Source organism: Bos mutus, chromosome 19 (genome assembly GCF_027580195.1).
Source record: "Bos mutus isolate GX-2022 chromosome 19, NWIPB_WYAK_1.1, whole genome shotgun sequence".
NCBI classification, from domain to species: Eukaryota; Metazoa; Chordata; class Mammalia; order Artiodactyla; family Bovidae; genus Bos; species Bos mutus.
In genome coordinates, this window is record NC_091635.1 from 58,645,242 (window position 1) to 58,717,330 (window position 72,089).

The following is a 72,089-nucleotide window of genomic DNA, read 5'->3' on the forward strand; positions in this document are numbered from 1 at the left end:
ATGCATTGGAGAGGGAAATGGCAACCCAATCTAGTATTCTTGCCTGGAGAATCCCAGGGACAGGGGATCCTGGTGGGCTGTGTCTATGGGGTCACACAGAGTCAGACACGACTGAAGTGACTTAGCAGCAGCAGCAGCAGGCAGCAGAAAAGACATTTCCATGGCCTACTGATCTACTGGTAAGAATACCAATAGTACATCAGAGGATCCAAAAAGCATCAAAGCCTGCTGCTACCAAGCTGGCCCTGCGCTGGCCCTAGCCCAGCTGAGGCTCCCTGCATCAGTGGGGGATGGTTTTTCCAATTAGTTGAAGTAGAAGAATAATCAAACTGAAGCTGAAATCTACACAGTACAGACTTGCTGTGACTGGAGAGTGGAGAAGCAGGAACTAAGTTCACAGGTCAACTTCTCACCCACCTAGTAGAGGGATTTAATTTTAAAAGTAAAGACAAAGAGTGAAAGGATGAGGCTAATTGAAAGGTTGTTGCTGAATGAAAAGATGCCGGGATTCTTGGTCTCTGGAGGAGAAGAATTCAATCCGGGGCCAGAGACGAGGCTTGATTGCTCAGAGCTTTTGTGTAATAAAGTTTTATTAAAGTATAAAGGAGATAGAGAAAACTTCTGACATAGGCATCAGAAGGAGGAAAAAAGAGTACTCCCCTGTTAGTCTTCAGCTGGATGTTATATAGTCACTAGCAGTCTGTTAATGAAAGAAAGGAATGTCTTAAAACTCAGAATGGCACCAGGCCCCTCATCCATTACATGCATTTTGGGATAATCTTGGCACCAGATGATTCATCCCAGGCCATAAAATGATTGACTTGAATATTGTAGAAGGGCAGATTACCATACAAATAGTTTCATTTACATAGATTAGGGAAACAATATCTGTGTATAACATACTAGTTTGTCCAGTAGGTTCTGAGCCATTAGATGGAACCGACTTGAAGACAGAGTCTGGGGTAAATGCATAGTACATTAACATAGCTTAAGACAAGCATTTCCATAAGAAGAATGCATTGGTTAACTCAAGGTTTGAGAATAGTTAACTTCAGGTGAAACCAGGATATCTTTATGGCAACACAGTATTTTAAGAGAAACTTCCTTTTAAATTTGTATAGAGAAGGAAAAAAATATTGCTGGTTTGTTTCTTCCTGCCCCTTAAGAGAGATAAAAATGTCTTAACACTTGCACCCTATTTCCTCCATTTGGAGACCCCTGGCCTTCCTGCCTGTTACCCCCTCATGATGATGGGGAGGCATGTGCACTAGTCTGTGGGGAAGTGGCAGGGCTTTGTACAAATTATGATTTCACTCCTTTTTAATCCTTTTTTAGTCATTAATGTCTGGTCCTGGCTTCCAGAAGGTGTATCATTTAGTAAGTAAATACAGTAAAATTAGTGTATAATAAGACTCAGCGTCTTTCAGGGGTCAGATTTATCACCATCTATTTGTTTAAACAATGGAAACAGTAACAGATTGTTTTCTTGGGCTCCAAAACCACACTGGACAGTGACTGCAGCCATGCAATTAAAAGACACTTGTCCATTGGAAGAAAACCTATGAAAAAGATACTGAATTCAAAAGCAGAGACATCACTTTGGTGACAAAAGTTTATATAACAAAAGCTATGGTTTGTCCAGTATGGATGTCCATGTACGGATGTGAGAGCTGGACCATAAAGAAGGCTGAGCACCAAAAAATGGATGCTTTAGGACTGTGGTGTTGGAGAAGATTCTTGAGAGTTCCTTGGACTTGAAACAGATCAAACCAGTCAATCTTAAAGGAAATCAACCCTGAATATTAATTGGAAGGACTGATGATGAAGCTGAAGCTCCATTACTTTGGCCACCTGATGTGAAGAGCTGACTCACTGGAAAAGACCTGATGTTGGGAAAGATTTAAGGCAGGAGGTGGGGATGACGGAGGATGAGATGGTTGAATGGCATCACCAACTCAAAGGACACAAATTTCAGCAAGTTCTGGGAAATACTGAAGGACAGGGAAGCCCGGTGTGCTGCAGTCCGTGGGTTCAAAAGAGTCAGACATGGGTTACAAAGAGTGATTGAACAATTTTTGTTGTTGTTGTTTGTTAGTTTCTTTTTGCTTCCTTTTTTTGTAGCTTCTTTTCTTATCTTTGGACACTTTTGCCTAAGGACTTATGCTATCTTCTGCTAAAGGTGGGGGTTGGAGGGTGTGAGCAAGGACATTCCTGCTAAAGATAGGGGTTGATGGGTTTGAGAAAAGACCTGGAGGAGCTCTGGCAACATGTCTAGATTGTATTTTAATTGGACTTGCTATTGAATTCACAGAAGATAAAAAATGAGTAGCAGTAGTCACCATGTTTCTTGTATTTGCAAAGAGATGTGTTTTCTTTCTTAATATATGTTAATGTTTTATACATTTTAAAGATTAATTTTGATGGTGGGATACAACAGACACTTGAGCACATGCAAGGTAGAAAACTTTCTTACTTAGAACTCAAAATGAGAGAAGGCTGCCATGCAAATTCACATAGAGGGTTGCACTCACAGTCAGGGTAACAGCAACCTGGGGTTGTAGGAGGCAGTTTATATATGGTAAATGACTGTGATTAAGTAGGTTCCTAGGCTCCCCATGAAATGAATAAATTTAATAGGCTTTTGGGCATAGGAGCTATCCATATAGCTTCTGGCCCCAAAGTTTTAAAGAGAGTGCCTATTGGTCCCAGGTCGCTCAAGAAAGGAGACTGTTCAGCTTCTAACCAGGGCTTTAATACTGGATCAAAGCAGCATTAAAGTGTGTATTATTAGTAGTGCTATCATCATCAATAATACTACTATAATAAGTATTATTATATAAATTTGATATTAATTAAATATTTACAATGAATTATCAAATTATTCACAACTTCAGATATGTAGATACCACTCTAATGGTAGAAAGTTAAGAGGAACTAAAGAGCCTATTGATGAAGGTGAAAGAGGAAAGTGAACAAGCTAGCTTGAAACTCAACATTAAAACAAACTAACCACTAAGATCATGGCATCAGTCCCATCACTTCATGGCATATAGAAGGGGAAAAGTGGAAACTTGCAGATTTTATTTTCTTGGGCTCCCAATTATGCAGATGGTGACTGCAGCCACAAAATTAAAAGACACTTGCTAACTGGAAAGAAAGCCATGGCAAACCTCATTGTGCTTGTTCTTGGTTTGTCAGTTGTGGCCGACTCTTTGTGACCTCATGGACTGTAGCCCACCAGACTCTTCTGCCCATGGGATTTCTCAAGCAAGAATACTGGAGTGAGTTGTCATTTCCTTCTCCAGGGGATCTTCCAGACCCAGGGATTGAAACTTCATCTCCTGTGGCTACTACATTGGCAGATGGATTCTTTCACCATTGGGTCACCTGAGAAGCCCATCTTGTCGAAACCTAGGAAGCATATTAAAAAGCAGAGATATCACTTTGCTGACAAAAGTCTGTATAGTCGAAGCTATGGTTTTCCCAGTTGTTATGTACAGATGTGAGAGTTTGATTATAAAGCTGACTGAGTGTCAAAGAATTGATGTTTTCAAATTGTAGTGCTGGAGAAGACTCTTGAGAGTCCCTTGCACTGCAAGGGGGTCAAATCAGTCAATCCTAAGGGAAATCAACCCCAAATAATCATTGGAAGGACTGTTGCTGAAGTTGAAGCTCTAATACTTTGGCTACCTGATATGAAGAGTCAACTCATTGGAAAACACCCCAATGTTGGGAAAGAATGAAGACAAAATGAGAAGGGGGTAGCAGGGGATAAGATGGTTAGATAGCATCATGGACTCAATGGGCATGATTTGAGCAAACTCTGGGAAATAGTGGAGTATAGAAGACCTTGGCATGCTACACTCCATATGGTCACATAGAATTGGACACTACTTAGCAACTGAACAACGTCATATTGAAACTGCTGTTAACTTTGTATTGTAGTAATAAAAAAATGAGCATCAAGGAAGATAAGAAAAGTGCTAATGTACTCTACAGTTGTAACTGACAGAGCTTCAATTTAATTTTTCTATCATACTCAATCTATATTCTCAGAGTTCCAGTCCAAGATGGAGACATAGGAGTTTCAATGAACTCACCTCCTCCCAGGGACACATCCAATCTATGTGTCCCTCCCAGGAACACACAGGGTGCTATTGTCTCTAAAAGAAATATAGAAACTAACTGAACAGCTCCTACACATCAGATAAATGAGAAAGTCTCCATATTGAAATGGTTTATGTGAGACACACTCACATAAACCCCACAACTGGGAGGTTATTCACAATAACTACTTCTCCCTGAGGAGTTTGAAGGTTTTGGGTTGAACATATACTGCTTCAACTTTTAAGGTCTTTACTTGGAGGACTGGCCTGTAAAACACCTTGTTCAGAAACCCAACTTGGTTTGTGTCCATGAGACTCACAAGTGTTAGTTTCTCAGTCATGTTCAACTCTTTGTGACCCCATGGACTGTAGCCCACCAGGTTCCTCTGTCCATGGAATTATCCATGCAAGAATTCTGGAGTGGGTTGTCATTCCCTTCTCCAGGGGATCTTCCCCAACCAGGGATCCAATTCAGGCCTCCTGCACTGCAGCCAAATTATTTACCATCTGAGCCATCAGTGGGCTTGTGTCCCTGAGACTCACAAGACTACAGCACAAAAGAAACAATTCTTAAAGAACTTGGGATAACTCACTGTGTCTATTGCTCCAGGACTCAATACAGGGGGAGAAAAAAAAAAAAAATGCTGTTCCTCAGTCTTTCCCTTAAAGAGGCCTATTTGCATATTATAAAAGCTGCTGCCTAAGGGTCAGGCTTCTAATTTAGCACCCATATAGAGGCTGACTGAAATCCTCCCCTTTGTGATTCTGACAGGTTCTCCACACATTCTCAACTGCTGGATACACTAAGAACAAAGAAGGTGATTTTGATAACCACCAAAGTTTTAGAGACAGCCAAGAGTTCAGGTCAGGCTAAAATATTAGGTTCATCTCCTACATGAGGCCATTGTCAGGACTGGAAGAGGTTACTCACTTAATATATATTCTCTTGTGCAGATCTAGATGAGAGCTCTCCTTGATTCTGACTCCTCTGGGTCCTCTTTCACTCTGATATATTCATTCTATGCATCGCCAAATCCTTATGATTAACATCAACCTAAAGTAGAAGAAAATTAAGCAATGGAATCTCCATATTCACTCACTGAAGTCTAACCATAAATGTACTTTCACTGTTTCAACTCACCCAGCTCTGATAATCATGATTCATCCCAGCACCTAGTTCCAGATTTTTCATTCATCCTACCTATTAATTAATGGGACAAGTGAATAAAAACAAGAATTGAAATAATAACAGAATAGAAGATGCTTACTTACTTTCGTGAGGGACGAAAGCCACTCACAAGTTTGCTATGAACCAATTATAGTAAGTTTCAAGTGATTAAAGGACTCTTGACTATGGGGACAAAATACTCTAAGATACAGAAAGATGAAAGACACCAATGTGTTCATAGAACAGTTTGTAAATCAATGTGGCTAAGGAAGAAAATACATTTGTGGCAGGGTCAAGAGAAGAACTAGGTACATTAAAGCATTAGAACAAAGAATGGATGTTTTGTTCTATTGTTTGTAAATTTTATTTTATGAATCTACTTAAATTTAAAAATAGTAATATGGTCATGTTTGCACATTAGAAATACTACTGTCTGTATTGCAAAGGACATGTTGGAGCAAGGAGAGAGTAGAGGAAAGACCAATTGAGAGACTGTTATGGCACTCTAGACAGGGAAAAATGAAAACATATATTCAGGTAGAATTAGTAGAAATTAATAGAAATGAAAATTAGGGCAGAGGAGGAGGTAAAATCAACTATGAAAAAGTGTAGCATGTGTGCTCTGTTTCTTCCAACTATTTGCAACCCCATGGACTGTAGCCCACCAGACTCTTCTGTCTATGAGAGTTTCCTGGTAAGAATACTGGACTGGATCGCTATTTACCACTCCAGGGGATCTTCCTAACCCAGGGATCAAACCCTCATCTCTTGCATCTCCTGCACTACAAGCAGATTCTTTACCACTGAGCAACTTGGAAAGCTCATGAAAAAATGTGGAGTACCTCCTAAAGCTCAAAAGCAATTAAATCTGTTTTGAATGTGCCACATGAATGCCAATAAGCAAAAGCAAATCTATCTGCTAGGGACATATTATGGTATCTGAGTTTTCTCTGCTTGCGGAATGTAGAATTGTAGGTATGGCAACCAGGATACTAAGGATGAAATGTGTGCCTTGAAATGTATCTCTGAAGTTTGTATTCTCTGAGAACAATATGTCTGTAATCCATCCTGAAGTTAATATTTGGAAATATGCTATATTTACATCTAAATCACATTTGAATTCTGTGCCAGTTTAAATGGGGAAAGGTTTTTAGGATTCCTGGAAATGATTCTTTATTTTACCTTCACTCTAGAGTTTTAGACAGGTAAATAGAGTGTTATTAAAAAGAAATGAAATAGCTTTGCTGTGATATATTCTTTGCATGTTATTAGTTTTAATCCAAATTTCATTCTATGTACAAGGATTATATGAACAATAAAGACAACAGAATTAGAAAGAGAGAAAAAGAGGTTCAGTATCCTTCCCCTTTAGTAGCTCATTTAGTGATTAAATGACTAAACTGTCAAGAATTATTATCATAAAAATAGATATCAAAGAACCACTTTCTCTTTTGCTTTTCCAATTATTTCTGCTGTTCTTTCATGAGGTGCTTCTGTGACTGAGACAAACGTTAATAATAGAAGACTGTATTTCAGTCATTTAATGTCTTCGTACAATGGACTTGCTAACATATTGTGATAAGCTGTTTAAATATTTCTGTATGTAAATATTTATAATGGGAATTTTTGATATGGAAAAAAAAAACCTGTACTTTCTACAAAATGTAGATTTGAAGTTTGAATTCTACAAAATAGCATGAGAAAGAGAGAGAAAATAGACACCAGTGATCTCCTGAAGATGGTTGAACTGTGCTAGCAAGTGAAGTGTCTCATTGTGATTGGTGACTAGACTAAACTGTTAATGAAATAATTACTTAATTCACATTCATTGATTTACTCTTTATTGCCATGTCACCCCTTATAACTATTACTGTGTTTCTAAAATTCTATTTTGTCTGGTATTAATATTGGCTCAGTAGTCTTCCTTTGCTTATATTTGGCTATCTTGCTCATATCTCCTATTTTATTTGTAAGGATACTGTAAATTTTTTGTTAAAGAAATAACCCTTATAGCAGCATATAGCTGCAATTTAAGAAATTCAATTTAAGTGGTTGTGCTATAACAGTCTTATTCTGTTAGCATTTATTGTGGTTAATGTATTTAGACACTTTTTTCTAGTTTTTTGCTATGCTTGGGTATCCTTCCCTTTTTAAATCTATTTTTCTCATTTTGTGGTTTGTAAACTTAAAATAACTATTACCTTTATTGGTGTCACCTAAAATTTTAATACATATATCTTACTGTACACATTTCTAACAAGTCTAAAATCATTTAGTTCTACTATGTTGTTCCTCTTGTGTTTTAACATTGTTTATACTTCACCCCATGCTCTTTTTAAAATTGCTTTCTGAAAGTTTTGTGCACAAAATTAGCTATTATTAATTATAGTCAATACCAAATTAAATTTATAAACGTTTGTTTTTATGATGCCTAATTTTTCTTTCAATATACTCCAATACTTTTTATTTTTCTTTATGTTAAAGCACATTCTTTAGCAATTATTTCAAGAAAGCCTCTGTATGACAAGTTGCCATTATTTGTTATACATATACTTGTTTTTCTTACTTCGTCTTAAAACCTGAATGTTACTTTAACTGACTATAGAATTCTAAAATGCAACTACTTTCAATCAACATTTTATAGATGTGTTTCTATTCTCTTCTGGCTTATATCACTGTTGCTGAGAAGCTTGTTGTTTCTGTTTATCTTGAAATAATTTATTTTTTTTAATTGGAGGCTAATTACCTTACAATATTGTGGTGGTTTTTGCCATACATTGACATGAATCAGCCACGGATGTACATGTGTCCCCCCAGTCCCTCTGGGTTGTTCCAGAGCACTGGCTTTGATTGCCCTGCTTCATGCATCGAACTTGCACTGGTCATCTATCTTACATATGGTAATATACATGTTTCAACGCTATTTTCTCAAACCATCTGACCCTACCCTTCCCCAACAGAATCCCAAAGTCTGTTATTTACAGCTTTGTCTCTTTTGTGTCTTGCGTACTGGGTCGTTGCTCCTGTCTTTCTAAATTCCATATATATATATATGAATATATATATATGGAATATATATGTGTGTGTGCATGTGTTAATATGCTGTACTGGTGTTCCTCTTTCTGATTTACTTCACTCTCTCTTACTTCACTCAGTTTCATCCACTCATTAGAACTGATTCAAATGCATTGTTGTTATAAGATCAGATCAGATCAGTTGCTCAGTCATGTCCAACTCTTTGCAGCCCCATGAATCGCAGCATGCCAGGCCTCCCTGTTCATCACCAACTCCCAGAGTTCACTGAAACTCACGTCCATCGAGTCAGTGATGCCATCCAGCCATCTCATTCTCTGACGTCCACTTATCCTCTTGCCCCTAATCCCTCCCAGCATCAGAGTCTTTTCTAATAAGTCAACTCTTCCCATGAGGTGGCCAAAGTACTGGAGTTTCAGCTTTAGCATCATTCCTGCCAAAGAAATCCCAGGGCTGATCTCCTTCGGAATGGACTGGTTGGATCTCCTTGCAGTCCAAGGGACTTTCAAGGGTCTTCTCCAACACCACAGTACAAAAGCATCAATTCTTTGGTGCTCAGCCTTCTTCACAGTCCAACTCTCACATCCATACATGACCACAGGAAAAACCACAGCCTTGACTAGATGGACCTTTGTTGGCAAAGTAATGTCTCTGCTTTTTGAATATGCTATCTAGGTTGGTCATAACTTTCCTTCCAAGGAGTAAGCATCTTTTAATTTCATGGCTGCAGTCTCCATCTGTAGTGATTTTGGAGCCCAGAAAATAAAGTCTGACACTGTTTCCACTGTTTCCCCATCTATTTCCCATGAAATGATGGGACCGGACGCCATGATCTTCGTTTTCTGAATGTTGAGCTTTAAGCCAACTTCTTCACTCTCCACTTTCACTTTCATCAAGAGGCTTTTTAGTTCCTCTTCACTTTCTGCCATAAGGGTGGTGTCATCTGCATATCTGAGGTTATTGATATTTCTCCCGGCAATCTTGATTCCAGCTTGTGTTTCTTCCAGTCCAGTGTTTCTCATGATGTACTCTGCATATAGGTTAAATAAACAGGGTGACAATATACAGCCTGGATGAACTCCTTTTCCTATTTGGAACCAGTCTGTTCTTCCATGTCTAGTTCTAACTGTTGCTTCCTGACCTGCATACAGGTTTCTCAAGAGGCAGTACAGGTGATCTGGTATTCCCATCTCTTTCAGAATTTCCCACAGTTTATTGTGATCCACACAGGTAAAGGCTTTAGCATAGTCAATAAAGCAGAAATAGATGTTTTTCTGGAACTCTCTTGCTTTTTCTATGATCCAGCAGATGTTGGCAATTTGATCTCTGGTTCCTCTGCCTTTTCTAAAACCAGCTTGAACATCAGGAAGTTCACAGTTCACATATTGCTGAGGCCTGGCTTGGAGAATTTTGAGCATTACTTTACTAGCATGTGAGATGAGTCCAATTGTGTGGTAGTTTGAGCATTCTTTGGCATTGCCTTTCTTTGGGATTGGAATGAAAACTGACCTTTTCCAGTCCTGTGGTCACTGCTGAGTTTTCCAAATTTGCTGGCATATTGAGTGCAGCACTTTAACAGCATCATCTTTCAGGATTTGGAATAGCTCAACTGGAATTCCATCACCTCCACTAGCTTTGTTCGTAGTGATGCTTTCTAAGGCCCACTTGACTTCACATTCCAGGATGTCTGGCTCTAGGTCAGTGATCACACCATGGTTATTATCTGGCTCGTGAAGATCTTTTTTGTACAGTTCTTCTGTGTATTCTTGCCATCTCTCTTAATATCTTCTGCTTCTGTTAGGTCCATACCATTTCTGTCCTTTATCGAGCCCATCTTCGCATGAAATGTTCCTTTGGTATCTCTGATTTTCTTGAAGAGATCTCTAGTCTTTCCCATTCTGTTGTTTTCCTCTATTTCTTTGCATTGATCCCTGAAGAAGGCTTACTTATCTCTTCTTGCTATTCTTTGGAACTCTGCATTCAGATGTTTATATCTTTCCTTTTCTCCTTTGCTTTTCACTTCTCTTCTTTACACAGCTATTTGTAAGGCCTCCCCAGACAGCCATTTTGCTTTTTTGCATTTCTTTTCCATGGGGATGGTCTTGATCCCTGTCTCCTGTACAATGTCATGAACCTCATTCCATAGTCATCAGGCACTCTATCTATCAGATCTAGGCCCTTACATCTATTTCTCACTTCTACTGTATAATCATAAGGGATTTGATTTAGGTCATACCTCAATAGTCTAGTGGTTTTCCCTACTTTATTCAACTTAAGTCTGAATTTGGCAATAAGAAGTTCATGGTCTGAGCCACGGTCAGCTCCTGGTCTTGTTTTTGCTGACTGTATACAGATTCTCCATCTTTGGCTGCAAAGAATATAATCAATCTGATTTCGGTGTTGACCATCTGGTGATGTCCATGTATAGAGTCTTCTCTTGTGTTGTTGGAAGAGGGTGTTTGTTATGACCAGTGCATTTTCTTGGCAAAACTCTATCAGTCTTTGCCCTGCTTCATTCCATATCCCAAGGCCAAATTTGCCTGTTACTGCAGGTGTGTCTTGACTTCCTACTTTTGCATTCCAGTTCCCTAAAATGAAAATGACATTTTTGGGGGGTGTTCACTCTTGCGATCTCTTATTTGACCACTTCCAATTTGCCTTGATTCATGGACCTGACATTCCAGGTTCCTATGCAATATTGCTCTTTACAACATCAGACCTTGCTTCTATCACCAGTCACATCCACAGCTGGGTATTCTTTTTGCTTTGGCTCCGTCCCTTCATTCTTTCTGGAGTTATTTCTCCACTGATCTCCAGTAGCATATTGGGAACCTACTGACCTGGGGAGTTTCTCTTTCAATATCCTATCATTTTGCCTTTTCATACTGTTCATAGGGTTCTCAAGGCAAGAATACTGAAGTGGTTTGCCATTCCCTTCTCCAGTGGACCACATTCTGTCAGATCTCTCCACCATGACCCGCCCATCTTGGGTTGCCCCATGGGCGTGGCTTAGTTTCACTGAGTTAGACAAGGCTGTGGTCCTAGTGTGATTAGATTGACTAGTTTTCTGTGAGTATGGTTTCAGTGTGTTTGCCCTCTGATGCCCTCTTGCAACACCTACTGTCTTACTTGAGTTTCTCTTACCTTGGGTGTGGGATATCTCTTCACAGCTGCTCCAGCAAAGTGCAGCCATTGTTCCTTACCTTGGACGAGGGGTATCTCCTCACCGCCACCCTTCCTGACCTTCAACGTGGGATAGCTCCTCTAGGCGCTCCTGCGCCCGCACAGCCATGGCTCCTTGGATGTGGGGTTGGTCCTCCCGGCCACCGCCCCTGGCCTTGGGTGTGGGTTGCTCCTCCCGGTCCCGGCCCTGGCCTCGGACGTGGTGTAACTCCTCTCGTCGCCCCCCCCACCGCCCCCGACCTCAGACGCGGGGTAGCTCCTCTCAGCCGTTCCTGCCCCGTCGCAGTCTGGCACTCTTGGCCGCTGCCCCTACCCTCAGATGTGGAGTAACTCCTCTTGGCCGCCGCCCTTTGGGCATGGGGTCCTCCTGGCTTCTGCCCCTGACCTCAGACGTGGAGTGGCTCCTCTCGGCCGTGCTTAGCGTGCTGGTCGCAGCCACCTGCATTGTTGTTATAGCTGGGTAATATTCCTTTCTTATCAGCTATAGGTATGCAACTTATTTATTTATCCATTAATTTTCACTATTTTTGTCTTTAACCTTAATATTTCATTTTTTTTAACTAAAATGTTAGAGTTATAAACTTATTTTCTTTTTTGTTTTTTGGTTTGATACTTAGTGTACTGATTTAATCTGAGCAGGAAGGACAATCTAATTATTGGGAATCCAGTCCCTGAACAAATATGTAGTTTAGTATAGGTTTTAGCTGAAGAGGGTATGATGCTTTGCTTACTTCCAGTTTATTTCTTAAAAATAAGTTTCACATAAACCATTGTATCAGCTAGTAGTGTCTAATTAACTGGCTATAATGGGCTATATAATTAGCATTCTTTCACCACCTGGGGAGCATTAACACATCTCTGATTTGAAGGTATGAGTTTTACATCTGTCTTCCATGTGTGATCATCAAATATTCTTATATCATTAAAACACTTGATTTTTTCCAGGCAGCAAAACCACTCATGTCAGGACCCAGGTCTGCCCACCAGATGGCCAACAGCAGCCTTGGGAACCCCCAACAATCAAAACCAGTTACAATGGGACTCAGCTTCCCTACCAGTAGACCAGCAACAGTTCTGGTACCACATAGCTGAGCAGTCAGTCACTCTGGAACCAGATCTGCTCATCAAAGCGATGGAAGCCATTGCATGAAGCAGGGCTAGCAGTCAACCTGGCCAGGGGCCAGTCCTGCCTACAACTGGACCCACAGCAGTTGGCTCTAACACAACAGAAGTTTCCATGCAGCCCATATAGAAGACACCTTAGAACATGGAGCTCTGATGACCAGAGGGGAGTGTGCTACTCACTCTCAGAGGATGTTTTATATAAGGCCATTTCTCTAAGAATGAGAAATATAACCAAACTATCTAATGTATAGAAATAAACATAAATAATTGGGTAAAATAAGAAGATACAAGAATATATGTTAAATGAAAAATCAAAACAAAACAAAAAACAAACAACAACAACAACAAACAAAGAGAAAAAAAAATAAGCAGAGAGTAAATGAGTAATGTCCACAATGAATAGTTCAAGGTATTAATCATAAAGATACTCAACCAACTCACGAGAATGGATGAACACAGGGGGATTAACAAAGAGTTAGAAGACATAAAGAAGAACCATACAGAGATGAAGAAATCAATAACAGAAATTTTAAAAATACATTAGGAGAAATCAATAGTAGATTAGAAGATACAGAGGAACAGATCATTTAACTGAAAAAAGGAGAAGTGGAAAAACCATTCAAGTTGAACAGAAAAAAAAAAAAAGGATAGTTTTCCTCTGGGGCAACATTAAGCACACTAGCATTTATTTAAGGGGTCCCAGAGGGAGAAGAGAGAAAGAAAGGGGCAACGAATTTATTAAAAGGAAGAATAGATGAAAATTTTTCTAACCGGTCAAAGGAAACAGACATTTAGGTCCAGGAAGCACAAAGCATCCCAGATAAGATTAGTCCAAAGAGGTACACACCAAGATACATTAAAATTAAAATGATGAAAATTAAAGATGAAGACAGAATAATGACAGTAGCAAGAGAAAAACAACTAGTTGTGTACAAAGGAACTGCCATAAGTCCATCAGCTGACTTTCAGCAGAAACTTTATGTCAGAATGGAGCACGATATATTCAAAGTAATGAAAGAAAAGAAACCCACAGCCTAGAATACTTTATCCAGCCAGGTTATTATATCAGCAAAGTTATCATTCAGATTTAAATGTGAGATAAATTGTTTTACAGACAAGAAAAAACTAAAAGTATTCAATACCAGTCAACCAGCTTTAGGAAAAGACAACAGCTAGAAATAAAATTTTATGACAGAAAAACCTCATCACTAGAGTCAAATATACTATAAAGGTAGGAGATCAACCATGTATAAAGCTAACATGTGTGCATGCTCTGTCACTCAATCATGTATCGCTCTTTGAGATCCCATGGATTATAGCTAGCTAGGCTCCTCTGTCCGTGGAACTTTCCAGGTAAGAACACTGGAGTGGGTTATTATTTACTACTCCAGGGGATCTTCCTGACCCAGGGATCAAACCTGTTCCTCCTGTGTCTCCTGCATTGGTAGGTGGTTTCTTTACTATTGAGCCACCTGGGGAGTCTCATAAAGTTAGCACAAAGGTTAAAAGACAATGCAGTAGTTCGATACATGAAGCAGGGCACTTAAAGCCAGTTGGCTGGGACAACCTATAAGGATGGGGTTAGGGGTGGCGGTGGGATGGGGGTAGGTTTCAGGATGGGGGACACTTGTGCACCTGTGACTGATTCATGTCAGATCAGATCAGTCGCTCAGTCGTGTCCAACTCTTTGCGACCCTGTGAATCGCAGTATGCCAGGCCTCCCTATCCATCACCACCTCCTGGAGTTCACTTAGACTCACATCCATCGAGTCAGTGATGCCATCCAGCCATCTCATCCTCTGTCGTCCCCTTCTCCTCCTGCCCCCAATCCCTCCCAGCATCAGAGTCTTTTCCAATGAGTCAACTCTTCCCATGAGGTGGCCAAAGTACTGGAGTTTCAGCTTTAACATCATTCCTTCCAAAGAAATCCCAGGGCTGATCTCCTTCAGAATGTACTGGTTGGATCTCCTTGCAGTCCAAGGGACTTTCAAGAGTCTTCTCCAACACCACAGTTCAAAAGCATCAATTCTTCGGTGCTCAGCCTTCTTCACAGTCCAACTCTCATATCCATACATGACCACACAAAAAACCATAGCCTTGTCTAGAAGAACCTTTGTTGGCAAAGTAATGTCTCTGCTTTTGAATATGCTGTCTAGGTTGGTCACAACTTTCCTTCCAAGGAGTAAGCGTCTTTTAATGTCATGGCTGCAGTCACCAACTGCAGTGATTTTCGAGCCCCCAAAAATAAAGTCTGACACTGTTTCCACTGTTTCCCTGTCTATTTCCCATGAAGTGATGGGACCGGATGCCATGATCTTCGATTTCTGAATGTTGAGGTTTAAGCCAACTTTTTCACTTTCCACCTTCACTTTCATCAAAAGGCTTTTTAGTTTCTCTTCGCTTTCCGCCATAAGGGTGGTGTCATCTGCATATCTGAGGTTATTGATAGTTCTCCTGGGAGTCTTCATTCCAGCTTGTGTTTCTTCCAGTCCAGTGTTTCTCATGATGTACTGTGCATATAGGTTAAATCAACAGGGTGACAATATACAGCCTGGATGAACTCCTTTTCCTATTTGGAACCAGTCTGTTGTTCCATGTCCAGTTCTAACTGCTGCTGCCTGACCTGCATACAAATTTCTCAAGAGGCAGATCAGGTTCATGTCAATGTATGGTAAAAACCATCAAAATACTGCAGAATAATTATCCTCCAATTGCTATTTCAAATCCTGAAAGATGATGCTGTGAAAGTGCTGCACTCAATATGCCAGCAAATTTGGAAAACTCAGCAGTGACCACAGGACTGGAAAAGGTCAGTTTTCATTCCAATCCCAAAGAAAGGCAATTCCAAAGAATGCTCAAACTACTGCACAATTACACTCATGTCATATACTAGTAAAGTAATGCTCAAAATTCTCCAAGCCAGGCTTCAGCAATATGTGAACCATGAACTTCCTGATGTTCAAGCTGGTTTTAGAAAAGGCAGAGGAACCAGAGATCAAATTGCCAACATCTGCTGGATCATGGAAAAAGCAAGAGAGTTTCAGAGAAACATCTATTTCTGCTTTATTGACTATGCTAAAGCCTTTTACTATGTGGATCACAATAAACTGTGGAAAATTCTGAAAGAGATGTGAATACCAGACCACCTGATCTGCCTCTTGAGAAATGTGTATGCAGGTCAGGAAGCAACAATTAGAACTGTACATGGAACAACAGACTGGTTCCAAATAGGAAAAGGAGTATGTCAAGGCTGTATATTGTCACCCTGCTTATTTAACTTATATGCAGAGTACATCATGAGAAACACTGGACTGGAAGAAACACAAGCTGGAATGAAGACTCCCGGGAGAAATATCAATAACCTCAGATATGCAGATGACACCACGCTTATGGCAGAAAGTGAAGAGGAACTCAAAAGCCTCTTGATGAAAGTGAAAGTGGAGAGGGAAAAGTTGGCTTAAAGCTCAACATTCAGAAAACGAAGATCATGGCATCCGGTCCCATCACTTCATGGGAAATAGATGGGGAAACAGTGGAAACAGTGTCAGACTTTATTTTTTGGGGCTCCAAAATCACTGCAGATGGTGACTGCAGCCATGACATTAAAAGACGCTTACTCCTTGGAAGGAAAGTTATGACCAACCTAGACAGCATATTCAAAAGCAGAGACGTTACTTTGCCAACAAAGGTTCATCTAGTCAAGGCTATGGTTTTTTGTGTGGTCATGTATGGATATGAGAGTTGGACTGTGAAGAAGGCTGAGCACCGAAGAAGTGATGCTTTTGAACTGTGGTGTTGAAAAAGACTCTTGAGAGTCCCTTGGACTGCAAGGAGATCCAACCAGTCCATTCTGAAGATCAGCCCTGGGATTTCTTTGGAAGGAATGATGCTAAAGCTGAAACTCCAGTACTTTGGCCACCTCATGGGAAGAGTTGACTCATTGGAAAAGACTCTGATACTGGGAGGGATTGGGGGCAAGAGGATAAGTGGACGTCAGAGGATGAGATGGCTGGATGGCATCACTGACTCGATGGACGGGAGTCTCAGTGAACTCTGGGAGTTGGTGATGGACAGGGAGGCCTGGTGTGCTGTGATTCATATGGTTACAAAGAGTCGGATACAACTGAGCGACTGAACTGAACTGAAAATAAATTAATTAAATAAAAAAAGACAATGCAGTTAAATCTTCTCTATCCTCAATAATTGGTTAAAAGATACACAAAGGAAAAAGTTATAAAATACTATGTCAAAAACATTAATTGTCAGTTGGTGGAGTAAAAATGCAGAATTGTTAGAGTTATTCATGCTTAAAGCGATCATCAACTTAAAACAATTACCAGTACATATAAAGGTTTTTTATATGTGAACTTAATATAACTATAAAACAAAAACCCATAGAAGATGCACACATACACACAAGAGAAGGGAATCCAAACTCCATAGATAGCCATAAAATCATACAGCAAGAGAGCAAAGGAAGAGAGGAAGAAAACAAACAAAAAACAAGTAATAAAATGACAATAACTACATGTGTATTAATAAATAATTTAAATATAATGGACTAAATATTCCAATCAAACATATAGAATGATAAACCCAAGTCCAGGGCCAAATAACTTCAAGGTGAATTTTATCAAACATCTAAAAATGTCTTGGGAAGGCCCAGGGGGATGGTATGGGGAGGTTGGGAGGGAGGAGGGTTCAGGATGGGGAGCATGTGATTTTTTTAAAAATAAAAAAAAAAAAAAAAAAAAAAAAAAAAAAAAAAATAAAATGTCAACAACTATCCCTCTTAAACTATTTTAAATATATATATATATTATATATATATATATTTAATATATATATATTATATATATATAAATATATATATATTATTTATATATATATTTATATATATATTTATTTATATATATATATATATATTTATATATATATAATATATATATTTAAATATATATTATATATTATATATATATAATAATATATATTATATATAAATATATTATATATATTATTATTATATATATAATATATTTATATATATATATATTATTATATATATATAATATATAATATATATTTAAATATATATATATATATATATTTAAAAGAAAGAGCACTTCCAACTCATTCTAGGAGTCCAGAATCATTCTGATACCCAAACCAGGGAAAGAAACCACACAAAAAGAATACTACAAGCTAATATTACTGATAAACATAGACACAAAAATAGTCAACAAAATATTAGTAAAGTCAATTTAAGAATATATTAAAAGGATCATACGCTATGATCAAATGGGATCTATCCAACGTTTTATCCCAAGGATGCAAAGATGATTCAGTATTCGTGAATCACTCAGTGTCCATGTTAACAAACTGAAAAACAAAAATCCTATTACATGATAATCTGAATAGAAAACTTTTGATATATTTTGACATCAACTTGAGATTTAAAAAAAAGCTCTCAACAAAGTGGTTATAAAAGATTCTTCAATATAATTAAGGGTATATATGACAAACCTACAGCCAGTATAGTACTCAGTGACAAAAAGCTAAAGGTATTTTTAAAATCAGGAACAAGATAAGAAAGCCCACACTTGACACTTTTATTCAGCTATATTATTGTAAATACTTGCCATAGGAATCAAACCAGAAAAATAGAAAAAAAAATACATAAAAGGAATCTAAATTGGAAAGGAAAAAGTAAAACTGTCATTGATGGCAGATAATAGAATACAATATATACAAAGTTCTAAAAATGTAACCAAATAACTGTTAGAACTAGCAAAACAAATTGCAGATTCAAAATTAATATACAAAAACCTGTTTCATTTCTATATACTAATAACAAACTATCAGAAAGAAAAACTAAAAAAAAAAAAAAATTCACTTATAAAAATATCAAAAAGAAGAAAATACCTAGGAATAAACTTAACTAAAGAGATAAAGGACCTATGCTCGGAAAACTGTAGGCACTGATGAAAGATATTGAAGAACATACAAGCAGAAAGATACACTGTATTCATGGATTGGAAGAATATTGTTAAAATATTCATGGATTAGAAAAATATTGTTAAAATGATCATATTCCCAAAGGCAAAATACAGATTAAGTGCAATCTTTATGAAAACGATTATGATATTTTCACATAACTATAATGAATAATTCTAATATTCACATGGAAATGCAATAGACCTTGAATAGCAAAAGAGTCTTGAGAAAGAACAAAAACGTTAGAGGTTATCACATTCTCAGATTTCAAACTATACTACAAAGCTAAAGTAATCAAAACAGTATGGGTAGAATGATTAGCTCAATGGCAAAATAGAAGGACATGAGCTCAATCTTTTTTATGTAAACATCAAAAGCACAACTAACTGCTGAGCAATCACTGATAAAAAAAAAAAAAAAAAAAAAAAAACACGCTGGAATCTACTGGAAAAGATAGCCTACATCCAAAGTAAAGAGGAAGCTACAATGAAAGTGTAGGAGGGGATGCATTGTGATAAAATTAAATTCCACACCCTGGGTGGGAGACCAAAACCTGGGAAACAATTATACCACAGAAGTTCTACCAAAGGAGTGAAGGTCCTGAGCACCACATCAAGCTTACCAGCCTGAGGGTCTGGCAACAGCGGGGTACCCACAGGAAATCTCTTTGAAAGGCAATGAGGCTTGATCACAGTAATTCCACAGGACTGGGAGAAGCAGAAACTCCAGTCTAGGAGGGTGCATGCAATGTCATGCTCACACTAGGGTTCAGGGAAAAACAAACAAACAAACAAACAAACACTGTCTCATAAAAGACTGGGCTAGACCAACCTAGACCCTACCTGCTAAAATTGGAGAGTCTCCTGTTGAGATGAGAGGCTGCTGTGGGTCATGGGAGTGAATCACTAACAGTGGCAATTCTAGGGAGTACTCATTGACTTCAACATCCAGAAGCCACATTAACCCCACCTTACAGCCTGCAGGCTTTAGTGCTAGGATTCCCTGGACTAAACAACCAAAAAAGCAGGAATAGTCACAGCAAACAACAGACAAGCTGTTTAAAGTCTTTCTGAGAATAGCCTTGCTTATGAGAGGGACAAGACCTAATTCCACCAACCAGTAGACCAGAACCAGACCCTACCATCAGAAGTCTGCACAAGCCTCTTAAATAGCCTCATCAGACTACAATCCTGCAGCCTGTGGAACAAAAACTGCAATCACAGAAAGTGAGATGAAATGAGATGACTGAGGAATATGCCCCAGATGAATGAACAAGACAAAATCCAAGGAAAACAATTTATTGAAGTGGAGATAGACAACCTCTCAGAAAAAGAATTCAAAATAATGGTAGTGAAGATCTCAGAAAAAAATGGAGGCAGGGATTGAGAAGATGCAAGGAATGTTTAACAAAGATCTAGAAGAGCTAAAGAACAAACAGAAATAAGCAGTACTATATCTTTTCAGAATAGGCTAAGGCATATAGTAATCAAAGTAACAACAATTAAAGGAAAAAGAGAAAAGCAACATACATCATACAAGGGTACTCCCATAAAGTAATCAGCTTATTTATCAGCAGAAACTCTGCAGGACAGAAGGGATTGGCATGATATATTCAAAGTGATAAAAGGGAAGAAACCAAAGCTAAGAATACTGGACACAACAAGGCTCTCATTGACATTTGATAGAAAAATTAAAAAAAAAAATACTGATAAGCAAAAACTAAAAGAATTTGGCACCACTAGACTAGTTTTGCAACAAATGCTAAAGGAACTCTCCTAAGCATAAAAGAAAAGGCCACACAATCAGAAACAGGGAATTTACAAATGGAAAAGCTCACAGGAAAGCAAAAAAAAAAATGAAAAACAGTAAAGTAGGAAATAATCCATACATAAATATGGTATCAAAACCAGAAATTATAAGAAGAAAAGAGCACAAATTTAAGAAATTGTAAATGCATTTGAAATTAAAGACCAGCAACTTAAGTCAATCTTGTTTATATACAAATTGCTATATCAAAAACTTTTGGTAACTGCAGAATGAAAATTACAATAGATACATAGACAAGAAAGAAAAAATTCAAATACATCACTAAATGTAACCATCAATTCACAAAAGAGTAGAACAAAAGAGGAACGGGAAGGAAACAACCTACAAAAATAAATTCAAAACAAGTAACAAAATGGCGTTAAGAATATATATATAATTACTTTAAATATAAATAGATTAAAATTTCCAGCCAAAAGACGTGGAATTGCTGAATGGATATAAACACATATGCAACTATATACATGCTATCCACAGGAGATCTATCAGATCAGGGACATATACAGATTTAAAATAAGGGGATAGAAAATGACATTCCATGCAAATTGAAATGAAAAGAAAGCTGGAGTAGCAATATTCATTAAAAATGAATAGAATTTTAGAGGCTTCCATTTCAAGATGGCAGATTAGAAGGACATGTCCTCACCTCCTGTGAGAGAACCAGAATCACAACTAGCTGTTCAACAGTCATCAAGAGAATACTAAAACCCCCCAAGAAAGATACCCCACATGCAAAGACAAAAAGAAGTCACAGCAAGATGGTAGGAGGGGCACAATCACAATAAAATCAAATCCCATAACTATTAGGTGGATGACCCACAAACTGGAGAACAATAATAACAAAGAAGTTATCCTACTATTGTGAAGGCTCTGAGCCCCAGGTCAGGCTTCCTAACGTTGGGATCTGACAGAGGGACTGGGAATCCCCAGGGACTCTGACCCTGAAGGCTAGTGGGGTTTGCTCATAGAACTTCCACAGGGCTGGGGGAAACAGAGACTCTAGTCCTGGAGGGCACAAACAAAATCTTGTGCACACCAAAATCCAAAGGAAAGGATCAGTGGCCCCACAGGAGACTAAATCAAAACTACCTGCTAATGTTCGAGGTCTCCTGTGGAGGCCTGGGTTAGCAGGGCTCACTACAGGAAAGAGGGCAATGAGAGTAGAAGTTCTAGATGGCCCCCTTGGCATAGGCCCTCTTGGAGGTCATGACTAACCCTACCATAGGCCTATAGAGCCCAGGACTGGATTGACTCCAACCAGTAAACTAACAAGGAGGGAGTGAAACCCCACCCATTAGCAGATGATTGGATTAAAGTTTTACTGACCAAGACCCTGCCAACCAAAGCAAGACCCAGTTTTTCCCACTGGTAGCCCCTCCCATCAAGAAGCTTACATAAGCCTGTTAGCTTCCTCCATCAGAGGAAAGACAGATGAAGCAAGAATAACCACAATCCCACAGCAGCCAGAACAAAAGGCACTTTACAGAATGTAAATCAGAATGAAAAAGCAGAAAGTTATGTCCCAGATGAAGAGACAAGGTAAAATCCCAGAGAAACCCTTAAATGAAGTGGAGATAGACAATATTTCAGAATAATGATAGTGAAGATGACCCAGCATCTCAGGAAAACTATGAAGAAGATTCAAGAAATGTTTATCAAAGACTTAGAAGAATTAAAGAACAAGCAAACAGAGATGAATAATATACTAGAAGGAATCAATAGCAGAATAACTGAGACAGAAAAACAGATAAATGACCTTGAGGCAGAATGCGGGAAATCACTGAAACAGAACAGAATGTAGGAAAAAAAAAAAAAAAAAATGGAAAGAAATAAAGACAGTCTAAGAGACCTCTGGGACAACATTAAGTGCACCAACATTTGCACTATAAGGGCTTCAGAAGAAGAGAGAGACAAAGGACCTGCTGCTGCTGCTGCTGCTGCAGCGTCGCTTCAGTCGTGTCCGACTCTGTGTGACCTCATAGACGGCAGCCCACCAGGCTTCCAGTCCCTGGGATTCTCCAGGCAAGAACACTGGAGTGGGTTGCCATTTCCTTCTCCAATGCATGAAAGTGAAAAGTGAAAGTGAAGTCGCTCAGTCGTGTCCAACTCTAGCGACCCCACGGACTGCAGCCTACCAGGCTCCTCCATCCATGGGATTTTCTAGGCAAAAGTACTGGAGTGGGGTGCCATTGCCTTCTCCCAAAGGACCTGAGAAAATATTTAAAGAGATAATAGCTGAAAACTTCTTGAACATGGGAAAGGAAATAGTCAACAAAGTCCCGGAAGTACAGAGAGTTCCAGGAAGGATAAACCCCAGGAGGAACACACTGTCACTGATAGTAATCAAACAATAAAATACTAAAAACAACAAGGGGAAAATGGCAACATGCAAGGGAAGTCCCATCAAAAGTCCCATTTCTCAACAGAAAATCCACAAGCCAGAAGGGAATGCCACAATATATTTAAAGTGATGAAAGGGAAGAACCTACAACCAAGTATACTCTACTCACAAAAACTCTCATTCAGATTTGATGGAGAAATCTAAAGCTTTCCAGACCAGCAAATGTTAACAAATTTCAGCATCACCACACCAAAAATGGCTAAGTGCAAAGTTACTTGGACCTGGAGTGCAAAGTCTAGTGGACCTTACAAAGTATCAGTATGAACAAAGCCAGTGGAGGTGATGGAATTTCAGTTGAGCTACTTCAAATCCTGAAAGATGATGCTGTAAAAGTGCTACACTCAATACACCAAAAAATTGGGGAAATACATCTGTGGCCACAGGACCAGAAAAGATCAATTTTCATTCCAATCCCAAAGAAAGACAAAGCCAAAGAATGTTCAAACTGCAGTGCAATTGCACTCATTTCATGTGCTAGAAAAGTAATGCTCAAAATTTGCCTAGAGAGGTTTCAACAGGACATGAACTGAGAACTTCCAGATATTCAAGCTGGATTTAGAAAAGGCAGAGGAACCAGAGATCAAATTGCCAACATCCGTTGGATTATGGAAAAAGCAAGAGAATTAAAACAAAAAAAAAATCTGCTTCATTGAGTACTCTAAAGCTTCTGACTGAGATGGGAATACCAGACCACCTGACCTGCCTCATAAGAAACCTGTATGCAGATCAAGAAGCAACAGTTAGAACCAGAAATGGACTACTGGACTGGTTCAAAATTGGGAAAGGGGTACATCAAGGCTGTAAACTGTCACCCTGCTTATTTAACTTATAGGCATAGTACACCATGTGAAATGCCAGGCTTGATGAATCACAAGCTGGAATCAAGATTGCTGGGAGAAAGATCAATAACCTCAGATATGCAGATTACACCACCATTATGGCATAAAGCAAAGAGGAACTAAAGAGACTCTTGATGAAAGTGAAAAAGGAGAGTGAAAAAGCTGGCTTAAAACTCAACATTCAAAAATTTATGATCATGGCATCATGTCCCATCACTTTATGGTAAATAGATGGGGAAACAATAGAAACAATGACAGACTTTATTTTTTGGGGCTCCAAAATCACTGCTGATGGTGATTGCAGCCATGAGACTAAAAGATGTTTGTTCCTTGGAACAAAAGCTATGACAAACCTAGATAGCGTATTAAAAAAACAGATACATCACTTTGCCAACAAAAATCTGTCTAGTCAAAGATGTCGTTTTTCAAGTAGTCATGTATGGATGTGACAATTGGAACACAGAGAAGTCTTAGTGCTGAAGAATTGATGTTTTGAACTGTGATATTGGAGAAGACTCTTGAGAATCCCTTTAATTGCAAAGAGATCAATCCAGTCAATCCTAAAGGAAATAAATTCTGAATATTCATTGGAAAGTCTGATGCTGAACCTGAATCTCCACTACTCTGGCGACCTACTGGAAGAGCCTACTCATTGGAAAGTACCCTGATGCTGGGAATCATTGAGGACAGGAAGAGAAGATTACAAAGGATGAAATGTTTGGATGGTCTCACTGACTCAGTGGGCATGAGTTTGAGGAATCCCTGAGAGATGGTGAAGTACAGGAAAGCCTGACATACTGCAGTGCATAGGGTCACAGAGTGTGAGACATGACTGAGTGACTGAAAAACAACAAAGGAAGTTCTCTATGCAGGAAGTCACAAAAGAAGGAAAAAATTTCCATAAAATAAACCCAAACTAATTAAGTATATGGTAATAAGATCATACATATCAATCATTACCTTAAATATAAATGGATTAAATGCACCAACCAAAAGACATAGACTGCCTGGATAGATGAAAACATGCGGATATATCCACTTTCACTTACCACATCACTCTGCTTGGCCTCCCAAAATTTTTTAATTCTTTTATTGAGCAGCCATGTTTAAAAATAACTAGACTATATGATGATATTTTACTTTCATCCTCTTTGTTTCACTTTTTCTATTTCATATTCAGTGGTCCCATTTCATTTAGCTTATGTTTTTCAATTTCTCCATCTCTTAATTTTTTTGATATTCTGTTTCAAGTCTTTTTCAAGCATAGTAGGCAAGCTTTTGCATACATATCTATGTATATGTACATATATATTTTTAGTATGCATAATATGCATATTTTAGAAAACATGAATTTTTGCCTAACTAAAATTTTTGTGACATTTGATTCCACTTGTTTGACTTAGTATATATAGAATGCTTAATTTCTAATTTAAAATCTAGATATGCAACAAGGAGCAATGCTTTATTGTATAGCATGAGGAGCTATAGTCAATAGCTTCTAATAACCTAAAGTGGAAAATAGTCTGAAAAATAACATAACATATGTGTATAACTGAATCACCTTGATGTGCACATGAAACATTGTAGGTCAACTATATTCCACTAGAATATATATATTTGGAAATACATATATATATATTTGAAATATATATATATATATGAAAATAAAGATATAATTAAAAAATAAAGACTTATAAGAGACAGAGGACACTACATAAGATCAAGGGAAAAACTCAAGAAAATATAGCAGTTGTAAATACACATGGATCTAACAAGGGAGCACTGAATGCAATAGGCAAAAGCTAATAGCTTAAGGGAGAAGTCAACAGTTACACAATAATAGTGGGAGACATTAACACCCAACATTCATCACTGGACAGCTCATCCAAGCCAAAAATCAATAGGGAAACAAAGGACTTAAATGACACATCGGTCCAGATGGATTTAACTGACGTTTATAGAGTATTCCATCCAAAAGCATCAGAATACACACTCTTCTTAAGTGCACATGGATCACCAGGATTGATCACATGCTGAGTCACAGGTGAGACTTGCTAATTTTAAGAGAAATGGAATCATACTGAGCACTTTTTCTGATTACAGTGCTATAAGATTGGAAATCAATTATCAGAAAAAAATCTAAAAACAAACACAAGCAAGAGGTTAAACAATATGCTACTAAACCACATGCTTAAGCAACCAATTTGCTATTGTATCCAACCATTGTGATCCCATGAACTGCAGCATGCCAGACTTTCCTGTCCTTAACCATCTCCTAGAGTTTATTCAGACTCATGTCCATTGAGTTGGTGATGCCTTCCAACCATTTCATTCTGTTATTCCCTTCTCCTGCCTTAGATCTTTTCCAGCACCAGGGTCTTTTCTAAGGAGTCAGCTCTTCACATCAGGTGGCCAAAGTACTGGAGTTTTAGCTTCAGCATCAGTCCTTCCAATGAGTATTTATGGTTGATTTTGAAAGGTTGTTGCTGAACCACAAAACACACCTGGATTCTTGGCCTCTGGAGGAGAAGAATTCAATCCAGGGCCAGAGATGAGGCTTGATTGCTCAGAGTTTTTGTATAATAAAGTTTTATTAAAGTATAAAGGAGATAGAGAAAGCTTCTGACACAGACATCAGAAGGGGGCAGAAAGAATGCCCACCTTTTAGTTTTTAGCTGGATGTTATATAGTTACTAGCAGTCTGTTAATAAAAGAAAGGAGTGTCTTAAAACTCAGAGAATGGCACCAGGGCCCTCACACACAAGATGTATATTGGAATAATCTTGGCACCAGACAAATCATCCTGGGCCATAAAATGATTGACTTGAATCTTGTAGAAAGGCAGATTACTATACAAATAGTTTCATTTACATAGATTAGGGGGACAATGTCTGAGTATAACATACTGGTTTGTCACATCAGTTCTGAGCCATTAGGCAGAACCGACTTGAAGACAGAGTCTGGGGTAAATACACAGAACATTAACATAGCTTAAGACAAACATTTCCATAAGAACAATGCATTGGTTAGCTCAAAATGAGAAAAATTAAGTTCAGGTAGAACCAGGTGTCATTATGGCAACACAGTATTTTAAGAGAAACCTCTTTTTAAATTTGTATAGAGAAGGGGAAAAAAATATATCACTAGCTTGTTTCCTCCTGTCACTTAAGAGAGAGAGAGAAAGAAGAAAAAAAAAAAAGTCTGACACTTGTAGCTTATTTCCTCCGTTTGGAGAGCCCTGGCCTTCCTGCCTGTTACCCTCTCAGTTTCCTTTAGGATTAACTGTTTTGATCTCCTTGCAGTCCAAGGAACTCTAATTAGAGTCTTCTCCAACACCACAGTTCAAAAGCATTAGATCTTCAGTGCTCAGTCTTTGTTTTAAATTTTTATTTATTTTTTAATTGAAGCATAATTTCTTTACAGAATTTTGTTGTTTTCTGTCAAACATCAGCAAGAACCAGCCATCAGTATACATATGTTGCCTCCTTCTTGAACCTCACTCCCATCTCTCTCCACATTCCACCCCACTAGATTGTTACAGATTCCCTGTTTGAGTTCCCTGAGTCATGCAGCAACTTCTCATTGGCTATCTATTTTATATATGGAATTTAAACTTCCCTGTTACTCTCTCCATACTTCTTATCCTCTCTCTCCTCCTCTCCCTCCATATCCACAAGTCTGTTCTCTATGTCTGTTTCTCCATTTTTGCCCTGCTAATAAATTCATCAATATCATTTTTCTAGATTCCATATGTATGCATTAGTATAGGATATTTCCCTTTCTGGCTTCTCTTTCTCCTTCTTATTTCACTCTGTATAATAAGCTCTGGGTTCATTCACCTCATTAGAACTGACTCAAATGCATTCCTTTTTACACCTGAGTAATATTCCATTGCATATATGTACCACAGCTTCTTTCTTCATTCATCTGTTGATGGACATATACATTGTTTCCATGTTGTAGCTCTTGTAAGTAGTGCTGCAATGAACTTTGGGTTTTATTTGTCTTTTTTCAGTTTTTATTTCATCAGAGTATATGCCTAGGAATGAGACTGATGGGCCATATGGTGGTTTTATTCCTCGCTTTTTAAGGAGTCTCCATACTGTCTGCCATCGAGGCTGTATCAGTTTACATTCCCACCAGTAATGCAAGAGGGTTACCTTTTCCCCACATCCTTTCTAGTGCGTATTGTTTGTAGACTTTTTGATGATGGCCTTTCTGACTGGTATGAGGTGATATCTTATTGAAGGTTTGATTTTAATTTCTCTTATATTTAGCCATATTGAACATCTTTTCATGTGTTTGTTAGACATCTTATGTCTCCTTTGGATAACTGTCCTTTTAAGTCTTTTTCTCACTTTTTGACTGGGTTGTTTGTTTTTCTGGTATTGAGTTGTATGAGCTACTTGTATATTTTGAAAATTAATTTTCTGTCAGTTGTTTCCTTGACTAATATTTTCTCCCATTCTGAGGGCTGTCTTTTCACCTTGTTTTTAGTTTGTTTTGTGTGTGTGTGTGTGTGTGTGTGTGCTTTGCAAAAGCTTTATGTTTAATTAGGTCCCACTTGTTTATTTTTATCTTTATTTCCCTTACTCTAGGAAGTGGGTCATAGAGAATCTTGATTTAGGTCATTGTGTGTTCTGCCGGTTTTCTGCTAAAGTTTTACAGTTTCTGGTCTTGCATTTAGGTCTTTAATTCACTTTAAGTTTATCTTTGTATATGACTTTATAAAGTGTTCTAATTTCATTATTTTACTTTTAGCTGTGCAGTTTTCCAAGCATCACTTATTGAAGAGACCATCTTTGCTCCATTGTATATATTTGCCTTCCTTGCCAAAAATAAAGTACCCATAGATGCGTGGGTGTATCTCTGGGCTCTCAATCTTGCTCCATATTGGTCTACATTTCTGTTTTTGTGCCAGTATCGTACTGCCTTGATGAGTGTAGCTTTGTAGCATATTCTGAAATCAGCAAGGTTGAATCCTCCAGCTACATTCTTCTTTCTCAAGACTGCTTTGCCTATTCAGGGTCTTTGGTGTTTCCATAAGAGTTGTGTTTTTATTGTTGTTGTTGCTGTTGTTCTAGTTCTGTGAAAAATGCCATTGGTAATTGGATAGGGATCCCATTAAATCTCCAGACTGCATTTGGTAATATAGTCATTTTCAAAATATTAATTCTTCCTAACCAGGAACATGGAATGTATCTCCATCTTTTTATGCCATCTTTGATTTCTTTCATCAATGTCTTATAATTTTCTGTATATAGTTCTTTTTTTCTCCTTAGGTAATTTTTTCCTGGGTATTTTATTATTTTTCCCACAATAGTGAATGGGATTGATTTCTTAATTTTTCTTTCTGATTTTTCATTGTTAGTATATAGGAATGTAAATGATTTCTGTGTATCAACCTTGTATCCCACAACTTTGCTGATTTCGCTGATTAGCTTTAGGAATTGTCTGATAGTTTCTTTGGGGTTTTGTATGTATAGTATCAGAGAAGGCAATGGCACCCCACTACAGTACTCTTGCTTGGAAAATCCCATGGATGGAGGAGCCTGGTGGGCTGCAGTTCATGGGATCGCAAAGAGTCGGACACGACTGAGTGACCTTACTTTCACTTTTCACTCTCATGCATTGAAGGAAATGGCCATGTCATCTGCAAATAGTGAGAGTTTTCCTTTGTCTTTCTGATCTGGATTACTTTCATTTCTTACTCTTCTTTAATTGCCCTAGCTAGGACTTCCAAAACTATTGAATAATAATGGTGAGAGTGAATAAGCTTGGCTTCTTCCTTATCTTAGAATGCTTTCAATTTTTCACCTTTGAAAATAATGTTTGTGGTGGGCTTATCATATACAGCCTTTACTATGTTGAGGTAATTTCCTTCTATGCCATTTTTTGAAGCAATTTTATCATAAATCAGTGCTGAATTTTTTCAAAGGCTTTTTCTGCATCTATTGAGCTGATCATACAGTTTTTATCTTTCAATTTGTTAAATCAGTGTGTTGCATTTATTGACTTGCATATATTGAAGAATCCTTGCATCCCTGGAGTAAACCTAACTTGACCATGGTGTATGAGCTTTTTAATGTGTTGTTAAATACTATTTGGTGGAATTTTGTTGACAATTTTTGCATCTGTGTTCATCAATGACATTGGCCTGTAATTTTCTTGTTTTCTGTTCTTTTTGGCTAATTTTGGTATCAGGGTGTTGCGATTTCATAAAATGAGTTTGGAAGTATTCCCCTGCTGCAATTTTTTGGAAGAGTTCAGAAAAATAGGCATTAGCGCTTCTCTAAATGTTCAATAGAATTCCTGATGTGAAGCCATTTGGCCCTGGGCTTTTGCTTTTGGGGAGATTTTTGATCAGTTTCAATTTCAGGTTTTATAATTGGCTTGTTTATAAATTCTATTTTTTTCCCTAGTTCCATCTTGGTAGGTTGAACTTTTCTAAGACTCTGTCCATTTCCTCTAGAGTGTCCATTTTACTACCATATAGTTGCTCATAATATTATCTTATGATCCTTTTTATTTCTGTGTATTTCTGTGTTGTCTGTTGTAACATCTCCTTTTTCATTTCTAATTTTGTTGATTTGATTTTCCTTCTTCTTATTTTTTTTTTTTTCCTTGATGAGTCTGGCTAATAGTTTTTCTATTTTGTTTATCTTCTCAAAGAATTAACTTTCAGTTTTATTAATCTTTGCTATTTTTCCTTCATTTCTTTTTCATTTATTTCCGCTCTGGTCATTATTACTTGTTTCCTTCTGCTGACAGTGGGGGTTTTTTGTTCTTCTTTTTCTGGCTGCTTTAGGTATAGAGTTAGGTTGTCTGTTCTATGTTTTTCTTCTTGTATTGTTACAAACTTCCCTCTTGGAACTGCTTTTGCTGAATCCCATAGGTTTTGGGTCATCATATATTCATTATCATTTGTTCCTAGGAGTTTTTTTTTATTTCCCTTCTTATTTCTGAAGGAACCTCTTTGTTAGTTAGTAATGTATTGTTTAATCTCCATGAGTTTGTGTGTGTGTGTGTGTGTGTGGGGGGGTGTTTTGCAGTTTTATTTTCCCCATAGTTGATATCTAATCTCATAGCATTGTGGTCAGAGAAGATACTTGATATGATCTCAATTTTCTTAAATTTTCTAAGGCTTGATTTGTGGCCCAAGATGTTGCCTATACTGGAGAATGTTCTATGTGCACTTGAGAAGAAAGTATATTCTTCTGCACTTGGATGGAAAGGCCTGAAGGTATCTATTAGGTCCATTTGACCTAATGTTTCATTTAAGGTTTGGGTTTCCTTTTAGATTCTCTGTTGTGATGATCTGTCTACTGATGTAAGTGGTGTGTTAAAGCTCCCTACTATTATTGTGTTACTGTCAATTTCCCCTTTTATTCCTGTTAGTGTTTGCTTTATGTATTGAGATGCTCCTATGTTGGGTGCATAAATATTTATAATTGTTATGCCTTCTTGGATTGATCCCTTGATCAGTATCTAGTATCCTCCTTTATCTCTTATAATATTCTTTAAAGTCTATTTTGTCTGAAATAATGATTGCCACTCTGGCTTTCTTTTGGTTTCCATTCACATAGAATAACATTTTTCCATCCTTTTGCTTTTTGTCTGTATGTGTCTCTAGGTCTGAATTAGCTCTCTTGTAGGCAGCATTTATATGGGTCTTGTTTTTGTATCCATTCAGTCAGTATGTACGCTTTGGTGGATTCATGCTATCCATTTACATTTAAAGTAATTATTTAGATATATGCTCCTATTGGCATTTCATCAATTGTTTTGGGTTTGCTTTGTAAGTCTTTCTTTCTCTTGTGTTTTCTGCCTATGTAAGTTCCTTTATTATTTGTTGTAAGGCTGATTTAGTCGTTCTAAATTCTCTTAACTTTTGCTTGTCTGTAAACCTTTTGATTTCTCCATCAGTTCTGAATGAGGTCTTTGCTGGGTATAGTAATCTTGGTTGTAGATTTTTCCTTTCAGTATTGTGCTGTATTTCTGTTTTTTTTTTTTTTTTTTTTAACGTGTTCCATGTGAGGTCTCCTTTCTCCAGGCTTTAGGGTTGTATTCCATCTTCCTTTTCTTTTTTGACCTTGGATGGAAAGTTTGGTTGTGGTTTCTGTTGTTTTATTATTAGGGGTGACTTGTGTCTGTACTCTAGTGGGAGGAGGTGAGGTTATTTTCTTTTAATTTTTCCCTCTGATGGGCAAGGCTGTGTGAGGTAGTATATTTCACAGTGTCTGTGGGACTCCTGTCTGTTGATTGTTTTTGTATTTTTGTCTTGCTTTTTGTTTGGGAAAATTGCCCTGGAGTGTATACTTTCAATAGCTGGGTAGTATTAAGCTTTGTGTACAGGTGTCAAAGTTCTCAGTAACTAATATCCTCTGGGATTAGGAATTCTCTGGCATCTGGGATCTTGGGCTCAATGCTCTCACCTCACTGGTTCAGGTGCAACCCTTGATCAGGGGATTTGGGCTCCATAAGTAGCTAATGATGGGATTAAAGGGATTAAAGCATACACACCAAGACAAAAAGCAAAGCGTTACATGAAATAAAAGTTGAACCCAGATAGATGATAAATGCAAGATCAAGCAGGTAATTAGAGAAATGATGGCATAATACAAAAAGATTACAGGAGATTGACTTGATGAACAAGGGAAACCAAAAATGATATCAACCAATTAAAAGAAGAAATAAGTAACTCTCAACCTGGAAAACTGAGTTTGAGCAGAGTGCCACTTAGGGAATATAGCAAAGAGAGCACAACAATGTAACTTACATGGTGAAAAAAGAAAGAGTGAAGGAAAAAAGCAAAAAGAAAAAGGAAAAAAAGAGGAGAAGGGAGAGAAAAGAAAAAAATGAAGGGTAGAAGAGAATGTAAAAAAAATTTTTGAAAAGAAAAAATAAATAGACATATGTGAAGATTTATATATATTCAGGAATAGCTACAGCCAGTAAAGAACTATAAGAAAAGCAGACAAATATATCCAAAGCAAAATCAGAAGAATCACAAAAAAGGGTGAAAAACATATTTAAAAAAACATTTATTTTATTTTTCCCCACAGAATGTTACTCTTTATTTATTTAATATCCAAGATGTTTTTTAATTTCTTTTTTTTTTTTCTTTTAATTACTTTACAATATTGTATTGGTTTTGCTATACATCAACATGAATCCACCACGGGTATACACGTGTTCCCAATCCTGAACACCCCTCCCCAAAACAAGAAAAACAAAGAGTAATACTCCACAGCACTGCAAAAGGCTAATGTGAAGGTAGAATTTTGTAGTGGGAATAGACAGTGTGATTTAAAACCGAGAAAAGAAAAAGGTTCTTAAGGTCATTGTTCTTCTGGATTGTGGAGCCTGACCGCATGGATGGGGTTGGATTAGTGTTCTGTGATGTTTTCCTTGTTGGGGGAGCTTCTGCCTGTATTCTCTTTGATGGAGCTGGATTTCATCTCTCTGAAGGGCAATGAGTACAGTGTCCAGTAGTAGGTTTTGGGGGTGTCTATGGGGTCAATACCTTGGCCACCTGATGTGAAGAACTGACTCCTTAGAAAAGACCCTGATGCTGGGAAAGAATGAAGGCAAGAGAAGGGGACCACAGAGGATAAACTGGTTGGATGGCATCACCAACCTGGTGAACATGAGTTTGAGCAAGATCTGGGAATTGGTGATGGACAGGGAAGCCTGATGTGCTGCAGTCCATGGGGTTGCAAAGAGTCAGACACGACTGTGTTCAGGATGTTTTGGGGCAGTCCTTCTGGCTTTGGCAGTGTTAGACACATCTATTTTCATAGCCATGTTGAAATGGCCCTCTCAGGATATCTTCACTGCCTCCAGCCCCCTACTTCTCCCTGGAATCTTTACCATTGCTTCTGTCCCCTGGTCCCACCCTGAACTGCAGGCGGAAACAGACTAGGTAGGGGCTTGTGTTGATCTTTTCTCAGCTCCCAAACCATGCCGTCTGCATCATGGTGACTTGTGTGGGCTTCCCTCAGCTTCTTGAGCTTGCTCTCTATGTCATAGGGCTTCTGTGCTCTTGTTTCGGCTCCCTGGGCCCACCCTCTATGCCACATGGTTTGTGTGTGCTGCAGGGGTTTGTGTTTGCCTCTCTGTCGCTCCCCAAGGTCTAGACTGCATAGCAAGGCTTGTGAGAGCTGCAGAGACTTGTGTGCTGTGCTTCTCTTAGCACCCTGGGCCCACCCTCTATGACGGAGGGCTTCTGTAGGTTTCTCTCAGTTCCCCTATCCCACTCTGTAGTCAAGGCCACAGTCTGTGAGCTGTTTCTGGGCTGAGAAGTGCAGCTTTCTCTGTTTTCTGCCATCTAAGTTCCTGCTTTGCCTGGCTTTCCAAGATTCCATAGCTTCCTCTTGGGTCTGCCTTCGAGGGAACTTCCAAGTGCACGGAAACTCTTCCTCCTTCATGACTCCCTCCCTCCCTTAGGGCACAAGCTCCCACCCTGAAGTTCTCCATCTCTTCCCTTTTTTTATGTCTCTATCCTCTCTCCTACCTCATCCCAGGGAGCTTAGCCTGCCCCCTGGAGGCCTGCAGTCTTCTATTGTTGCATCAGTTCAGTTAAGTTCAGTTGCTTAGTCATATCCGACTCTTTGTGACCCTATGGACTGACGCACACCAGGCTTCCCTGTCCATCACGAACTCCCAGAGCTTCCTCAAACTCATGTCCATTGAGTTGGTGATGCCATACAACCATCTCATCCTCTGTCATCCCCTTCTCCTCCCGCCTTCAATCTTTTCCAGCATCAGGGCCTTCTCAGTTGAGTCAGTTCTTCACATCGGGTGGCCAAAGTACTGGAGTTTCAGGTTCAGCATCAGTCCTTCTTATGAATATTCAGGACTGATTTCCTTTAGCAAGGAGAGATAAGAAAGCCTTCTTAAGCCAACAGTGCAAAGAAATGGAGGAAAACAGTAGAATGGGAAAAACTAGGTATCTTTGCAAGAAATTTGGAGATATTAAGGGTATATTTCATGCAAAGATAGGCATAGTAAAGGATGGAAATCACAAGGATCTAACAGAAGCAGAAGAGATTTGAGAAGTGGGGCAGTGGCGGGTACAGACAGAAGAACTTAGCAAAAAAGGTTAGGAAGACCTGGATAACCATGATGGTGCTGCCACTCACCTAGAGCCAGACATCCTGGATTGCAAAGTTCAGTGGGTCTTGCTACAAAGCTATTTAGTTCTGGTCTTTTGTTGCTTGTTGCGAGTCCTTTAAATTTGTGATTTAGTGTTCTCAGTGGTTCTCTGTTCAGGTTTTCTTTTTTCTTATCCAGTTTGTGTTATTATATGTTTCTAGGAATTTATCATTTACTTTTAGCTTTTCTGTATTTTTGATATACAGTTGCTAGTAGTAATCTCTTTTGATTCCTGTTTTCTGTGGTGTCAACAGTAACTTCTCTTTTCATATTAGTTTTACTTACTTGGGTCTTTCCCTCTTTCTATTAATGTCTGTCTAGTTATTTAATAACTTTTTTTATCTTTTCAAAGATAATTAATTGCATTAAAATTTCTTTTTTTTTTAATTTAATGGAGATAGAGTTGGTTTAAAATGTGTTAGTTTGTGACATAGAGAAAATAGATTTAGTTATATATATATTAACTTTCTGCCATATTAAAAAGCAGAGATATTTCTTTATGGACAAGTGTGTATAGTCAAAGCTATGTTTTTTCCAGTTGTTATGTATGGATGTGAGAGTTGGACCATAAAGAAAGTTGAGTGCTGAAGGACTGATGCTTTTGAACTGTGGTGCTGGAGAAGCAAGTAGATCAAACCAGTCAATCCTAAAGGAAAGTAGTCCTGAATATTCATTGGAAGGACAAATGCTGAAGCCGAAGCTCCAATACTTTGGCCACCTCATGGGAAGAACTGACTCATTGTAAAAGACCCTGATGCTGGGAAAAAATGAAGGCAGGAAGAGAATGGGGTGACAGAGGATGATATGGTTGGATGGCATCACTGACTCGATGGACATGAGTTTGAGCAAGCTCTGGGAGTTGGTGATGAACAGGGAAGCCTGGGATGCTGCAGTCCATGGGGTCGCAAAGAGTCAGACACGACTGAGTGACTGAACTGAATCACAAGTGTTGATATTGAAACAGTAATTTTAATGCTCCCAACAAACAGTATTCCAGGACCTGATGGGTGTATAAGTAAATGCTATGAAGTATTTAGAAAAGAATTAAAAGCTATCTTTCTGAAACTCTTCCCCAAAATTGCACAGGACAGAATACTCCTAACTTATTTCTATGATGCCACCATCACCCTAATACCAAAGGCAAACAAAGATATCATTAAAAAGAAAATTATGGGCCAGTATGGAGCTTCTCTGGTGACTCGGTGGTGAAGAATTGCCTGTAATGCAGGAGAGGCAAGAGACGTGGGTTCAATTTCTTTGCTGGGAAGACCCCCCTGGAGAAGGAAATGGCAACCAGCTCCAGTATTCTTGCTAAGAAAATCCCTTGGACCAGAGGAGACTGGAGGGCTACAGTCCATGGGGTTGCAAACAGTTGGACACAGTTGAGCAACTGAGAATGCATGCACCAATTATGAACACAGAGGCAAAAATCCTCAACAACATACTGGCAAACTGAGTCAAACAATGCATTTAAAAGGCCATGTAACATGATAAAGTGAGATTTATCCCAGGGGTGCAAGGATTTTTCAATATCCACAAGGCAATCAATGTGACAGTTCTTATCATCTAAAAAAAAAAAAAAACTTATGATAACCCAAAAGATCTAGAAAAACTTTTGATAAAATCTAACAATCATTTATGATTAAAAAAAAGAACTTCAGAAATTGGGCATAGTGGGAACATACATCAATATAATAAAGGCCATATATGACAAACCTTTAGCTAATACCACATTCAATGATGAAATACTGAAAGCATTGTTTTGGAAGTCCTAAATGTGATAATCACAAGAGAAAAATAAACAAAAGGAATCCAAATTGGAAAAGAGGAATGAAACTGTCACTGTTTACAGATGACATGATACTATAGATAGAAAATCCTAAAGATGCTACCAGAAAATTAAGAGTTCAACAGTGAATTTGGTAATGTTGTAGATTACAAAATTAATACAAGAAATCTGTTCCACTTCTATACATTAATAATGAAAGATAAAGAAAAATTAAAGAAATCATCCTATTTACCACCTCACTGAAAAGAATAAGATAGCTAGGAGTAGATGTTCCTAAGAAGACAACTTATACTCCAAAAAGTTAAAGATGCTGATGACAGAAATTAAAGATGACATAAACAACTGGAAAATATACCATGTCCTTGGATTAGGAGAATCAAGACTACCCTAATGACAATACTACCCAAGACAATCTACAGAGCCAATGCAATCTCTATCAAATTACCAGTGGCAATTTTCACAGAACTAGAATAATAAATCTTAAAGTTGTATGGAGACACAAAAGAACCCAAATAGCCAAAGCAATCTTGAGTAAGAAAAATTAAACTGGAGTAAGCACAGTACCCTCTTTCACATCTGTCTTAGTGATATTTTTGAATTTGTCTCCTCAAGTAAGGGGAAGAAAAGAAAAAAATAAATAAACAAGTGAAACAATTCTAAATTAAAAAAAGGTTTTTGCACAGCTAAGGAAACTATTTAAAAAAATCAAAGACAACCTACTGAATCGGTGAAAATACTTGCAAACAGTATTTCTGATAAGATATTATTATACTAAATATACAAAGAACTCATTTATCTGAAAAAAAAATTAAAATGGGAGAAGGCCAGGGCAAACTATTTTCTGAAAAATACAGGCAAATGGAAAATAGCCACATGAAAAATTTCTTAGTATCCTTGGGCTTCCCTTATGGCTCAGCTGGTAAAGAATCTGCCTGCAATGTGGGAGACCTGAGTTCGATCCCTGGGTTGAGAAGATCCCCTGGAGAGGGGAGAAGAAAATGGCAACCCACTCTAGTATTTTGGGCTGGAGAATTCCATGGACTGTGTAGACCATGGGGTCACAAAGAGTTGGACACAACTGAGTGACTTTCACTTTCATGTCCTTAATCATTAGAAAGTTTGATGAAACAGTGACAGACTTTATTTATTTGTTTTGGGGCGGAGGAGGTCCAAAAATCACTGCAATGACAGACTTTATTTGGTTGTGGGAGGCTCCAAAATCACAGCAGATGGTGACTGCAGCCATGAAATTAAAAGACACTTGCTCCTAGGAAGAAAAGTTTTGACCATCTTAGACAGTATATTAAAAAGGCAGAGACATTGCTGACAAAATTCCATCAAGTCAAAGCTATAGTTTTTCCAGTAGTCATGTATGGATGTGAGAGTTGGACTATAAAGAAAGCTGAGTGCAGAATTGATGCTTTTGATCTGTGGCATTGGAGAAGACTCTTGAAAGTCCCTTGGACTGCAACGAGATCCAACCAATCCATCCTAAAGGAAATTAGTCCTGAATATTCATTGGAAGGACTGATGCTGAAGCTAAAACTCCAATACTTTGGCCACCAAAGATGGGAAGAACTGACTCGTGGAAAAAGACCCTGATGCTGGGAAAGTTTGACAGTATTAGGAGGAGGGAACAACAAAGGATGAGATGGTTGGGTGGCATCCCCAACTTGATAGATATGAGTTTGAGCAAACTCTGGGAGTTGGTGATGGACAGAGAAGCTTGGTGAGCTGCAGTCAATGGGACCACAGGGAGTCAGCCACAACTGAGTGACTGAACTGAACTGAACTGATAGAAACTCTGTTGCTTCCTGTCTCAATGGAAAAATCCTATATTTGTTTTCACATCTGTTTATGCACACAGTTTTTTTTTTTTAATCTGCTTTTTGTACCTCTGAAAATAAAAGAAGGAAATGAATTATCTAGTTATATCTATATTTTGTGTTTAGTAACTTCTAATATTAAAATATCTCAACATTTATGATACACACACACACACACACACACACACACACACAGAGTCTTGCATCTGACAATGAAGTAGACAAATGAACAAATAGGAAAATGCAGGATGGCTAGGATGGAACACAGATAGATTATAAAAAATATGCTGTGTTTGATTTTTGTTTTTTGTTTCTAATTTTTCTTTGGCTCAATAGCAATGCAAACTTTCAAAAGTAACATTTCCTTTACTCAGGCCCAATACATTGGAAGAGAGCCTGTGAGAGCATTGTTGATGATTGAATTCCCACAGCTTTCAAAATCCTATTTTCCCTCACTGAAGCTGTCAGCCCTCAAAGGCAGAAACTGTAGATTGCTAATACATGGCTGAAGTCTAAGTGGTACAGCACATTTTTTGGTCTTGAGAAAATTGAATAACAAATCTCAAACTGCCCATAGCTTGCCTTGCAGTAGTTTCATTTCAGAAATCAAGAGGAATTTCTGATTCGAAAATTTATGGCTGATGGAACCTAAGTAGAGTGGCAAAGGCTCATATGCGGAACCTGTAAACAAATCTCAAGTGAAGGCATTACCCAAGCCTATAGATTTTTTACCTTGGGTTAAGGGGTAAAGAGACATATTTCAAAGTTAACAAACCAATACATAAAATCATTCTTGTGCAGCATAGGCTGCATATCTCAGCTTTATTTAAATTGCTTGTCTCTTAAGGGAGGGGTTTCCCAGGTGTCTCAGTGGTAAACAATCCGCCTGCCAATGTAGAAGACGCAGGTTCAATCGCCAGGTCAGGAAGATCTCTTGGAAGATGAAATGGCAACTGACTCCTGTATTCTTGCCTGGAAAATCCCTTGGACAGAGAGGCCAGGCAGGCTACAGTCCATATCATTGCAAAAAGTCAAACACAACTGAGACTGAGCAAGCATACATGTACTCCTAGGGGACATCAGAAGTCAATATTCAATGTGTGTGTATATGTGAGTGTATTCATGCCTTGGTATTTTTCTATTTTTTAACATTAAACCCTTTTAGTTATTTATCTTGGCTTCTCCAATTTAACAGGCATACACACACACACACACACACACACATATATATATATATATATATATATGCACACTAAATTGCTTCAGTCATGTCAGACTCTTTGCAAACCTATGGACTATAGCCTGCCAGGTTCCTCTCTCCATGGGATTCTCCAGACATAAATACTGGAATGAGTTGCCATGCCCTCCCCCAAGGGATATTTTCGACCCAGGGATAGAATCTGCATCTCTTATGATGGCATGAAGGTTCTTTACCACTAATGCCACCTGAGAAGCCCATATACAATCTATACTAAGTGAAATTTTAGGTTCAAGGTGAAATTAAACAAAATATTTGGAGAGTTTTCATATATCCTGAGAAGTCCACCAACAAGACTCCCTCCTATCAATATCCCACACTGTAGAGATATATTTGTTACAGTCAGTAAGCTTACATTATTACCCAAAGTCGATAATTTGCATTATGGTGTTATATATTCTTGGTGTTATATATATACTCTTGGTGTTACATATTCTATGATTTTTCCACACATATATAATGACATATATGTACCATTGTAGTGTCATACAGAACATTCTCACTGCCTCTGTATTCTGATTACATATCCCTCTCCACTTCCTAGCAACTATTGGAAACAACTGATCTTTTTACTGTCTCCATATGTTTACCTCTTCCAAATTGTCATTTGGTCGGACTCACAGTGCATAACTTTTCTGATTGGCTTCTTTTAGTAATATGTATTTAAGTTTCCTCTCTATATTACCGTGGCTTGGTAGGGCATTTATACAAAGCACTGAATAATATTCCATTGCCTGGATGTACCACAATCAATCTATCCATTCTCCTATTAAAGCAACCTACTATATCTTGCTGCTGCTGCTAAGTCATTTCAGTCGTGTACGACTCTATGCAACCCCACAGACGGCAGCCCACCAGGCTCTGCCATCCCTGGGATTCTCCAGGCAAGAACACTGGAGTGGGTTGCCATTTCCTTCTCCAATGATGAAAGTGAAAAGTGAAAGTGAAGTCTCTCAGTTGTGTCCGACTCGTCGAGACCCCAAAGACTGCAGCCTACCAGGCTCCTCCATTCAAGGGATTTTTCCAGGCAAAAGTACTGGAGTGGGTTGCCAGTGCCTTCTCCAATTATATCTTAGTTGTTTCCAAGTTTTGACAATTGTAAATGAAGCTGCTATAAATATCCATGTGAAGGTTTTGTGTAGACATAAGTTTTTCATACATTTGAGCACAGTTACTGGATTCTCTTCTGCAGTAAGAGTGTTTCTCTTTGTAAAAAACTGGCAGTCTGTCTTCCAAAGGAGCTCTACAATTTTGCATTCTCATCTGGAATAAATGAGAGTTCAATATCCTCACCACTATTCAGCATTGTCAAAGACTTGAATTTTGGCCATTCTAATAAGTATGTCATACTCAATATTGTTTTATTTTGCTTTTCCATAATGAAGTGATATATAACGTATTTTCATATGCTTATTTACTATCTGTCTATCTTCTTTGATGAGATATCTACTCAGATGTTTTGTACATCTTTAAATCAGCTTGTCTGTTTCCTTATTGTTGAATTTTTGTGTACTTTGTATCCAGTAACAGTCTTCATCTGATATATCTTTTGCAATTTTTTTCTCCCAGCCTGTGGCTTATTTTCTCATTCTCTTCATAGTATTTTCTGCAGAACAAAAGTTTTCAGTTTTAATTAAGTATGTTTAGCAATTATTTCTTTCATGAACTGTGCTTTGGTATTGCATCTGAACAGTCACCACCATAGGGAAGGTCATATAAATTTACTCTGGTGTTATCTACTAGGATTTTTATACTTGTATTTTACATTATGTTTATGATCTACTTTGAGTAATTTTTGTTAAGAGTATAATGACTATGTATCATTTTCCTTCATTTATTTGTGTAGAGATGTCTAGTTACTTCAGCCAGCACCTTTTATTGAAAAGACTAACTTTGCTCCATTGTCAAAGATGAAGAGAGTACATTTCAGTTTAGTTCAATTCAATCATTCAGTTATGTGTGACTCTTTGGAACCCCATAGAATGCAGCATGCCAGGCTTCCCTATCCATCACCAACACCTGGAGCTTGCTCAAACTCACATCCATCGAGTCAGTGATGCCATCCAACCATCTCATCCTCTGTCATCCACCTCTTCCTGCCTTCAGTTTTTCCCAGCATCAGGGTCTTTTCCAATGAGTCAGTTCTCCTCAGGTGGCCAAAGTATTGGAGCTTCAGCTTCAGCATCAGTCCTTCCAGTGAATATTCAAGACCAATTTCCTTTAAGATTGACTGGCTTGATCTCCTTGCAGTCCAAAGGACTCTCAAAAGTCCTCTCCAATGCCATAGTTCAAAAGCATCAATTCTTAAGTGTTCAACTTTCTTTCTTTATGGTCTCACATCCATACATGAGAAATGGAAAAAAAAAAAGATATCCCTGTCTATATGGAAGTTTGTTTGTGAAGAAATGTTTCTGCTTTTTAACATGCTGTCTAGATTGGTCATAGCTTTTCTTCCAAGGAGCAACTGTCTTTTAATTCTATGGCTGCAGTCACAATCTGCAGTGATTTCCGAGCCCAAGAGAATGAAGTCTGTCACCGTTTCCATTGTTCCACCATCTATTTGCATGTAGAGATGGGACTGATGCCACAATCTGTTTTTTGTTTTTTACTGTTGAGTTTTAAGCCAGCTTTTTCACTCTCTTTTTTCACTTTCATCAAGAGGCTCCTTAGTTCCTCTTCATTTTCTGCCATAATGGTGGTGTCATCTGCATATCTGAGATTATTGATATTTCTGATTCCAGCTTGTGCTTCATTCAGCCCAGAATTTCATGTGATGTACTTATTCTGCATAGAAGTTAAATAAGCAGGATGACAATATACAGCCTTGATATACTTCTTTCCCAATTTGGAACAAGTCTGTTGATCCATGTCTGATTCTAACTGTGGCTTCAGGACCTGCATACAGATTTCTTAGGAGGCAGGTAGGATGGTCTGGTATTCCCATGTCTTGAAGAATTTTCCACAGTAAGTTGTGATCCACATAGTCAGATACTTTAGCATAGTCAGTAAAGCAGAAGTAGATGTTTTTTTCTTGAATTCTCTTGCTTTTTCTATGCTCCAAAGGATGTTGGCAATTTGATCTCTGGTTCACCTGCCTTTTCTAAATCCAGCTTGAACATCTGGAAGTTCTCAAGTCATGTACTGTTGAGGCCTAACTTGGAGAATTTTGAGCATTACTTTGCTAGTGAGTGAAATCAGTGCAACTGTGTGATAGTTTGAAAATTCTTGGTATTGCCTTTCTTTGGGATTGGAATGAAAACTGACCTTTTCCAGTCCTGGGGCCATTGCTGAGTTTTCCAAATTTGCTGATACTTTGAGTGCAACATTTTCACAGCATTATCTTTTAGGTTTTGAAATAGCTCAACTAGAATCCCATCACCTCCATGAGCTTTGTTTGTAGTGATGTTTCCTAAGGTCTGCTTGATTTTGTATTCCAGAATGTCTGGCTCTAGGTGAGTGATCACTCATCTGGATTATGAAGATATTTTTTGTATAGTTCTGTGTCATCTTGCCACCTATTCTTAATATCTTCTGCTTGTGTTAGGTACATACAATTTCTGTCCTTTATTGTGCCCATCTTTGCATGAAATGTTCCCTTGGTATCTCTAATTTTCTTGAAGAGATCTCTAGTCTATCCCATTCTATTATTTTCCTTTATTTCTTTGCATTGATCTCTGAGGAAGGCTTTCTTATCTCTCCTTGCTATATTTGGGAACTCTGTACCCTAATGGATGTATCTTTTCTTTTCTCCTTTGCCTTTAGCTTTTCTTCTTTTCTCAGCTGTTTTTAAGGCCTCCTCAGACAACCATTTTTCCTTTTTCCATTTCTTTTTCTTAGGGATGGTCTTGATCACTGCCTCCTGTACAACATCACAAATCTCCATTCATAGTTCTTCAGGGACTCTGTCTATCAGAGGTAATCCCTTGAATCTATTTGTCACTTCTACTGTATAATCATAAGGGATTTGATTTAGGTCATACCTGAATGGTCTAGTGGTTTTCCCTACTTTATTCAATGTAAGTCTGAATTTTTGAATAAGGAGTTTAGGATCTGACTGACAGTCAGCTCCTGTCTTGTTTTTGCTGACTGTGTAGAGCTTGTCAATATTTGGCTGCAAAAAATACGATCAATCTGATTTCAGTATTGATCATTTGGTGATGTCTATGTGTAGAGTCATAGCTTGTATTGTTGGAAGAAGGTGTTTGCTATGACAAATGTGTTCTCTTGGCAAAACTCTGATAGCCTTTGTCCAGCTTCATTTTGTACTCTGAGGGCAAATTTTCCTGTTACTCTGGTTAACTCTTGACTTACTACTTTTGCATTCCAGTCCCCTGTGAGGAAAAGGACATCTTTTTTGGAAGTTAGTTCTAGAAGATCTTCTAGGTCATCATAGAACCATTCAACTTCAGCTCCTTTGACATTAGTAGTTAAGGCATAGACTTGGATTACTGTGATATTGAATAGTTTTCTTTGGAAAGGAACAGAGATCATTCTGTCATTTTTGAGATTGCACTCAAGTACTGTATTTTGGACTCTTTTGCTGACTATGAGGGCTACTTCATTTCTTCTATGTAATTCTTGCCTAAAGTAGCAGATATAAGGGTAATCTGAATTAAATTTGCCCATTCTGGTTCATTTTACTTCACTGATTCCTAAAAGGCTGATGTTCACTCTTGCCATCTCCTGTTTGATCACTTCCAATTTACCTTGATTCATGGACCTAACATTCCAGGTTGGAGTATGCAATATTGTTATTTACAGCATTAGACTTTACTTCCATCACCAGTCACATCCATATCTAGGTGTTGTTTTTGTTTCGGCTTCATCTTTTCATTGTTTCTGGAGTTATTTTTTCACTCTTCTCCAGTAGCTTACTGGTCACCTTCCAACTTGGAGGATTTCATCTTTCAGTGTCCTATCTTTTTGCCTTTTCATACTGTTAATGGTGTTCTCAAGAAAGAATACTGAAGCGGTTTGCCATTCCCTTCTCCAGTGGAACATGTTTTGTCGGAACTCTCCACCATGACACATCCTTCTTGGGTGACCCTATAAGGCATGGCTCATAGTTTCATTGAGTTAGACAAGGCTGTGGTCCACGTGATCAGTTTGATTAGTTTTCTGGAATTGTAATTTTGATTCTTTCTGTCTTCCCTCTGATGGATAAGGATACGAGGCATATGGAAGCTTCCTGATGGAAAACACTGACTGTCTCTTGTCCTGGGTCTTATTCTTATGGGCAGGGCCATGGGCAGTAAATCTTTAATCCAATTTTCTGTTGATGGCTGTGCTGTGTTCTCTCCCTGTTATTTGGCCTGAGTCCAAACTATGGTATGGGGAGTCACAGTAAGAGACCTCCTTCACAAGGGCTTATGCATGCACTGTTGTATTCAATGCTCCAACCCTGCAGCAGGCTGCTGTCAACTCTTGCCTCTGCTGGAGACTACTGGACACGCACAGGCAAATCTGGTTCAGTCTCTTGTGGGGACACTGCTCCTTTCTCCTGGTGCACACAAGGTTTTGTTTTTGGCCTCCAAGAGTCTGTTTCCCCAATCTTGTGGAAGTTCTGTGGAAGTTCAAATCTCACTGGTCTTTAAAGTCAAATTCTCTGTTCCCTTTGCCAGATCTCCAGGTTAGTAAATCTGTTGTGGGTCCTAGAACTTTCTTAACAGTGCGAAAATTTCTTTGGCATAACTGTTCTGCAGTTTGTGGGTCATCTGCTCAGTAGCTCTATGGTGGGGCTAATGGCAACCTTCTCCAAGAGGGCTTATGCCACACATTGTGTGCCCCAGGTCCTCTGCAGCCAGAGCCACTGTTCCCGTGCCAGGCCACTGCTGACACATGCCTCTCCATGACACGCTCAAAAGCAGGTCTGGCTCAGTCTCTATGGGGTCTCTGGGTCCTGGAGTATGCAAGGTTTTGTTTGAGCCCTCTGAGCGCCTCTCAGAGTATACTTATGGGAATCTACTTCTGAGCTCTCTACTGTATCTCATAGGTTGATTTGCTTATTCTTTCACCAATATTACATTGTCCTGATTACTACAAACTGTATTGATTGTTCGTTATACATTTATAGTGAGCCTTGAAGGTTTGTAGTACCAGTCTTTCCACTTTGCTTCTCTCCTCCAATATTGTGTCAACTATTCTGTCCTTGCCTCTACATATACACTCGAATTAATTTATCAATATCCACAAAGTCACTTAGTGAAATTTTTATTTGATTCATATTGAATCTCTAGTTTAATTTGGGAAGAACTGATGCATTGACAAATTGAGGTTTTGCATGGAAAACGTCTTATTTATGCAGGTCTTTTAGTTCTTCCATCAATTTTATAATTTTCTCATATAGATCTTGGACATATATTTTTAGATTTACACCAAAGTATCTCAGTTTTTAGGATACTAATATAAATGTTATTTGCTTTTCATTTTAAATTCTACTTCTTTGTTGCTGACTGAGTTTTGTGTATTAAACTTATATTCTGCAATCTTTCTGTAAATACTAACTAATTTCTCAATTTTCAAAAATTATTTTTGGATTTTCTGTTTTTATTTTCTTTTATTTTATTTTTTAACTTTACAATATTGTATTGGTTTTTTCATATATCAACATGAATCCACCACAAGAATACACATGTTCCCTATCCTGAACCCTCCTACCTCCTCCCTCCCTCTGGGTTGTCCCAGTGCACCAGCCCCAAGCATCCAATATCGTGCATCAAACCTGGACTGGCGACTAGTTTCGTATATGATATTATACATGTTTCAATGCCATTCTTCCAAATCATACCACCCTCTCCCTCTCCCACAGAGTCCAAAAGACTGTTCTATATATTTGGAATTTCTACAAGAAATAGTCATATTGTATTTGCAATAATACAGTTGTATTTATTCCTCCTAAATTTGTATACTTTTATTTCCTTTTCTTGCATCATTGCATTGCTAGAACTTCCAGTATAATAATGAAGTGATTAGAGTGGGTATTCCTACCTTGTTCAGATCTTATCAATAAAGCTTATCATTTCTCAATGTTAAGTATGATGGTAGCCAAGGGTTTTCATGTAGATGTTCTTTATCAGGTTGAGGAAACCCCTTCAATTCATAATTTGGTTAAAGTTCTTTATCATAAAAGGTGCAGAATTTTCTAAACTACTTGTTCTGTATCTGTTGTAATTACTTTATTTTTATGCCTTAGTCTGATATGATGGATTACATTAACTGGCTTTCTAATGTTGAACCAGCCTTGCATAACTTGAATAAATCTCACTTTGTTGTGGTAAATAATCTTTTGGAACATTGTTGGATTTGACTTGTTAATATGTTGCTTAGAGTTTTTGCATTTATGTTCATGAGATATTTTGGTCTATGCATGTGTGTGCTAAGTCACTTCTTCAGTTCAGTTGCTCAGTCATGTCTGACTCTTTGTGACCCCACTGACTGCAGCACTCCAGACTTCCCTGTTCATCACCAAATACCAAAGCTTGCTCAAACTCATGTCCATTGATGCCATCCAACCATCTCATCCTCTGTCATCCCTTACTCCTCCTTCCTTCAACCTTTCCCAACATCAGGGTCTTTTCCAGTGAGTCAGTTATTCCCATCAAGTGGCCAAAGTATTGGAGACTCAGCTTCAGCATCAGTCCTTCCAATGAATATTCAGGACTGATTTCCTTTGGGATTGACTAGTTGGATCTCCTTGCAGTCCAAGGGACTCTCAAGAATCTTCTCCAACACCACAGTTCAAAAGCATCAATTTTTTGGTGCTTAGCTTTCTTTATAGTGCAACTCTCACATCCATACATGACTACTTGAAAAAACCATAGCTTTGACTAGACAGATCTTTGTTAGCAAAGTAATGTCTCTGCTTTTTAATATGCTCTTTAGATTTGTCATAGCTTTTCTTCAGTCATGTATAACTTTTTGTGACCCTATTGAGTGTAGTCCACCAGGCTTCTCTGTCCATATGATTCTCCAGGCAAGAATACTGGAGTGGGGCGCCTGGTCTAGCTCTGGCCCTGTCCCGATCACCCAGCCTAGCCCACTCTGCCCCTGCACCGTTGAGTGGTCCCTGAGGCATGCAGCAGCCTCCAGAGCAACTCTAGCTCATGAGGGTCACCTGGCCATTGGCACTGATGAAACGGAACTCTCCGCCCCAGAGGAGGATCAATGAGGTTTTAGAATCGATTCCAGCAGTTCATGAACCACTGGGCCCAGCCAAAGGCCGCTACAAGCCAACAGGTTACAAACATGCTGCTAACTGTTACACACATGCATTCCTCATTGCTCTGGCCATTGTGGGCAGTACCCTCCTTCACCAGCTATCTGATGACTGCTGGGAAAAGATAACAGCTTGGATTTATGGAATGGACCTCTGTGACTTCTTCATCATTTCCACAGATTTCACATCATGTCATGGAAAAAGAGCCACTTAAGGACAGTAGAGCATTGCTTTTACATGTATTATAGAATGGTTATCTATTTCTTCACTGCTGCATCTTACACTCCATGGGTAAATCTCCATGCACTTGGATCCCTGGCATCTCATATGCATCAGTTTATCTGGCTCATGGCAGCTGGAGGAACCATTTATGTATTTCTCTACCATGAAAAACCTTCTGATATCAACCAAACCCATATTCTTCCCTAGTTCCCTGATATGATTACTTCCTGGTGAACTTTGAGTACAAAACACTAAGAACAAGATGCATCACCCTTGGTCATTCAGTTTGGCAGGTATAAGGTGGTTGAGCTCTTTATCTATCCCATGATGGGGTTTTCTCCAGCCTTGGTGGTAACATCAATGGACAACACCAATGGACTTCACAAACTTGCTGGTGGGGTTTAATCTTTTGCCTGGGAGTTGTGTTCTTCAAGAGTGATGGCATCATTCCATTTCCGCATGCCATCTGGCACCTGTTCATGGCCATGGCAGCTGCAGTGCATTACTATGCCATTTGGAAATATCTTTACCTACATTCTACTGACTTTATGCGACATTTATGGCCAATCCTCAACTGGTCTCCAAACCAATATTATTTCAATTATGGCACTCAGGAGTGGGATAAGAGCTGAAAATTGCACAGAGGAAGAAAAGAAGACAACTGTACTGACTTTCTTTATATCTTTTGAATATAATTACTGTGAAAGTGTGAAAGCTGTGTTCTGGAATTTTCCCCCTCACAGAAAGTAAATAAGGTAGTGACTTAGCTATTCAGTCCATTTCATTATCATGAAAGTCTCTGGAGAGACTTGGCCAACTGAAGTTTACAAACAAGAATTTTGTATTTTAATTTTACAGATTTTACTACATGATTTTTCTAAATTATTAGATCAGATTGTAAAAGTCAGTGCAATAACAAAACTTCCTTTTTAAGAGAAAATTATTTATATCACTTTCCCACTAGCTGTGTAAAGAATCATTGACAGAACTTACACTACTTTTTACTATGTTTCATCTTAGCATGCATGGTTATTTTTTAAATAGGAACTTCAGTTTTTTGTAAATTAAAAAAAAAATACTTCATTGAAGCACATTTCTGTGGTTTTTCATTCATGTGAATTTTTGCAGCAATCTGTCAACATTCCACAAATGAACAAACATTATACCTCTTCTCTGATAATTTTACTAAGCATGGAAAAATCGCCAATTTTTAAAAACTTGAAGTTTTCCAAAACTTTCCTGCCAACCTCTGACTCTGAATTCCGTGCTGCTTTGGGCCATATATTTGACCTAGTTTGGTTTTCCAGCAATAGAAAAGTATTTTGATATCACTAACTTTTCAAAAGATTGACTTTTTTCTCTATGCCTTTTCCATGTCTTCTTCAAGGTCTTTTCCCACAGAGGATGAGTATCCAGTCTGTATTAAGACAGGATTGCTGGCTTGGCCATCCACGGAACAATTCTGAAGAGGGCTATGAATTACAGTGGATAGTGGTCATGCCTGACTTGTGCCCAGTGTTTTAGCTTTATATTATCGGTTTGATAGTCATTTTAAGTTGTGGAACTAAATGCATAAATTCACATTTTTATCTTTCCTTTGCATCTCCTGATACACTTTTTTATCATAGAAAAGTATTTAAAGCACTGTTTGACAAACTCAAGTGTCTATTGTCCATCAGTTATATCCCGGTTCAGTGGAGTGATATTTAATATATTGTTTTTGGTTTTCCTTCAATGACTTATATTAACATATTAGTTGCTTTTTGGTTAATCTCCTGTTGGTGCTTTAATAAATAACCTTGTATTTAACTGGTGCTGGTATTGCCTATTTTCTAGTGATAAATTTGATCATTGGAAATGTTAGTTTGACATATTGAATTCAGTTCATGAAATTTTCTACTGATGTAGATTTAAAGGAGGGCTTATTTTGTGTGTACATGTTTAGAACTCTGACTTTGGTAAGTTATATGGGAATGAGGAACAGAAGAACTGCCTTTTGCTAATGAATTCTTAAATAGGCAAAAGTGAAAGTGATAGTTGTTCAGTCATGTCCGACTCTTTGCAATCCCAAATAGGCAAGGTACCCAGTGAAAACACCAACCAGACCATCCCTTCTGCATGGTTCTGAACATCTGGATGCCTCTTGTTTTACTGTGTATATTTAATTTTAAGTATATTAACTTTTGTGGATTCATTTGAAGTCTACTCAGAAGTACCACTGTCAAAACCACTAAAGTGTAGGTAAAATTTTGTGCTGTAGACTAAAATAAAATTGCTACTTGGACTTGCTAAAAAAGAAAAAAAAGAATCTTGGAGTGGGTTGCCTGTCCTCCTCCAGGGAGTCTTCCACACCAGGGATCAAACCTGGGTCTCTTATGTTTCCTGCAGTGGCAGGTGGGTTCTTTACCACTAGCACCACCTGGGAAACCCATAATGATCTATGTGCACATTCACTCAGTCGTGTCCGACTCTGTGACCACCCAGACTATAGCCCATCAGGCTGCTCCACCAGGCAGGAATACAGGAGTGGGTTGCCATTTCCATCTCCAATATTGATCTATAGTTGTGCTTTTTTTTTTTTTTTCAATGTCTTTGAATGACTTTAGTGTTAGGGTAATGCTGGCCTGAAAGTTTGGGTTAAGAAGTATTGCCTCTGCTTCAGCTTCTGGAAGATATTAAAAAATTGCTATATATTTTTCTTAAATGTTTGGTGCAGTTTACTGGTGACCCATCATACCACAGCCAGCACTGCTGCTGCTGCTGCTGCTAAGTCACTTCAGTCGTGTCCAACTCTGTGCAACCCCATAGACGGCAGCCCACCAGGCTCCCCCATTCCTGGGATTCTTCAGGCAAGAACACTGGAGTGGGTTGCCATTTCTTTCTCCGATGCATGAAAGTGAAAAGTCAAAATGAAGTCACTCAGTCGTGTCTGACTCTTAGCGACTCCATGGACTGCAGCCTACCAGGCTCCTCTGTCCATGGGATTTTCCAGGCAAGAGTACTGGAGTGGGGTGCCATTGCCTTCTCCAACAGCCAGCACAGTGGGTAAGAAAGACCTGAAATGGGATGAGAGCATAATGAAAAAACAGAAACATATAACTTGTTGAGCAGGGAGTCAGAAGGCCCTACTTCTCTCCATGGCAGGAAGATAAAATGGCTCCTGTCAGCCCGCAGTTTTATTGGCAGAAGTCACATGAGATCATTAGGGAATAGCTATACTGGGGAATTTGATTAGCACACTTTAAAGAGGGAGTAAATTTAAAGTTCTGCTGTTGATCAGGAACATCTTGTTTTGTTTCCATGGGGACAGAGGTAGGGATAGGCAGTGAAGCAGAGTAGAGAGCACATCCAGCCCCAAAAATGTCCATTTGGCATGCTTACTAGGACAAAAAAAAGGGCACAGTTTGCCACATGCTCAAGTCATGGGGCAGGTTCTTGTCTCTGCTCAGCCAGGCTGCAATATCTCACCCTTTTTGACTGCAGGACTATCATGGTCACTCCAGAATAATAACATAGAGCTCTTTTTTGTGTGTTAAATTTGGAGGTGCCCTGTTAGAATCAGGCAACCAGTGAGAACTGTTGGTCCAAATTGAAGGGGAAGGGTCAATCCAAGTTAGTTCAGTTCAGTCGTTCAGTTGTGTCTGACTCTTTGCAACCTCATGAACCGCAGCACGCCAGGCCTCCCTGTCCATCACCAACTCCCAGAGTCCACCCAAACCCATGTCCATTGAGTCAGTGATGCCAAGTTAAGGGTCTAGCTAATGGAGAGTGCTGCACTCAATATGCCAGCAAATTCGGAAAACACAGCAGTGGCCACAGGACTGGAAAAGGTCAGTTTTCATCTCAATCCCAAAGGAAAGTAATGCCAAAGAATGTTCAAACTATTGCACAATTGCACTCATCTCACACACTATCAAAGTAATGCTCAAGATTCTCCAAGCCAGGCTTCAACAGTGCATGAACTGTGAACTTCCAGATGTTCATGCTGGATTTAGAAAAGGCAGAGGCACCAGAGATCAAATTGTCAACATCTGCTGGATCACTGAGAAAGCAAGAGAGTTCCAGAAAAACATCTACTTCTGTTTATTGACTATACCAAAACCTTTTACTGTGTGTTTGTTAGTTGCTCAGCCATGTCTGACTCTTTGAAACCTCACAGACTGTAGCCCTACAGGCTCCTCTGTTCATGAGATTCTCCAGGCAAGAATACTGGAGTGGCTGGCATCCCCTTCTCCAGAGGATCTTCCCGACCCAAAGATCGAACACTGGTCTCCTGCATTGCAGGCAGATTCTTTACTGTTTGAGCTACAGGGAAGTCCTTAAAATCTGTCTGCGTGGATCACAACAAACTTTGGAAAATTCTTCAGGAGATGGGAATACCAGACCACCTAACCTCCCTCTTGAGAAATCTGTATGCAGGTCAGGAAGCAACAGTTAGAACTGGACATGGAACAACAGACTGATTCCAAATTGCGAAAGGAGTGTGTCAAGACTGCATATTGTCACCCTGCTTATTTAACTTATATGCCATGTACATCATGTGAAGTGCCAGACTGGATGAAGCACAAGCTGGAATCAAGATTGTCAGGAGAAATATCAGTAACCTCAGATATGCCGATGACACCACCCTTATGGCAGAAAGCAAAGAAGAAATAAATAGCCTCTTGATGAAATTGAAAGAGGAGAGTGAAAAAGTTGGCCTAAACTCAACATTAAGAAAACTAAGATCATGGCATTCAGTCCAGTCACTTCATAGCAAATAGATGGGGGAACAATGGAAACAGTGACAGACTTTATTTTGGGGGGGCTCCAAAATCACTGTAGATGGTGACTGCAGCCATGAAATTAAAAGACACTTGCTCCTTGGAAGGAAAGCTATGATCAACCTAGATAGCATATTAAAAAGGAAAGACAATACTTTAACAACAAAGGTCTGTCTAGTCAAAGCTATGATTTTTCCAGTAGTCATGTATGGATATGAGAGTTGGACTATAAAGAAAGCTGAGGGCTGAAGAATTGATGCTTTTGAACTGTTGTGCTGGAGAAGACTCTTGAGAGTCCCTTGAACTGCAAGGAGATCCAACTAGTCCATCCTAAAAGAAATCAGTCCTGAATGTTCATTGGAAGGACTGAAGATGAAACTCCAATACTTTGGCCACCTGATGTGAAGAACTGACTCACTAGAAAAGACCCTGATGCTGGGAAAGATTGAAGGTGGGAGGAGAAGGGGATGACAGAGGATGAGGTGGTTGGATGGCATCACCAACTTTATGGACATGAGTTTGAGTAAGCTCTGGGAGTTGGTGATGGACAGGGAGGACTGGCGTGCTGCAGTCCATGGGGTCACAAAGAGTCAGACATGACTGAGTGACTGAACTGAACTAAATGGAGGATTTGGAACATAAGCCCAATGTAAATCAGCATCTGCTCCAGTTACCACACATGAGACCAATGCCACCATAGCCAACACCATGGTGACAGGGGTTTTAGGTGTTTCTGTGCAGGGGCATTTTTTTGCTCTTCCGACTGAGGCTCTTCAGTTGTCTCCAAGTCACAGGAGGTGCCTTAAGATTGTGTGGTCCTGGTTCTCACTCTGGTGGGGTCCACCTGGCGTAACCTCTGGACTTTCTAAGTCACTGTCACCACACTCACTGTGGGATCCCACATCTCCTGTGGCGCAAATGGATGGTTCATGGTATGGCTTGATGCACCTGCTTGGTATCCAGTGAGGGCCTTGACTTGTTGAGACACAACCATATCCTCCTCCCCATGTTAGTAGGGGGCTGGTCCTTCCCAAGAACCACCTTTTGGCGCCTTCCACCAGACCTGTATGCATTGCACTGAAGGAATATGTGAATAGTGTTTCTCACATGGGTTGATTTTTGGTCATTTGTTGTGAAAAAAAATTAAGGTTAGGAGAGATAAATGCAGATGTGCAGGTGGAGATTTCCCTGCTATTCCCCCTTTTTGTTTTAAAAGCTGATTTTTAAGAGCATAATGTGCTCATTCAACTATAGCTTGGCCAGTTGGATTATATGGGATGCCTGTGGAGTGATCAATGGGCCAAAGAGTGCAGAAGGCTTTACTGGTGTAAGCAGGCCCATTGTCAGTTTTAAGTTTCTTTGGACTGCCCATATGAGCAAAAGCAGCTAATAAATGGCATTGGGCATGAATGGTGATTCCACTGGGATGAGTAGAAGCCCAAAGCATGTGAGAATAAGTATTGAAAAAACAGGGAGGTAGTTAAGGCGTCCAAACTCAGGAAAACGGGTTACATCCATCTGCCAAATCTCATTTGGAGTAAGCCCTTGGGGGTTAACTCCAGGTGATGGAGGTTGATAAGCACTGACTTGTTGACAGCAAGGACAGACTTGGCTAATTTTTGTTGTTTGGGATTTAGTAATGTTGAAATGGTGTCTAAGGAAGCAGGCAGATTGATGAAGAAGTTGATGAGACTAGTAAGCCTGTTTAAAAATGGGCATCATTAAAAGATCAGCCTGAGAACTGCCAAGGGTGAGAGGCCCCAGGAGGGGGCAGTGAGCTCAAACATGTGTAATAAAGAAAGGAAAGGAACAGGAACAAATGACTTTTTTGAAGTTGGAGAAATAGGAGGAATAATTTCTCAGAATTAACATGTTTAATTTTTGCAGTTTCAACAGACTTGGTCATTCCAAAAATACAGGCAGAGTCACTAACAATATTAATAGGGGTCTTATCTTTAGAAACAAGTACTGTAATTACTGCTCCTAGTTCTACCTGCTGAGCCAAAGCATGGGGCATAACTAGTTTCTCATTCCTCAGGCCTGGCAATGCCTGCTTTGCCATTGTTAGAGCCATCTGTAAAATAAGTAGGAGCACCTCGGATAGGTGTGGCCTTGGTGACTCTGGGCCACGCAAGGGGAGTTAGGGAAATAAATCATAACAATTTATGTGCAGGAGGGTGATTGTCTAAAATGCCCACAAAATCAGTGAGAGCAACCTGCCGTAATAAGCAAGTTTGCCAAAGTTGCTATTGTTGAGTTTTGTCAAATGGAACATGAACAGTTTGAGGATCAAAGCCAGTCAACTGGTGAGTATTTTTTCTTCCCTGTGTAATTAAATTATACATAAGGGTAACATATGTTATCAGGGTTTTGCCCTCTTGAGAATGCAGGAACAACCATTCTATGATGCCAAATGTAGGCTGTTCCTGAAATAAAACTCCTGCAGGGGCGTCTGGAGAAGCTATGGCAATGAAGAGAATAGGATAATCATAATGAATACGATTAAGTTGAGCATTGTGAATGGCAATATTTACCATATCAGGTTCCTTTTTAGATTATGGAGTCAGAGTCCAAGGGGAGGAAAAAGCTGAGCCCCTTTACGAGACTATAATTTTTTGGCCATGTTGTCCCCATAAGATCATGTTGAACTTGGTGAAAAAGTGGCTGAAGGGGATGGGAGTCCAGGCTGCAAGGTCCCCATGGGTTGCATTACTGCATTAATCAAAGCTCATGAAGCAGCCTCCATTTGCCTGATTTTTTATGGGCTGTGAAAACTGGAGTATTCCAAGGACTAGCATTCTCCTCTATGTGTCCTGCTTGAAACTGTTCTTCTACCAAGGCTTGTAAATGTATAAGTTTCTCCCTTGCTAGAGGCCACTGATATACCCAAGCAGGTTTAGAGGTAAGTCATGTTAGAGCTGTGGCGTGTGGTGGCAGAGAAACTTTAATGGCCCCTCAATTAGCCCTTTTCTGTCCAGTTTCGGGTGAATAGGTAAAGAAGAAGGATCTCCCTGTAAATCTTTCCTAGCTCTTTTGCTGGTTGGTATCCCATTCTTGCCATTGTATGATCTGCCTTTTCCTTATTGGAGAGAACTAGGTGCCAATGGGCAAGCAGATCTCTGCCCCATAAATTACAGGGAATTTCTGCAATAAAAGGTTGGAAGTGAGCAAGCTGTTTGTCGGGCCCTAGGCAAGGAAGAATTGCTGCACTTTGAGCAAATTGTTGAGGTTTCCCCAAGCCTGATTATCTTTTCCTGGGGTTCAGTCAGGGGCCAATCAGCTCACCATTGAGGAGAAGTAATGATGGAAATAGCCCTAGAATCTAAGATTTCAGAGAACGTTTTTGCTTGGATTTTAGCCTGACATGTGGGCCGATCTGAGAGTATTTGTTGAATAAAGCACACTACTTGATCACCTGTGCTCCCAAATCCTTGTTCTCCTCTGGTGACAGGATTATAGTTGTTAGGGGCATGGTAAGGCAAGAGAAGGAGTTGAGCAATTTGTTGAGCTTGAGGAATGACACGGAATTAAAGGGAGAGAGCCATTACTTTAATTTCTCCTGAATAGTCTGGGTCAATAAGGCCAGGAAGAATTTGGAGGCCCTTAAGGGTAAGGCCACTTCTGCCCAGAATGAGTCTTATGGTCCCTGGTGGCATGGGACCTTGGATCCCAGTAGGGATTGCTATTGGGTGGTGGTGGGGGGGGGAATCCAATTCATTAATTGAGACAGTTACTCAGGGTGGGAGGTCCAACCCAGCACTTCCACTGGTAGAGACTGAGAGGCTGGAGATAGGCTGAAGGGTGTGCTGGAGGTCCTCACAGTGTATGCCCCCACTGTTTGTGGGGCCTGGGCTGGCCCTGATGGCAATTTCCGGGCTGCAAAGGGGACCCATTCTTATGGAATTTTGATCTGCATTGATTAGCCCAATGATTGCCTTTTTGGTACCTAGGACACAGTCCTGATGTTTTATTTTCACCAGTAGACGGAGGTATTGTAACATCTGTTTTGGGCCCAGAACAGCAAGCCTTTTTCATATGTCTGGGTTTTCCACATTGAAAGCATTTGACATGGGAAGAGCTAAAATTATTTTTAAAGGCAGCACAAATTGCTTGGGCTAGCTTGGCTTGTTTGTGAGCCTGTGTACCAACATTTTGACACCTTCGAACAAAATCACCAAGGCTGCCATTTTGACAAATAGTGTTAAGGGCAGCCTTGCAATCTTTATTGGCATTTTCATAGGATAATTGTTTTAATAAAATGTCCTCCACTGTAGGACTATTAATTTGATGGTGGAGAGCAGATGAGATCCAGTCTACAAATTCAGTGAAGTCTTTTTTGGGTCTCTGTAATATTTTAACAAATGAACCAGTAGGCTTGCTGAGTTCTCATACTGTCTGCCCCTGCTTCAGCAGCATTTTGCAATCTGTACATATGCTCCCACCAGTATATCTTCATAAGTCAATTGCGCTATTAAACTGGTATATTGCCCTGTGCCTATGAACATTTCAAAAGTAAGATTATCTCCATTGGCCAAATTAATACAGGCTAGCTATTGACACAATTCAGTATAAGAGGCAAAAATCTGTAAATTTGGGGGACCACTTAAAGCTGTTTTGGCTAGCATTTTAACATTGTAAGGAGAGCATCTCCCATGCAAGCAAATTTCCAACAGCTCCCATGTATGTATATGGAGAATTGACCCCAATCAGTCTAACACTAGAATTAGTTCCTTTAAAACCTGATGTCAAAAGTTTCATGGGTTACAATAACCCGAGTGGGATTATTGGGGTTGGGCCTGTAATCATTGGGAAAGGGAGATGGTCCCTAATGTCTAAAGCACCCATAGGAAGGGCAGAGGCCATGCCCGCTGAAACCAGGTCAGCGGCTTATCCTCCCGAGACATTTCTGGACCCAGTGGAGGTGGCGGTGGTGGAAAATTGTCCTTGAGCTTGGGTGGCAAAGGGGTGGAAGGGTTAACAAGATGTCTGAGGACACCATCTTCTCACATTATTTCTGTCTGTATAGGGTATAGGACAAATTGCACTAGCCCCCAGGTGACAAATACCATCACAGGTATGCAATCCCCTCTCCTGTGTGCTGTTTTCAAATTTTCTCCCACTGGATCCCAATTTTCAATATCTAGAGTGCCTTCTTCCGGAAACCAAAGATTATATTTAACCACCTCTCTTGGCAATTGTGTCAATGGCTCCTCTTTCACCTGTGCCCCTGCAGTCTGGGGAAGGTGCCTCAAAAGCTGGAGATGATGTTTCTCAGCTTTACTCAAATCCTTCCCCATTGACACCATGTCTTGGACAACAAGGGACTTCCCACCCTTAGAGTTTGAGGGCCTGGTCACGATCCATGTGTCTCACCTACAGCTCAATGTCTTCACTTTCAGTTTTTTCCCTTGGAGGAATCCTTCCTGACTTCAGGTCTCTGTTCAGGGGCCACCTGCCATGTCCAGCACAGAGGGTGAGAAAGACCTGAACCAGGGGCAAGTGCCTAATGAAAAGACAGACACATCTAATTTGCAAGTGGGGATCAGGGGACTCCTGCTCTCCATGGCAGGAAGCCAAGATGTCTCCTTTCAGCCCGCACTTTTATGGGCAGAAGTCATGAGATCACTAGGAAAGAGCTATACTGGGGAGTTTGATCAGCGCACCATAAAGAGGAAGTAAAGTTGAGGCTCTGCTGTTGATCAGGAACATTTGTTTTGTTTCCACAGGGATGGACGCAGGGGCCAGCAGTGAAGCAGAGCAGAGAGCCCTGCCCAGCCCAGCCCAGAGTTTGTCCAAGTCTAGCTTTTCTTCCAAGGAGCAAGTTTATTTTAATTTCATGATTGCAGTCACCATCTGCAGGGATTTTAGAGGTCAAGAAAATAAACAGAAGAGAGCAGGTCTAATATTTCTCTAGTGAAGTATCAAAAGCTTATACTTGGTTATACCACTAGTAGATCATAGTACTCATAAAATAAGTTCTGAATTTGATAAAATAATGTAGCATATAATTCCATATAACTGTGATTCATAAATTTAATGTTAATTTATACTTATTCATTTACTTCAACAAATATTTCTCAAATGGTCACCATAGCTGATCTCTGGTTCTAGTTACTGGGAAGGGTACAAGATATTCCTTTTAAACAAGGAAATTTGAATATAGTAAGATGGAAAAGATCAATAAAAAATTCAAAGAAAATGTAAAAGATATTAAAAAAAACACCAAATGACGTTTTATAGATTTATAGAGGTATGGGAAATAATTTAAATTGGAGGCAATGTTTACAAGTCAAATGTTTACAAGCTTAATGTGCTTCATGTAATAGGTGAGGATATCTGGACATGTGAATATTATAATATTCAAAAGAAAATTTATTCTAGAGCTTAAAACTCTGATTTGGATTGATTTTCAAAATAAAACTGTCAACATGCATTATACTGTTTAGAAGCAGCATAATACTTACACTGACATAAAGCAAGTGTCTCGTAATTGCATGACTGCAGTCCCATTCTGCGAGTTGGACACGACTGAGTGATTTCACTTTCACTTTTCACTTTCATGCATTAGAGAAGGAAATGGCAACCCACTCCAGTGTTCTTGCCTGGAGAACCCCAGGGATGGGGGAGCCTGGTGGACTGCCATCTATGGAGTCGCACAGAGTCGGACACGAATGAAGCAACTTAGCAGCAGAAGCAGCAGCAGCAGCAGTCCCATTCTGCAGTGATATTGAAGATTAGGAAAAGAAAATGTTACTGTTTCCACTTTTTCTTCTTTTATTTGCCATGAAGTGATGGGATTGGATACCATGATCTAAGATTTATGAATGTTGAGTTTTAAGCAAGCATTTTCACTCTCCTCTTTCACTGTCATCAAGAGGCTTTTTAATTCCTCTTCACTTTATGCCATTAGAGTGGTTACCATCTGCATATCTGAGATTGTTGATATTTCTCTTGGCAATCTTGATTCCAATTTGTGATTAATCCAGCCTGGCATTTCACGTGATGTACTCAGCATAGAAGCTAAATAAGCAGAGTGACAATATACAGCTTTGATGTATTCCTTTCCCAATTATGAATCAGTCCATTGTTCTACCTGTTGTTTCTTAACCCGCATGCAGGTTTCTTGGGAGATAGGTAAGCTAGTCGGGTATTCCCAACTCTTTAAGTATTTTCCAGTTTGCTGTGATATACACATTCAAAGGCTTTAACATAGTCAATGAAACAGAAGTAGATGTTTTTCTGGAAATCACTTGCTTTCTCTATGACACAACAAATGTTGTTGACAATTTGATTTTTGGTTCCTCTGCCTTTTCTAAACCCAGCTTATACATCTGGAATTTCTTGGTTCATGTACTGCTGAAGCTTTGAAGGATTTTGAGCATTACCTTGCTAGCATGTGAAATGAATGCAATTTTATGGTAATTTGTATTTGGGATTTCCTTTCTTTGGGGTTGAAATTTTCCAGTCCTGTGACCACTGATCAGTTCTCCAAATTTGTTGATACATTAAGTGAAGCATTTTAACACATTATCTTTTAGGATTTTAACTAGCTCAGCTAGAATCCCATCACCACTTGAATTTACTGTCCAGGGTATCTGGCTCTAGGTGAGTGACTACAAAATCATGGTTATAAGACCATGGTCATAAGACCTTTATTTGCATATTTCTGTATATTCTTGCCACCTCTTCTTAATCTCTTCTGCTTCTCTTAGGTCCTTATATTTTTGTCTTTTATTGTGTCCATCCTTGCGTGAAATGTTCTCTTGGTATCTCCAAGTCTCTTAAAGAGAACTCTACTACTACTACTACTACTACTACTAAGTCCAACTCTGTGCGATCCCACAGACGGCAGCCCACCAGGCTTCCCTGTCCCTGGGATTCTCCAGGCAAGAACACTGGAGTGGGTTGCCATTTCCTTCTCCAATGCATGAAAGTGAAAAGTGAAAGTGAAGTCACTGAGTTGTGTCCAACTCTAGTGACCCCATTGACTGCAGCCTACCAGGCTCCTCCATCCATGGGATTTTCTAGGCAAGAGTACTGGAGTGGGGTGCCATTGCCTTCTCCAAAAGAGAACTCTAGTCTTTTGCTTTCTATTGGTTTCCTCTGTTTCCTTGCCTTGTTCATTTTCCTATCTCTCCTTGCTATTTGAAACTCTGCTCTCAGTTGGGTATATTTTTTCCTTTCTCCCTTGACTTTTGCTTTGCTTCATTTCTCAGAAAGTTGTAAAACCTCCTCAGAGAAGCACTTTGCCTTCTTGCATTTCTTTTTCTTTGAGATGGTTTTTGTCCCTGCTGCCTGTAAAATGTTGTGAACCTCTGTTCATAAGAAGAACCTCTATTCTTAAACTCTCAATACAAGTCTAATCCCTTGAGTATATTCATCACCTCCACTGCATAATCATAAGGGATTTGATTTAGATTATACTTGAATGGCTTAGTACTATTCTCTACTTTCTTCAATTTAAGCCTGGATGTTACAGTAAGGAGCTCATGATTTGAACATTTGCTATCTGTGTAAACCTTCTCCAGCTTTGACTGCACAAAATACAATGAATCTGATTTTGGTATTGACCATCTGGTGATGTCCATGTGTAGAGTTGCCTCTTTTGTTGTTGGAAGAGGGTGTTTACTATGACCAGTGTGTTCTCTGGACAAAATTGTTAGCCTTTGCTTTGCTTCATTTTGTGTGTGGATGCTCAGTTGCTTCAGCAGCCATACATCACATGGCTCATAGCTTCATGGAGTTACACAAGCCCCTTCACCTTGACAATGCTCTGAGCCATGAAGGGGAATCATAATACATTACTTAGAAGAAAGTGAACAATATCTACATAATCAGAATTAATTGGCATTTTTAAAAAGGTTTTGACTTTAGGCATCTTCCTTTTTTAATTGGTAATAATATTTCTGAAACCATCAAAAGTGATTATGATGATTAAACAAGATGATGTATTATACAGTCCAGTTCAGTTCAGTCACTCAGTCATGTCCAAGTCTTTGCAACCCCATGGACTGCAGCACGCCAGGCCTCCCTATCCATCACCAATTCCTGGAGTTTACTAAACTCATGTTCATTAAATCAGTGATGCTATCCAACCATCTCATCCTCTATCATCCCCTTCTCCTCCTGCTTTCAGTCTTTCCCAGCATCAGTGTCTTTAGGGAAATTAAAATAGAGGCAGTTTGTTCAGGCTTCAGAAATTGGAGAACAGACTTATGACCAACTTTTGACCTTACCTGGACCCTGTTTGGACTACATGCATGCCTGCTGGCACACCAATTACTACCAGTACATTAAGCAGCACTTTAGACGGGAAAGGGAGTGGGTTTGGAATTTCTTAAGCTCCAGGGACTTCACTAGTCCCCCAGGGTTCAAGGAATCTTATGGCTCACAAGGTGCAACAAACAGTATTATAAAAGTTAAAGAAAAATCAGAGTTGCATTTTTGCACATGAACTGAAGAGGATGTCATTTTGCAGCCTGCGATTATAAATTGGAGGCCTTAAATCTGCAATATGAAGTCTTACTGTGAGGTGGGCACATCACTTTGGATTCGTTTCTAATTGGGATTCCAGACTGATATTATGTGGAATTTCCCAGTGCTATCCAAGTCTGAATATTACATTTGGCCAAGTTTGGTGATGTACACACTGTTATTTCTCTCTATTGTTTCTATTTTTTTTTTTTAATTACTGAATATTGAAATTAAGTTAAATAATCTTCTACTAAATATTGACATTGTCATTTGTATGTAGCAAGTGGTTTCTTTGTTAATGAACACTTCAAACCTAAAACCAGAGTAAAACTTTCAGCAAAACAAAAAAGAAGGGTGCTTATCAAAGCATGTATTATATGGTGATATTTAATTAATTGTACTTATTAAAATAAATGATTGCTCAGACAAATGAGCATATGTAACATTCATAAAATAAGAATGGTCTTATTGGAGAAGAAAAAAGAATAAAAACTCTTAGAAAGTATAGTCAAGATTACTTTGTAGTCTCCCATAAAGGTGAAGGTGAAGGTGAAAGTCATTCAGTCATGACCTACTCTTTGCGACCCCATGGACTTAGTCCATGGAATTCTCCAGGCCAGAATACTGGAGTGGGTAGCCTATCCCTTCTCCAGCAGATCTTCCTGACCCAGGAATCGAACCAGGGCCTCCTGCATCGCAGGTGGGTTATTTACCAACTGAGCTATGAGGGAAGCCCTCAGCCTCCCATAACATAGAACTTAATAGATAAAATCAAAGAAAAATAAGAAATAATATATATGGAAATTAGGAAAATATTTAAGAGATCAAACATCCAACTAACAGGCATTAGAGAAAATAGATAGTGGATAATGATAGCTTACAGTGAACGGTGTCAGATTCGTGATCTCAGAAGAAGATTTAGCTTTGGAACCAGGGACAAGGCTTGATCACTCAAGAGCTTTTGTGTAGCAGAGTTGTATTAAAGAATGAAAAGGGAAAAAGAAAGCTTCTGACATAGACATGAGAAGGGGAATGGAGAGTGCCCCCTTGATAGTCTTAGCAAGGCAGCTATATACTTTTCAATTGGTTATTAGCAATAAATCAAAAAAAGTCTCAATGTTGTGAAGGTCTTGCCAGACCCTCTTCCACAATATATATTTTTAAATAACAGGATTAGAACTAACAATAGAAAGTTCTTACCAAACCCACTCCCATAATATAGATTTTAAGATGACAGGATTAGTCAGAAGGTTCTCAAGAAGGAGAAACTTGTCCTCAAATAGGATACATTGCTGACATATAATCATTGGTTCAGAATTTAAGGGAAAGCATATCCTTGAACAAGATGAGTTGCTTTGTTGTACAATCATCAGTTTTGGGCTTAAAGAAAGAAGTATTTGTCTTTTTATCCTCCTTGATAATTCCAGACCTTTATCTGTTCATCAAAAGCCCCACACTTCTTTCTCTTCTGGGGGACCATAGCCTTCTTATCAATCTGCCTAGGAATTGATTCTCTCAGATAATCTTTAAAAATTAATATGTCCTACAACTAAAGGACATGAACTTCTATATTTATGCTTTCATGGAGAGTCCAAATACAATAAATTAAGAAAAATAAAAGGCTCACATTTAAGTACATCGTAGTGAAATTTTATTACAATTGGGTAAGGTAAGTTGTACTTTTCTAAGAATTTGTCCATTTCTTCCACATTGTCCATTTTATTGGCATATAATTGTTGATAGTAGTCTCTTATGATCCTTTGTATTTCTGTGTTGTCTGTTGTGATCTCTCCATTTTCATTTCTAATTTTATTGATTTGATTTTTCTCCCTTTGTTTCTTGATGAGTCTGACTAATGGTTTGTCAATTTTATTTATCCTTTAAAAGAACCAGCTTTTGGTTTTGTTGATTTTTGCTATGGTATCTTTTGTTTCTTTTGCATTTATTTCTGCTCTAATTTTTAAGATTTCTTTCCTTCTACTAACCCTGGGGTTCTTCATTTCTTCCTTTTCTAGTTGCTTTAGGTGTAGAGTTAGGTTATTTATTTGACTTTTTTCTTGTTTCTTGAGGTGTACCTGTATTGCTATGAACTTTCCCCTTAGGACTGCTTTGTACAACTTTCCAAAACTCGACCAGGAAGAAATAGAAAATCTTAATAGACCCATCACAAGCATGGAAATTGAAACTGTAATCAAAAATCTTCCAGCAAACAAAAGCCCCAGTCCAGACGGCTTCACAGCTGAATTCTAATAAAAATTTAGAGAAGAGCTAACACCTATCCTGCTCAAACTCTTCCAGAAAATTGCAGAGGGAGGTAAACTTCCAAACTCATTCTATGAGGCCACCATCACCCTAATGCCAAAACCTGACAAAGATCCCACAAAAAAAGAAAACTACAGGCCAATATCACTGATGAACATAGATGCAAAAATCCTTAACAAAACTCTAGCAATCAGAATCCAACAACACATTAAAAAGATCATACACCATGACCAAGTGGGCTTTATCCCAGGGATGCAAGGATTCTTCAATATCCGCAAATCAATCAATGTAATACACCACATTAATAAATTGAAAAATGAAAACCATATGATTATCTCAATAGATGCAGAGAAAGCCTTTGACAAAATTCAACACCCATTTATGATAAAAACTCTCCAGAAAGCAGGAATAGAAGGAACATACCTCAACATAATAAAAGCTATATATGACAAACCCACAGCAAACATTATCCTCAATGGTGAAAAATTGAAAGCATTTCCTCTAAAGTCAGGAACAAGACAAGGGTGCCCACTTTCACCATTACTATTCAACATAGTTTTGGAAGTTTTGGACACAGCAATCAGAGCAGAAAAAGAAATAAAAGGAATCCAAATTGGAAAAGAAGAAGTAAAACTCTCACTATTTGCAGATGACATGATCCTCTACATAGAAAACCCTAAAGACTCCACCAGAAAATTACTAGAACTAATCAATGACTATAGTGAAGTTGCAGGATATAAAATCAACACACAGAAATCCCTTGCATTCCTATACACTAACAATGAGAAAACAGAAAGAGAAATTAAGGAAACAATTCCATTCACCATTGCAACGGAAAGAATAAAATACTTAAGAATATATCTACCTAAAGAAACTAAAGACCTATATATAGAAAACTATAAAACACTGGTGAAAGAAATCAAAGAGGACACTAATAGATGGAGAAATATACCATGTTCATGGATTGGAAGAATCAATATAGTGAAAATGAGTATACTACCCAAAGCAATTTATAGATTCAATGCAATCCCTATCAAGCTACCAACGGTATTCTTCACAGAGCTAGAACAAATAATTTCACAATTTGTATGGAAATACAAAAAAACCTCGAATAGCCAAAGCGATCTTGAGAAAGAAGAATGGAACTGGAGGAATCAACCTACCTGACTTCAGGCTCTACTACAAAGCCACAGTCATCAAGACAGTATGGTACTGGACAAAGACAGAAATATAGATCAATGGAACAAAATAGAAAGCCCAGAGATAAATCCACACACATATGGACACCTTATCTTTGACAAAGGAGGCAAGAATATACAATGGATTAAAGACAATCTCTTTAACAAGTGGTGCTGGGAAATCTGGTCAACCACTTGTAAAAGAATGAAACTAGAACACTTTCTAACACCATACACAAAAATAAACTCAAAATGGATTAAAGATCTAAACATAAGACCAGAAACTATAAAACTCCTAGAGGAGAACATAGGCAAAACACTCTCCGACATACATCAGAGCAGGATCCTCTATGACCCACTTCCCAGAATATTGGAAATAAAAGCAAAAATAAACAAATGGGACCTAATTAACCTTAAAAGCTTCTGCACATCAAAGGAAACTATCAGCAAGGTGAAAAGACAGCCTTCAGAATGGGAGAAAATAATAGCAAATGAAGCAATGGACAAACAACTAATCTCAAATATACAAGCAACTCCTACAGCTCAACTCCAGAAAAATAAATGACCCAATCAAAAAATGGGCCAAAGAACTAAACAGACATTTCTCCAAAGAAGACATACAGATGGCTAACAAACACATGAAAAGATGTTCAATATAACTCATTATCAGAGAAATGCAAATTAAGACCACTATGAGGTACCACTTCACGCCAGTCAGAATGGCTGCGATCCAAAAGTCTACAAGCAATAAATGCTGGAGAGGGTGTGGAGAAAAGGGAACCCTTTTACACTGTTGGTGGGAATGCAAACTAGTACAGCCACTATGGAGAACAGTGTGGAGATTCCTTAAAAAACTGGAAATAGAACTGCTTTATGATCCAGCAATCCCACTGCTGGGCATACACACTGAGGAAACCAGACGGGAAAGAGACACGTGTACCCCAATGTTCATTGCAGCACTGTTTATAATAGCCAGGACATGGAAGCAACCTAGATGCCCATCAGCAGATGAATGGATAAGCAAGCTGTGGTACATATACACAATGGAGTATTACTCAGCCATTAAAAAGAATTCATTTGAATCAGTTCTAATGAGGTGGATGAAACTGGAGCCTATTATACAGAGTGAAGTAAGCCAGAAGGAAAAACACCAATACAGTATACTAACGCATATATGTGGAATTTAGAAAGATGATAACAATAACCCTGTGTACAAGACAGCAAAGAGACACTGATGTACAGAACAGTCTTATGGACTCTGTGGGAGAGGAAGAGGGTGGGAAGATTTGGGAGAATGGGATTGAAACATGTAAAATATCATGTAAGAAATGAGATGCCAGTCCACGTTCAATGCACGATACTGGATGCTTGGGGCTAGTGCACTGGGATGACCCAGAGGGATGGTATGGGGAGGGAGGAGGGAGGAGGGTTCAGGATGGGAAACACATGTATACCTGTGATAGATTCATTTTGATATTTGGCAAAATTAATACAATTATGTAAAGTTTAAAAATAAAATAAAATTTAAAAAAAAAAAAATAAAAAAAAAAACAATTGGGTAAGGTACTAAAAGATTTCTGAAAAAAAAAAAAGGCAAAAAAATGAAGGGAAATTATCATGATGAAATTAATCTTATGAACAACAATACTGGAAATTAAGAGAAAATTAGTGTCAATAAATGTAATGGGGGCAAAGACATTTTAAGAAATTAACAGTCTCAAAAATATTGCCTCCTATGCACCTTTAATTGATAGATGCTATTAAAAAGCACCTATTTGACCCAAGTATTGAACCTAGATGCTATTCGACCCAGGGGTCAAATCCAGGTCTATTACATTGCAGGTGGATTCTTTATTGTCCTAACCACAAAGGAAGCCCCATTAAAAACTTAAGAATTAAACTAACAAAGAAGTAGATATACAATCTAACTATAGAGGTACAAAGAGCTCATAATAGACACTGTGTAGCTGTGACCTATAGAACAGTCCATTAGTTTGCAGAAGAAAGACAGACCACTCCTCCAGGGAGATACTCAATAAGGTACTAAAAATATATGTATTTTTACAGGGATATGAGAAGATTTCTAATATATTTGAATATTTTGAGTACACATAATTAAATTTTTATTTGAATATCCTGAAAATAATACTTGTGTTAGAAAGATTTGTTTAGGTTTAAAAAATTATCTTTACATAGAACAGCAGATTAAAAATAAAAAAAAAAATAGAAAATCTAGAAAGAGCAAAATGTACAGGAAAATAAATACTGTAATAGTGTATTACTTAATGCAGCAGTGAACAACATTTACCAATAAGGATAATGCTATTATGACTACAATATTCCAAAAAATTCCATGAAATTGAGTCAGGTTTGGAAGGTACATGAAAGTCAATAAGATAATAAGGGTGGGAGTGACCAGGCCAATCATAGAGTTAAATATTTTCCAGCTGTAAATGAAATCTGAATTTCCTTAATGCAAATCACAATATAAGCAACCATTTTGAAACATGGAAATGGTTGCTTCTGAGAAGTACACCTGGTTAGTGTGACACCATGGGATGAAGACTGTTCCTTTTTGGTATGAGCCTGATAACATTATTTGGATTTTAAATGATGCATGTACTTGTATAACTCTAAAAATCCAAAGTACATTTAATAATATTAACAAAGTGTGTGTGGCTTCCCAGGGGAATAAATCACCTTTCTCTTTCAAAAAACTAAAACAAGTTTACCTTCTGCACCTGCTGAGTAGGTTTAATGCAATTGTAAGATCTATATTCCTGCTCCCCACACCCAACACACATACACCAAACATTTTCAACTGTCTTCATATGCTTAAGATGTCATTAGTGTGTAGAAAAACTTTTTTTTTTGTATAATTAAAAACAACAGAATTTAATTCAAATGTGTTTATAAAATTGCTCTTAGATATAAATGCATTTCCATGAACAGCAATTATTCATTAAGCTAACCTGTTCAGGTTGTTCTATGAGACTTTGTTAAACATTTCCAGAATGTTAACCTGTGATAGTAATGTTGAAAAATGACAACCTAGCGTAATTGAAACTTTAATATGTTAGCTAAGCATTACACTTTTAGTAAATGATCTCATCCCTGCTGAATATCAGAATTATCTGGATCCAAAGAGAGTGCAAGATTGGTGTAATAGCTCAGCCCTGAAGACACAGAAGGATTTGATGCAGCTTCATCCCTACTAAAATATCTTTTAGGGAGAATTGTTGCCCACAGAGAAGCTACTCAAGGAACAAAAGTCTGACTCAGAGCTTTTTGATGAAGTCTGGTGTCAAAAAAAATTACCTGAAATAAACTAGATCTCTTTAATGCTGAATAAAAATATGAAGAAAAAGACAAATAGAAATATGTGGAGAGGATGAGAGAAAGAGATTTTCCATTGCTAGTGAGGCTGAAGAATCCTGATAAAAAAGATGGGTCTGAGTGGCCACAATGAAAAATCTGTAAGCCACATTTGTAAGGAAATAGATGCTGAATGAACAAGAGATATGAGGTATGGTTTGGGATATTATATAGTTGAGGAGAGGGCATATGTTTTGATATAGTCATTGTGAAGTGTGGGCAAGCAGGAAGTCAAGAAACAAGAGCACACAGAAATGTCTCCTGCCCAAATGAGTCTGGAGATCACAAATCTGTGCTTAATCTATTCCTAACTTTCTCTGTCAACATGAGGACTTGAAAAGTCATCTGCCCATCTAGGTCTCTGTTTTTAAAATATAATTTTTTAAATTAAATTTATTTATTTTAATTAGAGGCTAATTACTTTACAATATTGTATTGGTTTTTTAAAATATTCATTTCTTTAGCTATGATGTGAAGGGGCTAGATTTTGCCCTAGTTGTTCATCCCACATGTAAAAAAGATAATCATCATAAGTCACTGGTATGAGGCTAGGGAATGTGAAGTAGAAAGTTTCACCAGGCAAATTCCTGCTCATGAACACTTAACAGTCTTTGTGGACAAGCTATATCCTTTTGACAGGAGTCAGAGGCTCCATTTCAATAATCATATTGACTATAAATTTTCTTTCATGTTAGCATAATTGATGATATTTTTCTAGTCCACAAATCAGTGTTTCTCAGGGCTTCAGCGTCCTTAATTAATGCCACCTGATATTTTTCTTCTCATGCTATGTATTTTCTAACAGATTTCCTGCTGCAGCATTTTGATTATTTACATTTTGAAGCTTCTTACTAAAATTGCTCTTGGGGTGGGGATCTGCAAGGAAATAAAATATGGTTTGTAATTTCACAGAGTGAGTCAGGAATTAGAGTCCAAGCACTGAGTCCCTAGCTTATAACCTGTTTAGCTTGCCACATGAACCTCTGTTTAAAATGTCTGAAGTTTCACGTTTGAATGTGAAATGTCTCTGTTCTAGTTGTTTTCCTCTGATGTAAACATGTAAACTCTTAGTACACTGTTCTTGACAGAGATGAATATAAAATGTCATCCAGGGAATTTTTAGCATATAATGTCAAGGCCTTGTATTTAGAGATTTAGTATTGAGTATTTGGTATTGAGTATGCTCAAAGCATGCTTTCTTTTTTCAAGTTTACCAGATGATTCTCATGTGTAGTCAGAATTGAGACCCACTGTTTTCAGAATAGAGAAAAAGTAGGCTAAGTGAGTAAATTGTACAACATCTTAGGAAAGAATGCAGAACACCTGCTCTGGTCCAAACAAAATACTTTTAAAAATGTTCCAAGATTTGATTAAAAAAAAAAAAGTCAAATGATAGGGAATGGAAGAAGGTAAGTTAAAGAATAATAATGTTTGATATTGGGAGCAGAGTAGGAGGGAGAATAGAGAATTTGTAGGGAGGTTCTTTAGAATCTGAGATTTACCCAGTGTATAGAAATTACATGCATGATATCTACATGAAGCTCTTCATTAAATAATTTAAAGAAAAATTATGTTTTTGTGAAGACATTTCTGACATTTTCCAGGTCTATTTAGCATTGCTCTTAGTATGAGTATGATTTAGCTAAAGGCCTGTAGTCTAGTGCTAATTTGCATGCCTAATCCCTTGATGCTGCTGCAGCTGCTAAATTGCTTCAGTCGTGTCTGACTCTGTGCAACCCCATAGACAGCAGCCCACCAGGCTCCCCCGTCCCTGGGATTCTCCAGGCAAGAACAATGGAGTGGGTTGCCAGTTCCTTCTCCAATGCATGAAAGTGAAAAGTGAAAGTGAAGTTGCTCAGTCGTGTCCAACTCCTAGCGACCCCATGGATTGCAGCCCAACAGGCTCCTCCATCCACGGGATTTTCCAGGCAAGAGTACTGGAGTGGGGTGCCATTGCCTTCTCCGAATCCCTTGATGCTAACAAAGGTCAAAGCTTTGGAATACTTCATCTATGGCTATCACCAAACTGAAATAAAGTTTTGATTTTTGGAATGTACAGCATGTTACTCAAACTAGATATATCTTGTTCAGAGATTGGCTAGCTGACTGACTTTGATTCCAGGCTGAGTCCTTTTAACTACAGCTGAGAGTAGTTCAAATAAATCAAAATGGTCATTAGAGTTCATCTTCTTTTCATAATGTCTCCCCTCTGGAATAATCCCATCCCTTGGATTCCTGGTTTTGTTTGATCTTGTTATTTCTTCCTCCAAAACTGTCTGGCCTCCCCCATCCTATTGTTTCTGAGTCTGCCATAGCTTTGAAAATTTCTGATGAGGAGTCACACATGTGTCATTTAGAGACTAAGATACTGTGTGAAGGTAAAGCAGGAGTTTGGCTTCAGGCAAATCCCTTGTGAGCAGTCAATTATGCCATTCATATCTAGTCTTGTTTTTCTAAACCCATTGGAAATAAGTATCAGTAATATAGCCAGAAGATAGAGCTCTAAATCTGTAATGGTGGCCCTCTCACATGGGAAATCACCCTTTCTTTTCCTTACCTGATATAGATAGTCATTTTATTTTATCTTTGAGGGTGAATTGACTTTTTTTTTTGCTTCTACAAAAGGAAGAGAGAGGTTCTCCAGAGTGCATTTTCCCATGGAATAACTTTAAGAGAAAAGCCAGCTGATAATATACTTAATTTACATGCATTGTAAAAGCTACTGCCTTCTGCTGCTAATTAGTGTGTGGTGCATTAATGTGAGTTCAGGAGCAGCCTCACTCCTGGTCAGTCACTTAGAGAAGCATAAGCTGGGGAAATGCAAACTTCCTACAGGTCTGTAGAGTAATGAAACTGTCGAAAGAGTAATGAACTGAGGATTTGTACATACACAGTCA

The 72,089-nt window shown here is 38.6% G+C and overlaps 1 pseudogene; it reads left to right on the forward strand.

Annotated features, from left to right (window-relative positions):
* Positions 1-13,485: 13,485 nt before the first annotated feature.
* On the forward strand, positions 13,486-48,772 carry LOC102277066 (monocyte to macrophage differentiation factor-like; annotated as a pseudogene).
* Positions 48,773-72,089: the final 23,317 nt, after the last annotated feature.